Source organism: Malaclemys terrapin, chromosome 2, assembly GCF_027887155.1.
Source record: "Malaclemys terrapin pileata isolate rMalTer1 chromosome 2, rMalTer1.hap1, whole genome shotgun sequence".
NCBI classification, from domain to species: domain Eukaryota; kingdom Metazoa; phylum Chordata; order Testudines; family Emydidae; genus Malaclemys; species Malaclemys terrapin.
In genome coordinates this window covers 260,199,296-260,271,384 of record NC_071506.1, presented here as the reverse complement: position 1 = coordinate 260,271,384, position 72,089 = coordinate 260,199,296, and the positions used below count along the sequence as shown (strand labels likewise).

Below are 72,089 nucleotides of genomic sequence, written 5' to 3'. Positions count from 1 at the left end.
CCAGGCTTTCATTAGCGACTCACATAACATTCTTTGGGTGAACCCAAGGGATCTCTGTACTCTCTATACCCCAGGACTCTCTGTCGATTGGTATCCAGAGGTTCTTGAGTCACAGAGACAAAGCTCCCCTACCACCCTCCACGGAATTGTTTTAAGCTTTGTGTATGTTCTTCCCTCAGCTTCGGTTTCCTATTGCTGGCTTCAGAGCTGTCATAGTGAGTGGTGGGGTTCTGAGAGACATCACTATGGAAGGAAATACTGGTTCTTCACAAGGTTACTCAAAACTGACTACAGGCAGGAGTCCCTACCTAGCCCTGACTACCGGTGCCCAGGAACATTCCTTCACCTGAGCATAACCCCCTCTGGCTTTCCAGAAATCTGTGTCTGATAGGAAACCAGCTTATCCCACCTGGTGACTAAGAATTCATGGTGCCATTTTATTGATCTTTAGCTAGTGTAATGTTTGGGTGGGTTTTTGTTTTGGGAGGTTTTGGTTTTTCTACTATGAAGGACCAAATCCAGAAAAAAAAATCTATCTAGACAGAGGCACTGACTTTCTGATTTCTCAGGGAGTGCTCGACCCCGGCTCTGCCCCAGGCCCCAAGCCCCACCCCTGCTCTGCCTCTTCCTGCCCCTTCCCTCTGCCTCTTCCTGACCCAGCTCCTCCCCCTCGCTCCCAGAGCCTCCTGCACGCCATTGAACAGCTGATCACGATGGGTAGGAGACGCTGGGAGGGAGGGAGGGAGAGGAGCTGATTAGCGGGGCCCGTCAGTGGACGGAAGGTGCTGGGGAAAAGGGGGAGGAGTTGATTGGCGGGGCTGCCAGTGGGTGCTGAGCACCCACTATTTTTTTCCCATGGGTGCTCCATCTCTGGAGCACCCACGGAGTCAGCACCTATGCATCTAAATTCCTGAGCACTGAAAATTATGTAAACTGATTTTTTTAATGGCTTCCACTAACTTCCAATGGCACAAACCCAGGAGGAAACTGGGCATAAAGCGAGGCCAAATTCTCTCTACCTGTGTGGTTACAATAAATGCACTACAGAGTTAATTCTTATTTTTTATAAACAAACACTCTTCCATTCATTCTCATGTAAAAATTCTTTCCAGGTTCTAAGAGAAGAAGAGACATACATTATCTGCAGCAGCAGTTTTTATCCTAACTTCACTGAGATAACAAGAAAGCAGCACACACTGAAGTGTAAGGACTTACTTGGAGATGGGTTCTGAAAGAAATTTGTTCCCATTTTCAAGTGGATTTATCTAGCAGTGAAGAGCAGTTTCATTTTGAACTTCCAAAGATAAGAGGTATATCTACTGATTCAAGTAGAAGACACTCAACTGAGAGATGTTATAATTGGAGTTGAATTCAATTTAGTACTAAAGATTTTTTTCCCCCAATACTGTAATACTTTCTATTACACCATTATATTAGATTTATTTCCTTTTGGTTGCTGTCTAGTAGAGGCCCATTCCTGAAAACCCTTACTCTGAAGGACCTGGCACTGGCCACTGTCAAAAGACAGGATACTGGGCTAGATGGAACTTTAGTCTGATCCAGTATGGCCATTCTTATGTAACCTTTACTTGCCTGAGTAGTCAGTCACTTCACAAAGGGAGGTCAATCTCATTATCTCCATTTTACGGATGGAGAAACTGAGGCACAGCATGGTGAAATGACTTTCCTGAGATCACCCAGCAGGTCAATGACACAGGCAGGAATGGATCCCACTTCCTGTCACTCTCAAGTCCAGTGTTCTAGCCATCCAAACACATGGCTTCCCATGTAATCTAGCATCTCTGCATATGCTAAACTGACTGTGTAACTCAGGGCTAGCCCTAGACATGTATGGCTGCACTCACTCTACCCTTCTCCAATGAGCTGCATCTCCCAGATTTTGTGGCCTTTCATGACAGTCACAACTCACCATCTGTGATGCAGCACAGGACTATCTGGTCCAGAACGGGGCTGTTTGAAAAAGCGATAGTTTATTGCAGTGCCATAGCTGAAAGTGAAAGATATTTACATCTGCAGTGCTAATCCCAGCAAAAATATCAAATTTACAGTTAGTTATAGGATTTGGGCTTTGTTTGGTGGTTTCGGGGGGGGGGGGGGGGGGGTTCAGCCTCTACCAGTGCAGGTGAAAATACAGCAAATGAAGTGGAAGCAAGGTTTATTTCAATGCATTAATTTTTGGGCCCAATTCTCATCTACACTGAGACCTACCCTAGCAGTGTAAAAAGGCCATAAAGTTGATATAAATGTAATTGACACTTTCAGTTGCAGTGAAGGGGTTTAGTATATACGCCACTTGTGGGGGATTTCTGCACCACTGCGCGCATGCAGAATTCATCTCCCCTGAAGATTTCTTCATTTCCCCACAGAAAATCACAGTGAAGCTACAAGAGAGATCACGTGCTCCTTCCGAGCACTGTGGGTGCATGGTTTCTGGCGCCTGGAGCAGCTGGCGGAGAAGTAAATCATTGGGTGGGGGGCTGGGGATGTCCGTGGGTGCAGGAGGGGCACTGTCCCCCCTCAAACAAAAATGAGGCATGTGGGGGCATGCAGAGTCATATGCCACTGTTCACCTCCACCCATTTCTGCAAGCACAGAGCTACCTAGGAGAGGCAGGGTGCCGCTTTGGCTAGCTGACTCTGCAGCGGGATGCTGTCTCCTGGGTCCTAGTGCCGCTTGTACTCTCCTTCTGTGTGTGCTGGGAGCCAGCCTGTTTTTACCAGGGATGGGGTAGGGCAAGGAGGGGGGGGGGCATTAGGGGAAGAAGCAGTGGAGAAGGAAGGGGCATGAGATAAGGCAGGGGAAGTGGAATGTAGGAGTGAGAAGAGGGGGATGGGGCAGAGGGAGGGGGATGTGGGAGTAAGGAGAGGGGGGCTGGGCAGGGGACAGTGGTTAGAGGAAGGGGGTGGTGCAGGATGGCAGTGGGGAAGGGATGCAGAACAGGAGGGGATAGGAGAATGGGGGGAGCAGGAGCCCAGAATGTGGTGTCCCTTTGGCAGCAGCTGGAGCTCCCCCATTAAGTAGGTCCATTGAACCTCCACGCCAATGAGCCCCCCCACACTGGACCACCCTGATGAGCCCCCTCCCAACCCAGAACTCCACCCTACTGAGCCCCAACCAGCTGTACCCGGACCTCCACCCCACCAAGCCCAGTCCCCCCCCAAACCAGACCACCCAATGCCAAGCCTCATCCCCCCACAACCAGACCCCGACACACACACTGAGACCCAACCACCTTCAACTGGACTCCCTGAAGGGTCCCGTTGCCCTTGGGCCTGGAACCCCACAACGAGTCCATGTGCATCCAGATCCCGCACTGAGCCACCTGCACCCAGACTGCCCCACACAGAAACCTCTCACCCCACACCTGGATCCCCCACACTAAGCCCCTCCATGCTTGGCTCCTGCTAGGCTGAGCCTGCCTGCCCACACCTGGTGCGCCGGGCACAGAGGGGCAGGGCCCCGGGGTGGTTCTGTGGCAGGCCCATCCCTTGTGCTGTGTCAGGGTTGGGTGCAGCCCCACCGCCAAGTCCGTCCCAGTGGAGGGGGGTCTGCAGAGTGATCTCCTACCTCTGTGCAGCCAATGGCCTGTGCTCCCAAGTGCCATGCTAGAGCCATTTATTTATTGACAAATAAAATTTGCAGAATTTTAAAATATTATGCACAGAATTTTTTATTGTATTTATTATTTGTTTGTTTGTTTTTGGCACAGAATTCTCTCAGGAGTAATATGCCTACCCAGCCCTTATTATCAGTTTCACAGAAACTGTCTTATCAGACTTTTGGCAGAATATCTACTTCTCTCCCATTGTCAACACAAGTGCTCCACTGCTGAAGGTGCACCTCAGGCAAATATCATTTAGAGTGAGCATCCTATACGGGAACTAAAATTAACAGAACATATCATAAAACTTCATTAGAAAACCACAGATTCTATTAAATGCAGAGATTCACCAAAACCAGAACCTTTACTCTGAATCCTCTTTCTTCCTGAACTTCACTAGCTGAAATAAAACGGAATCCAAGACCCAAATCTCACCAGGTTTTGGTTTAGGTTTTGCAAAACCAAAACCTGACTGGCAAGGTTTTTTCAAAACCAAAACTCATCCTCCTCAGCCCATTTCTAATTAAATGTAATTACATCCCCTGCAGCTTGAAATGAAGGGTTGCTCAAAATGAAAGCAGCTTCTGTTAAATGGAATTACTTTCCCCTCCAGCTTGTATGGTAAAAGTGCAGGGAATCAAGGGAAGCTTCTAAACAAACACAAAGGTAGTTTGTTTTATACTTTGCACTTCTGTAGTGTTTTTCATCCAACATTCCTAAAGAGCAGTACAAATACCAATTAATCAAGGCTCTTGACACACCCATGATGGAGGTAGTATTAATTATTACGCTACAGCTGAAGAACCTGAGGCATAGGGAAGTTGAGGCCAACACTTTCAAAAATGGCCATTGAGTTTAGTTGTCTCTGTTTATGGTTGCCCGTCTTGTTCCCTCTGGCACCTGATTTTCAGAAGTGCTGAACACCTGCAATTCCAGGTAAGTTAGTGGAAGCTTCAGGTATTCAGCATGTCTAAAAAACTAGGACCAAGATATCACAGCTGAGCACCCAGATCCAAATTTAGAAGCTACATTTGAAAGTGTTGTGTGACCTTGACCAAGTTGCTTAGGCAAACAATTTTGTGATAGAGTCAGGAAAAGCCTGCAGTCCTCTGGACTTCATTGTATGCTTTAACCATGTGACTAGGACATGTTTTCTCTCTTGTAGGTTTCTGTTTTAATCTACCGTACTTTCATCATGCAGGGAACATTCTTCATGCCAAAAGGGCCAAATCTCAGTCCCATTGAATTAAATGGGAGTTTTGTCATTGACTACAATGAGGTTAAGACTTAGGCCTCAATGAAGAAAACAAACTGGCTTTTTTTACTATTCTTCAGGTAATGTAATAGTATTTGTCAGATTTCCCTGCAAGGCATCACCTGTATATATGAGTAATTTTATAACGAATGCTGCATCGTTGTTGAGCTGGACAGGGATAGTGATTAGTGGTTTTGTAAGTGATTTGTTTAAGATTTGTGTCACACACACTCAGCTTCTTTTAGGTGTGAGGGACCGTTCTGGAGATCCCTTAATTGTATCTAGAAAAGTAGGAAATACATTAAACCACAAAAACTTTTATAACCTAACACACAGTTTCTAACTTCAGCCCACAAGAACTTGGAAATGGATTTCGCTATGGAAAAATATTCTGGATTGACAAAACACTATGTTCTGAAACTTATAGATCACTGGCAGTTCTTTAAAAATAATACCAGGACAGCGAGAGCAGCATGAGATCCAACTGGGAATTTTAGCCTCAACTCTAAATTCCTGACTTTTGTGAGATGACATGAAAATCTTGTTTCTTGCTTTAAACTCTTTCATAGTTTAAATCTCCCTTTTGGTATGGTTTAAGCAGAGGTCTTCTGGAGGTATGTTAACTCATCTAGGTATTTGTTTAGTTTTACAACAGGCTACATGAAAAGCTCTAGTGAAGTCAGTACAAACTAAAATTTCATACAGACAACGACTTGTTTATCCTGCTCTATATACTATATTATACGGTAACGTAACGTGTGTGTGTGTGTGTATACACACGGTATTAGACATGCTTTTTATGTAATTTATTGATGCATGCAAGCATGTTAATGAGATTGAAGTTGTCATGGTATGTATGCGGTTGCGATTAAAAATGGATAGGTTTTTAAAACAAGAAGTTGGAAGCGGCAATAACGGTGACAGTGAAAATTGTAAGAAATTCAGAATGACTGGCAAAAAAGCCATCGTCGGTTCTGTGAGGAATATATTGCTTTTGGATTCACATCTATAAATAGCGATCCACCCCAAGCTGTGTGTTTCCTTTGCGGAGAAACTGTCGAATAACAGTATGAAGCCAGAGCATTTGCAATGATATTTGAAGACAAAACAACTTGTGCATGTGAGTAAGCCAGTGGAATTTTTTCAAAGAAAGCTTTGCGTTCCAGACTTGCTAGTTTAAAATGAAAAAAAAAGCTTTTGTAAGCACTATACCATCTGCAAGTAGTTTTTAAGTGAAGTGAACCTTGCGGTACACAAGACTCCTGAAAGGGATACAATAATCTGGAAAGGTTGAGAACCACGGCTTTAAGCAACCTGTCATCAGAACCTGTGCTATATAACCAGAGTTGTGAGGCAGCCCTGGATTACGTGGAAGACTAATGAGGGTTGATCACTCCTTTCCCACTGGTTGCAACCCTCTTTTGTTTCCAAATTACTGATATTGACCTCCCACCCTCTTGCCCAGAGTGCATTGCTACCACACTTGCAGCAAAAATCATGTTTCAGTTGATTCTTCCCATTGGCAGTTTTGACAGAATTTCTGCAGCATTTGTCCTTTCTGGATTGTATAATTTGGGGAACTACTACAGGTCTTCCCTGAACTCATGGTTTTTGTGAAAGCAGCCATTTCAATTGCTAGTTATCAGATTGCTTCATTGTTCTGTTCCACCTGAGTAACAGACAAATTTGGCCTTGGCAGTTTATGGCTGACAGTGATGAGATCTTTCATGTCTCCTTCTTTCAAAACAGATTGCAAAGCATTTATTTGTAATGGTCTTGGATGCTCCGAGGCTCTTAATTTTTGCTTGTGCTCCATTTGAATGCTACAGGCAGTATTCAATTTTACCCAACAAAATTTCATCAGCTACATTTAAATCCTCTAAGTACAGATTTTAGGTCAGTTTTAATATTCTCATTGTGCAACCCAGTCCCGATAGACTATAGAAACTGACTTTGGACCAATTCAGGATGATATTTTAATGCAGACTGCCTTCTCTGCCACAAAGATAATTTTTTGATGAAGGTCTACTGCACACACGAGGAACTCTGCCTTAGTTAATTTTTGATAGAGATCAATGGCATTTGCTTCAAAATAATGTGTTTGTGGGATCTGCCTTAGTTTGGGCAATGTGAGATCACTCTTGCCCTCCAGGTAACTTCAGAGTTTTAATCCTGGGCTGCCTGCACCAATCACACAGTCTATAATGTTTTTCTCCGGCTAACTCTTCTTTAATCCATTTTCAGCTTTGTGTTCCAGATTACTACATTTAACTTGTTCTTTTGTGTGACATCACCAGTTTGCTCGCTAATTGTGACATCTTTCCTAACTACTGATAGCAGGTGTGGATGGAGCTGAGGCAGTGTTCCATTATTACTTTCAATCATTAGCTCTAAATTGCCCTTTTGTTGTTGTTGCTGCAGCACTATCAATTCCATGTTCTTACAAAGTAGCAAAGCTTGTGTTCACGCCAGAGTGAGGTTTTCCTATTTAGCCTTTTCTGACTCTGGTTTGACCTTCCCTTTCTGAATCAGATCCTAGATTTGATCATTCAGCTGGAGTAATAGGCACATGCCTTCATCCTCCATTGAACAGATATATTCTCTAAATGCTGCAGAATATACTTGATCAACCCTCTGCTGCTTGTGCACCTTACATTTGCTTGATTGTACTCTGCAATTTGCATCCATTCTGTCCCACTCAGGAGATCCTGCTCTGCTAGGAGGCACAGACAGCTTTCAGTCTCACACAGTAAATTTTCACTCTCTGCTATTTTGTAGCCAGCTCAACTGCACTCCTGCAAAAGGGCTCTGAACAAACCGATTCAGAAGGACTTTCTAATCTGTTCCACCCTTCATGATGAGCCTCAGCGTTTCAAAAAGACCATTGGTTATACTGGGATTCAAACCTCTGGCTTTAGGAGCTTCCTGCAGACAGAGACCTCCTTGGTGCACAGCTGCAGGCCAACCTTTACGTGCAGCAGCCACCGCACTTTAAACACCCTGGCCCCTGCAATGGCTCACTCACTGGGCCCCCACCCTATTCTTAAAGGGGAAGCTCCCATTTCTTTTATTACAGCATTTTTTCTGGAAAAGTCCCCTTCTTCACCTCTGTCCTGGACGTCACAACTTTTTTGGCAAAACTGGGCATTTGTCCCATTTGCTCTAGCCCTAGGGGGGCACAGAGGAATGTTCAGGCAAGAGCAAATGGGACAAATGCCCAGTTTTGCCAAAAAAAAGTTGTGATGTCCATGACGTCAGCTCGGACAAGCTGCAACGCCAGGTGTCGCTGACTGTCAGCCCCACACTGCAGGGCTCGAGCAAGCAGCGATGCCCGACCCACCTGAGATCGCTGCTTAACCGGTGTCCTGTTTTCAGTGTAGAGAAATACGGTTACCCTATTTATATCTTTAACAACAACAGATACAATAAACAAATATTCAAAATTACTACTAAATATAAACAATATGAATCTACTTCTGCAATGCCTATTTCAAGGACCTCCCATTTACACAGCTCTTTGACTGTCTTCATGATACTATGACACACATGTCCCTTTGAAAGAGCACTAGTAGTTAATTTTTATAAGACAAACAGGGCCAGCTTTACGAGCCAGCATGCCTAGCTGTGTAAATCTAATCACCCATCACATCCTTTCTATGTACTTTTATTTAAACTGTTTTTAAATATGCACTGTGTACTCCACAGATTATAAAAGTGGTTTGAAACTAATGGACCCTGACTACCAATTATTCGGAGTGAATTTCATTGCAAGTGTTATGAGGGTGAAAGAGCTGTTATGGCTCAGGAAGCAGGTGTGCACGTAAGACAAACAATCCTGAGTTACAAAATCTGGATGTAGATTTCTCAAGGGATAGGGCTGGATGTGGGTGAGGTTGGCTCAGGCCTGTTGCTAATATAGGCACATAAAAATCATTAGGCAATATCTACCTTTGTAGAAACCAGTGTTTATATTTCATTATTGATGACATTAATAAATTATTCAGCAAACCCACCAATTAAACAATAGTATGGATTTATTTTCTCTGTGAATGTAGTAGCACTTATGAAAGATACTGGACTGATGGCCCTGGAGAATGAAGTCCTCTGTGATAGATATGGCATGAATAGCAAGGTTGCTTCTCCAGGCCCACCAACACACATCAGGCCTTATTCTCAGAGCCCGGGGATGGCTCAGGATTATGGTTCTTCAGTACTTGGTCTCTCGGCTGAGACTGTTAACACAGGTGTCAATTGGAGCCAAGTGTGATAGTAATTTTGTGGAGTGGTACCTGTCCAATAGGAAGAGGAATGACATGACAAACTCATTCCACTGCATAGCTGTGAGCTAATAATGATGTTCACACTGACCTGTGACTTGAACCACATTGGAACCAGTGACTTAGAGCTCCATATTCCATTAGTTTATCTATCCATTACCTTTATCTATTATTCCATCCTTGACTTGAGCCCAGCATTTTATTTCACATAGATCAGTAAACAGACAGTTAGATGGTACTTTCTGTTGATATGTGCTAGATTTGAACTGGTAAATGGATTAAGTTTCTGGAAAGGTGGAAAAAGTAAATGGTAGGACACTTACCTCCAGAAGGCAAAAACATGACCATGAAGCGAGCACTAGATAGAAGCCAACTTCCCCAGCAACTGCACTGGAATATACAGACAAGCAACCATAGGTCCAGTCTCCAGGGTGAATTCCCAAAACTCTCCTTCTTGCAGGACAAATATTGTGGAAACTCCATGTGGACTCATGTGCACTTTATCCCCAACAGGAGATCACGGAGTCTCAATTTATGGATCAGATAAACATTATTTAGATGAATGCCATTTGTAAGGCAGGAAAAGATTGTACCGAATTGTTACCCAACTGCTAAGAATTTATTGTTGTGACACTCTCCCTCCCACCTTTCGATAAATGACCAAATGTCTTTTGTAACTGCTCTATTAAAATTAAGAGCCTGAGTCAAAGTCTCTTGAAGGGAATGAAAAGAATCCCATTGGACTTTAATCAGCTTCGGATCGGGCCCTTAGTGTCAGAGGGATTGAGGGCTTGCATGCCAAATTCCAGCCTCAAGCTCTTTGTTCAAGTTGAGTCATTATAATCATGTCACTGATAATAACAGGTTTCTAGAGCTGTGAGAAAAATGGAGCCCTGTCAGCAACACCACAAGGACTTATTTTGAATGGCTTCACAAAAAGCAAAGTATTTTACAGCTTCTGTTCAAGGATTCAACCCTGCAGCCCTTATGCTTAGCAGTGCTTACCCACAGGAGTCAATGGAGCTCATCACATCACTGAGACTGAGCAGGAAGGAGGCCCCTCCTGCAGAGGCAGGTCCCAAATGGTTTGCTGCTTTTCCACACCCAGGAACTCTTACGTTGTAGTCATTCACATTGCAGGGTTTAACTATAACAGTTAGATCTCTACTGTCAGAGACCAAAATACACAGTAAGGAGTCTGAATACTCAAAAGTGACCAGAACATTTATGAGTTCTAGAAGAGATACTGGATCAAGATACAATTGTATTTAGCAAGGATTAACTAATATGTCATCCACATTTTATTATATTATCTAAAATGTATTTCATGAAAAAAAACAGATACCAAATGACTAACATGCAATACCTGTTTTATTGAAGCCAACATAATGGCATATTTGAGAACATTGTTCGAAGTGTTCACTCCGGAACAAGATCATCTCTGAAGCTGTGCAGTGAAGCTGTGAGCATATAGGTTTCAATCCTCTTCCTACTGGTTTAGCCTGCTGTGGCTGGCATTTCTGGACCAATTTTGTATTTGTCCATGTGGAAAAGGAGATGGAATTAAGGAAATGTGTTCTGATCCCCCTTCCTTATATTTAAATAGCCTCTTTTAAAGTGCAAAGAACATTTTGTTCAATTTCTTTTTGAGTATCATTGCTTTACTAATTCTAAGAAGTACTGTTTTGCAGAATCCACTGTTGTGCACCTTATCATTTTCTGTTCTGTGGGACACTCTCTTAGGACTAGGACTTTGTACTGCCCCCCTGAGGTCTTGCACAGAGTACAGCTAGGACAGGTTGGCCATTGACTTCAGTGGAACTTCTCACAGCAATAGGTGCTTAGGGCCAGACCTGCAGTCAGATCAGAGTGAGTGGACCTACACGCCCATGCAAATCACATTGAAATCAATGGAGCTCAGCGGGGATGCAAAGGATTTGATTATAAAACTGGGATCTAAACCAAAGAGAAAAAGTTTGCAGGCTCAGGCCAGGTGTACAGATATTGCAGTTAATGGATTTGGGTGCAGCTTCAAAATTACTATAGATTATTTTCTTCGTTAAATTAAATGGGAATTCCAATAGGGGTGTTAAGGATATTAACATTAGGGCCTGATCTAAAGGAATTACAAACCAGTTAGTTGAACTTCAGTACCCGGAAAGATAATGGAGCAAATAGTCAAGCAATCATTTTGCAAACACCTAGAAGATAAGGTGATAAGTAACAGTCAACATGGATTTGTCAAGAACAAATCATGTTAAATCAACCTAATAGCTTTCTTTGACAGGATAACAAGCCTGGTGGATAGGGAGGAAGCCATAGATATGGTTTATTTTAACTTTAGTAAAGGCTTTCGATACTGTCTTACATGACCTTATCATAAACTAACTAAGGAAATGTAGCCACCCTACATGGAGCTACTATAAGGTGAGTGCATTACTGGTTGGAAAACCATTCGCAGAGAGTAATTATCAGTGATTCACAGTCAAGCTGGAAGGGCATATTGAGTGGGGTCCTGCAGGGGTCTGTCCTGGATCCAGTTGTGTTCAATATCTTCAGAAGTGATTTAGCTACTGGCATAGAGAGTACATCTGAAGAAGTAGGCTGTAGTCCACGAAAGCTTATGCTCTAATAAATTTGTTAGTCTCTAAGGTGCCACAAGTACTCCTGTTCTTCTTGTTACAAAGTTTGTGAATGATACCAAGCTGTGAGGGGTTGCAAGTGCTTTGGAGGATAGAATTAAAATTCAAAATGTTCTGGACAAGGTGGAGAAATGGTCTGAAGCAAATAAGATGGAAATTCAATAAAGACAAATGCAAAGTACTATACTTAGGAAGGAACAATCAGTTGCACACATACAAAATGGGAAATGACTGCCTAGGAAGGAGTACTGTGGAAAGGGATCTGGGGCTTACAGTGGATCACAAGCTAAATATGACTCCACATTGTGACACTGTTGCAAAAAAGCAAACATCATTCTGGGATGTATCAGCAGGAGTGTTGTAAACAGGACACAACAAGTAATTCTTCCACTCCGTTCTGATAAGGCCTCAACTGGAGTATTGTGTCCAGTTCTGGTCGCCATATTTCAGGAAAGATGTGGACAAATTCGAGACAGTCTAGAGGAGAGCAACAAAAATGATTAAAGGTCTCGAAAACATGGCCTATGAGGGAAGATTGAAAAAAAAAATGGGCTTGTTTAGTCTGCAGAAGGAAAGACTGAATGGGGACATAATTTTCAAGCACATAAAAGGTTGTTACAAGGAGGAGGGAAAAAATTGTTCTCTTTAACCTCTGAGGATAGCACAAGAAACAATGGGCTTAAACTGCAGCAAGGAAGGTTTAGACTGGACATTAGGACAAAATTTCCTAACTGTCAGAGTGGTTAAGCACGGGAATAAATTACCTTGGGAGGTTGTGGAATCACCATCATTGTCTAACCTTCCATGAAAAGCTCTAACATGATACTGCCAAATTATGCCTTCATTCCAAACCTGTTTTCTCTCTGGATTCTATGATCAATTTTAAATCATGGAGTTGGACAAACTCGAAGTTAATTAACTGATTTGGAAAACTGACCTGGACCAGGAATCAAATTTGATCCTTGAGAAGAAAGTGCCTTTTGTCCATATGGAAGGAAAATACCATCATTAATTAGAGCTACAATCAAGGTGAATTGCATGTACCTGTTTACAGATGACCCACACAAGTATTTGAAAACCCTATCCCAGACTTTTAAAGCTCTTGTGAGTACATAATAGGCATCTGGTATACCTGAAGTAAAAGTGGCCCCAAAAAGTCTTGAGCTTTTCAGAGACTTTAACAAGCTGCTTGTACTTTTTACTGACTTACTGAAGGAAATAGAATGTAGAGGAAAATTCCAGTAAAACTGTAGGTAAACCAAAGGTTTGTTTTTGTTTGTGTGGATTAGCATTCACACATTTCCTGATACGAGACTTCCTATTAGTGATGTCTAACTTTAACCACAGATCTAGAGTTGAGGAATAACTCCCAAAGTCAATTTCCTGATTAAGCTGGGAAAGATCAAAGGTTAATTTCACAGCCTCATGGTTAGACTGCCAACAGCTACCACATAGCCATGTTTTAACTGTAACATATAAATTTATTACAAATATTAGTTAAGGGAGGCAGTGTGGTCTAGCAATTACACCAAAATGTTGGAAAACAAGGTCTGTGGGGTTCAAATGTGGCTTCAGTTGCCTACTCACGCTGGGAAAAATGCATCTACATATAGCCTGTGTGAATAGACAGGATCACCCACTAGTGTGGTATATGGCAGCCTTGAAGCTAGGGTCCCTGACATCTCCTTACACAAGGATTTGTGACCACTGGTTTTGCATAGTCACAAGCCAAATATCCAGGACACCCTCCTCTACACCCGATATCCTGTTGTAAACCTCTCCTGTGCACTCACTCCATGGGAATAGGAGCAGGCAGTAAGAGACAGACAGGTAAGACTACATGTACTAGAAAACCCACTGTCTCAAACTCAAAATATTTTTGAACATATTGTTTGGCTCATTCTTTTAGTTGGTAGTTAACATGGAGGATGGATGAATATGCAAATAGTACTGAACTAGATACTACTACAGTACCACAATCCGCATACATAGACAGCTCTGTCTTTCCATTTAGCTGTCATAAAGGACAATCCTCAGGACCGATGCTGTATTGTAAATAAAATAATAGATAGCTGAAAGGTATCAGTGGGCTTGTTGTTAGGAGGAGTATTTGTTTTTAAAAGTAAAAAATAATGTAAACAAGAGTGACACATACCAAAAATTGCCAGGAAACCCAGACTTAAGGCTGATACTCTATGTTCAATTTACACTACTCTACCTTTTCCTCCTCCATCAAGCCTTGTCTACACTTTCAGGTTGCACTGATTAGTTTCAGCTAAACTAACTAATTCAGAAACTGGATTCCCTAAATCAGTGCAACCCTGTAGTATGGCTCTTCTTAAATCGGTTCAAGAATAGAGCTGGTTGGAAACAGCTAAAGTTTGGGTATTTTTGAAATTGCTTTTATTCTATTAGGATTTACCAACATTTCTCAGGAAAACTAAGAATCCTCAAATGTTTCTGAAATGAAATGGAAATTGACATTCTTGTCAATTGCTATTCAGTGATTAGCAACTGTGAAACTGACAAGAATGTCAGTTGCAAAGTTATTGCCACTGTGTTGGTCCCCATATAAGAGAGAGATGAGGTAGGTGAGTTATATTTTATTGGACCAACTTCCTTCTGTTGGTGCAAGATACAAGCTTTCAAACTGTGTACCTCGAGCTGTGTAGCTCGAAAGCTTATACCATCCACCACCACTGGTCCAGTAAAAGATTCCTCACCTATCCTGTCTCTCTCAAAAATGTCAATAGCACTTAGCTGCTCTACAGCAGGGAGCCTACCAGCTCCAGGAGAACCAGCTCCAGCCAGGGTTCCCAGGGCTGCTGCTGTGGTGTGGGGAGCCTGGTAGACAACACAACCCCAGATAATGGCTTGTGTAAGTAGAGAAGGAGAACAGATGATTAGAGAGAATTCTGTTTAGGATGAAAATATTCTTTCAGGCTTGTCTACAATTGCCAATTTATACTTTGGAGTTGACCCTTGCTTCTGTTCTGCAAAGAGGTGATGATTTCATGTCAGCATTATTCATACTTGTTTAATGAATAGTGTTTACAAACATATTTGAGACAGATGATCATCAACTGTTTATCATGAGTGTTCATTTGAATACCTGATAGTTGGAATTCACTTTTCAGCCTCTGTGATTGGTCTCTGTCACAGGGTGCTCCACTCACCACTTGTCTGGCACCTTCCCCATGGTCATTCTGGGAATTCTCTGAAGACTGACACCCCTTCCTGGGGTCGCACGCCATCACACCATCTTTCTCAGGCACGGGTAGGCAACCTATGGCACGTGTGCTGAAGGTGGCACACAAGCTGATTTTCAGTGGCACTCACACTGCCTGGGTCCTGGCCACCAGTCCGGAGGGCTCTGCATTTTAATTTAATTTTAAATGAAGCTTCTTAAACGTTTTAAAAACCTTATTTACTTTACATACAACAATAGTTTAGTTATATATTATAGACTTATAGAAAGAGACCTTCCAAAAACATTAAAATGTATGACTGGCACGCGAAACCTTAAATTAGAGTGAATAAATGAAGACGCGGCACACCACTTCTGAAAGGTTGCCGACCCCTGCTCTCAGGTCTCCAGCTCCTCTCTCATTCCAGGAACCACAGCATCTTCTTTGTGACTAAGCCCTCCAGCTAGGTCACTCAGTGTTCCCACCACTTCTGGGGTATATCCAAGTCTTTCCATTCAGAACCACTCCTTCAGGGCTGGTAGGGGAACCCAGCCCCATCCTCCACTTCCAGTCTAGGGACCCTCACCCCAGAAGCTCTTGACTTTACTGTCCCGGCCCTCACTACTCCTTCCCCAGACTGCTTCCTACTCTTCTAGCTTCCCCCTCTCTGGGAGTACCAGCTCCAAACCCTCTTCCCAGGGAGCGAGTGCTGCCCCAGTCTGTGGCCAGCTTCCTTGCTTTATAGGCCTGCCTCTTCCTTCCCAGCAGAGCCTGCTTGCAATCAATCCTTACTCCCTGGCTCTTCCTCCAGGTGCATAGGGTTACCATACGTCCGGATTTTCCTGGACATGTCCGGCTTTTTGGTAATCAAACCCCCGTCCAGGGGGAATTGCCAAAAAGCCGAACATGTCCGGGAAAATGCCAGCATTACTGAAGTGGCTGGGGAGGGGAGTGTTTGTTCCTTCATTCCCCAGGGGACATGTTTGTGTGGCTGTATTTTCAGAGGAGTTGCGGGGAGGATCGGAACTTTCAACAGGACGCAGGTCTGGGGAGGTGGCATATGATCATGGGAAAGCCAGGCGTGGGCAAAGGCAGAGATCGTGTATGCTCTGCTCGCCGGGACCTGGCTTGTCCAATTCCTCTGCACCTTTGGCACCAGTGGAGCCAAGATAACATGCCGCGCCTGCCTGGCCCCGGGGAAGCCGCCTCAGCCGCAGTGGGGATTATTATGCCCGGGTGGCCGGGCCGCGGGGGAAGAGGCGAGGTGGTTCCTGGCGGGAAAGTTCTCTCCCCGGCTGCTCCCAGCCAGGAGAAACCGACCAGCCAGCCCGACCCCAGCGCATCCCCAGCATGCTCCACTGGCCCCGGCCTGCCCCAAGCTCCCCCCCCAGGGGACTGCGCCTGCCCTGCCGGGCCGACGAGGCAAAGAGCGACCCCGGCTGGGCGTGTGCCCCGTGGCAGCCGGCTGAGAAGGAGCCAGGCGGAGCGGAGGAGAGCCAGGGGGGTCCCGGCGGAGCGGGACCAGCAGGGCAGGGAGGCGGCAGTAGGGTGACCAGATGTCCCGATTTTATAGGGACAGTCCCGATTTTTGGAGCTTTTTCCTACATAGGCACCTATTACTCCCCACCCCCGTCCCGATTATTCACACTTGCTGTCTGGTCACCCTAGGCGACAGGAGCATCCCCCCGAGCAGCCGCAGGGCAAAGCCACCTGCTTCAGGCTGGAGGAGCTGAAGCTGAGCAGCAGCACTTTTGCGCTGACCGGGGACTCGGCGCACAACCAAGCCATGGTGCACTGGTCGGGCCACAACAGCAGCGTGAGTAGACCCAGCACTGTGGTGGGGGGCGGGATGCAGACCGGGGGCACTGCAGCACCGGGTCTTGGACAACGTGCAGAAAGCGGGGCTGGGCTGGTGGATCTGGCTGGTCTCTGGCCCTTCGCATCGGGTGTCACTCGGCAGTTTGCAGCCGGGCGAAAGTGCTCCCAGTGCCTTTCTGCTGCAGCAAAAGTTTTCTTCCCCCTACCCCAACAGCCACCTGCGTTGCACTCTTGTTGCTCTTAACTGGGTGAGGCCACCGGGAGGTTTGGAGAGAGGACAGGGGTGTGACTGGAGAGGAGAGAGCAGTATCCTCCGGGCTCCGGCTGCGCTGGGGAAGCGCCCGGCCGGGGGCGCAGGGTCTGGAGGTCTGGGGGCTGCCCGGCCAACCGTGAAGCCGGTAGCACTCAGGCAGCTGTTTCGCGTGGCTGGGAGGGAGGAGGAGGAATGTGGGGTGCTCAGGGGAGGGGGCGGAGTTGGGGTGGGGTTGGATGGGGAAGGGGCGGGGCCAGGGCAGGGGAAGAGGCAGGGCCAGGGCCTGTGGAGTGTCCTCTTTTTTTAATGCTTAAATATGGTAACCCTACAGGTGCAGCCTGTGGAGTTAATAGGCCTACCTGTCCACCTTAACCCCTTTCAGTCGTGTGTGAGGTGGACACCCCATCACAGTTATCCAAGCTACATTATGTGATTTCTGTTCCCTGATTTGATGCTCTAACCTTTATAAATAGGTGCAATGTTTGAACAACTCACCAAGGCATTGAATCCCTCAGACCACTTCAGGCAGAGAAATGCACTAGGATAGAAAAAGAGTCTAATCAATTTTCAGACATTTAAAAATCTCTTCCTTTACTCTTTTTCCACAGAAAGATATATTTGTATTTGATTATGGTTGTGGACCCCTGGTTTAAAAATACTTTGTTTCCTTCCTGCCTCAGGAAGAGAGGAAGATATCAAACAGATTGATGGGCTGCTAGCAGGCTTTACATTTAGTTTTCTCTTGTCACATTCATGGCCTATGCCTGTGCAATGTGTAGTGATGGCTCAATAAGGCAGTTATCCCCTGGTGCTCATCCTCATGCCTTGGCATCTGGCTGCACAGCAGATATCTTCCTCCATGTTCTAGAGCTGGAAGATTATCAAAGTGTCTCCTTTCTGCGGCTGAAGTATCCCTCCTCCTATGTGCTTTTGCCCTCTCTTTCATCTCTGCTGCTAATGCTGATGATCAGGTATCAGACAATGCTGTTGTATTTTTGAAAATCACTCGATTTCTCATGCTCTTTCTGCCTTACTGCTCCCGAAACCCACACACAAAACCAGTATAGATGGGGGGGCTGGATGAATACTTCTGATACAAATACACAAATCTGGGCACAATAAAGTGTAACACACTAATAGAGAGTGTGTGTGCCAAATCTCCCTCTAACGCGCCACAGAGAGGATTACAGCCTACTACCATGATCCGCTAACGGAGTTGCTCCTGTAGCCCAAGTGATATCACTCTATGCTTTACTCATGAAGGTCCTGGATTTGAGTCATGCCAACGTTCTGGGCTGGGAGGTCACAGCATGTGCTCATTCATGTGTAAGCCAGTGGTGTAAGGGCTGGAGGTGAACACACCTGAATGTTCCTGTAGACTCTGGGACTTTGCTGATCTCTAAAAATAAACCGTGAGTAGGGTGCGGCCAGGGGAGGAGTGTGAAGGGACATTTGTCCATTAGTTGGGAAAACAAGGCAAAGGACACTAGTCAAGATACTGTGGGATGGGTGTCTTACTTATGGGTGTCTTACCCCCCGACACTTTACTTATTATTTGCATGTTTTTGAGTTATTACTGTGGTCCCAAATTAATGCTGTGGTCCCTCTCCCCTCAATAAAAAAAAGTTTTTTCTTCTGTTATAAACAGAGTCAGTGCTTGAGAGTGGGGAATCGTTGCCTATTACGAACATTCAGGGGAGGTATTTTGTTTCCCTAGGTTTCTGAGTGGGTGTTCGAGACGGTTTTGTTTTGAGGAACCCTTAGATATTGAATCTGGCTTTTACTTCTGCAGGCATCAGCTGGCAGAAGAGTTACACATGCATATATGAGTGCTTCCCTAAATATTCATGCAAACAAAATCCTGTCACCAGAGTACTCACCAGAGAGCAAATGAGTATGAACACCGTCAGATCATATCACAATTTGGAATTCCCTAACAGGTTTGTTTGATCAGATCAGAATTCCCTAATGTGTTTGTACATCATTTTCCCCACTGTTTCTCCAGCTCTAGCTATACCTGGATAAACCCAGAGTTACTCCAGGGAAGCCAGTGACATTATTCCACATTTACAGTAGGGCACTGATAGAAAATATCTGGCCAAGTTTTGCTAATGAGTGGCTATTTTATCTGTTTAGTGCATGCTGTCCTTTTAATGAGACTAAAACAGAAAAACAAAAGTCCTCCTAAAGAGACCAAAAGAAACATATGTATTTCTTTCTAAGCATTATGAATATTTTTGATCTATGGATTTCCATAGTGCTTATTTACTTTGTTCAATATTTTGAGTTGCTAGATTACACAATAAACAGTGCAACAAAAAGAAATGGAAAGTAAGTTATCAGTGAATATAGCTTTTGTCATTTTCCCCATACAACACAGAGCCTATGACTATACCTACTATCAATTCGCCGCAAAGAAATTTGGTCCTCAGCACCACAATGTTCATTTGGATTGATCCCAAAGCCAAGGTTTCAGACAGTATGAGCTTGATATGAATTCAGAGAGAAAAAACAACAGCAAGACCCAACATTCATGGTCAACAGCTAGCCACATTGTGGATATTCCTGGACTAAGAAGTAAATAGTCTGTATTCAGTAAACTCAGCTCATCTAACTAGCATGTATGTTAAGGGGATCACATTGCTGGCACCGCCTAGTGGTCATGCATGGCATAGCAGGCTCCGCCTAGTGGTCATGCATGGCATAGCAGGCTCTCGTCCTTCCTGGTGGCCCCTGTTGACAGCTGCTCTAGTCCTGCAGCGGTCGGCACCTTCCTGCGACTCAGACTCTGGCCAGGCCATGAATCGCATCCACCCTTTTCAGGGTATACAGAGAATCCAATAAAGGAAAACCCTGCTGTCAGGCAAGGGGTCCCAGGCCTCACCAGGCCAAGGTGCCAGAGTCATGGCCCTCCAAATTATATGATCTTCCAATCCAGATTCCCCTGTATCTGAGGAAGGTTTTCACCTTCAGCCCCATCCAGATATTGTAGGAGAATCTTGGCTCACCCTCTCCGCCAGGTGCCAATCCAGGGGTCTGTGGTGGGCAGCAAGTTTCTGCACCCCCAAAGAGTGCTGCGTCACTGCTCCTCTAGATTGCTTTCCCCCAGTCTCCTTACAGAAAAGGGCAAAGACATAGAAACAAAATAAATCAAAGGACAGCCCCCAGACCATGCAAGCGTACAGAGTCCTTCTTCCCCTGAGCAGATCAGGTCAATTCTCAATAGTCAGGAACCCAAGGCAGCTGAAACTCCCGTAAAGCTCCCTCTGAATCAGGAGGCCCATCGGTCTATTCACCTTCACAGGCTGCCTGCTAGTGAGCTCCTCCTCCAGCCCATGTATGCTTTTCAGATGTGCTGGGGTGGGGTTGCCTTGGCCCAAAGTATCTCTTTAACCCCTTCCTTTCCAGGATGGGGTTTGTACCCCCCATCACAAGGTGGGTTTCTTTTTTTCTAGTGTCTGAAGTCACTGCATTATTAATAAAGTCTCTTTAAGTTCTAAGGGTTTTTTTTTAACCCTCCATATTAATATTTAGCATGGAATCTTGACATGTCACCTCCCTGGTTTTTTCTTCTTGGTTCAACAGTGCTAGATTTTTATTTGTATTTAGGTTATTTGTTGTTTACCAATACTAGCCTTCTTCTTTCAGATGCCGGTAGACTAGGAAATACACTGAGCAGCACAGCACGGGGAAGAGGGGACCAGCCCTCTGTGGAGAAAGAAGTGGTTCGGGACTATTTAGAAAAACTGGACGAGCACAAGTTCATGGGGCCGGATGTGCTGCATCCGAGGGTGCTAAAGGAGTTGGCGGATGTGATTGCAGAGCCATTGGCCATTATCTTTGAAAACTCATGATGATCGGGGGAGGTCCCAGATGACTGGGAAAAGGCTAATGTAGTGCCTATCTTTAAAAAAGGGAAGAAGGAGGATCCGGGGAACTACAGGCCAGTCAGCCTCACCTCAGTCCCCAGAAAAATCATGGAGCAGGTCCTCAAGGAATCAATTCTGATGCACTTAGAGGAGAGGAAAGTGATCAGGAACAGTTAGCATGGATTCACCAAGGGCAAGTCATGCCTGACTAACCTAATTGCCTTCTATGAGGAGATAACTGGGTCTGTGGATGAGGGGAAAGCAGTGGATGTGTTATTCCTTGACTTTAGCAAAGCTTCTGATACAGTCTCCCACAGTATTCTTGCCAGCAAGTTAAAGAAGTATGGGCTGGATGAATGGACTATAAGGTGGATAGAAAGCTGGCTAGATCATCGGGTTCAACGGGTAATGATCAACGGCTCCATGTCTAGTTGGCAGCCGGTTTCAAGCGGAGTGCCCCAAGGGTCAGTCCTGGGGCCGGTTTTGTTCAATACCTTCATTAATGATCTGGAGCAGGGGTCAGCAACGTTCAGCACGCGGCTCACCAGGGTAAGCACCCTGGCGGGCCGGGCCAGTTTAATTACCTGCTGACACGGCAGGTTCGGCAGATCGCGGCCCCCACTGGCCGCGGTTCACCGTCCCGGGCCAATGGGGGCGGCGGGAAGCCGCGGCCAGCACATCACTCACCCGCGCCACTTCTCGCCGCCCCCATTGGCCTGGGAATTGGTCCTGCTTTGAGCAGGGGGTTGGACTAGATGACCTCCTGAGGTCCCTTCCAACCCTGATATTCTATGATTCTATTGGTGATGAGCCGTTTGCTTAGGAAAGGTATAGCGTGCTTGACTGTTCCCTCATCAATCTCTGTTGTGCTCTTCAGCACAAAATAAACAGGAGTATAAATCCTATTACTCTGGAGGCCATGCCTAAACGCTTCTTGTGGGCCTGCTCTCCAGCAGCGCGGGCGAGCGATGTGCTGGCCGCAGCTTTCCGCCGCCCCCATTGGCCCGGGATGGCGAACTGTGGCCAGTGTGGGCCGCGATCGGCCGAACCTGGCGCGTCAGCAGGTAAATAAACTGGCCCAGCCCGCCAGGGTGCTTACCCTGGCAAGCCGCGTGCCAAACGTTGCTGACCCCTGGTCTAGATAATTAGTCCTGCCATGAATGCAGGGGATTGGACTAGATGACCTCTCGAGGTCTCTTCCAGTTCTATGATTCTATGATTACCCGCCTAAAGCATATGGTATTATTTCTTCTTTCTCTCAAGATGACTGAAATATCTATGCACAGGAAACCAAAGGAAATTCAAGATGGTTGTGTAAACACTTCCAGCATGAAACTTTGTGTGACTTTTAGTTCCATGAACATATTTGTAAAAATGATTGCAGAAAACGAACAAAAAGAATCACAGTTTAGAAGGATATCTGTAATTTTTATTTGAGTGAATAATCACAAATAGTTAGTTATTGCAGTATTCACACAGATGTAGTTATTTCTTTAGCATTGGAAGGATGTTGTGTTGTAGTTAGAACACTGAAAATATGTATTTGTGAAGAGAGTTATTAGCTAACTTGTCACTCTACAATTTAGAGCCTGATCAAAAACTCATTGAAATCAATGAGAGTCTGTCCACTGATTACAAGGAACTTTAGACTGGGCCCTTAATGCAATATCAAATTGATTAATGTGGTTTGGGTCTCACAGAGTTTTAAAGCTGTTTTACTGCCACTTTACAGGGTAGTTGTTGAATCCTGCTTAACTGAGGGAAGGTATCCCTTGAACTCTTTCTTGTTGAATACACTTCAATCATAGATTTTAAGTTCAGAAGGAACCCTTGTGATCATCTAATCAGATGACCTGCATAACAAAGGCCATAGGTTTTTACCCAGTGATTCCTGCCTCAAGCTCATAACTTCTGCTTGAACAATAGCATGTCGTGTAGTGTACCTTAGTATAAACTCAACTAGTGCTATTGTGGAGAGGGCTCTAGTCTAAGGTATACTATTGAAATCCCACGGTGCAGGTGATACTGTGGTTTAAATAAAGATAGTTTAAACTAACCCAGTTAGAGCTAAAATGGAGTCTGTCAGAGGGGAGACAATTTCCAGATGGATCAGTATCCAATAGGAAACCTTTAATGCGAGGAGACAGTTGTAGTAAAAATAGGTCATTGCCTGACACATTTTACTTTTATTATGTAGTCCAGAGACAGAGGTACAATGTTGTTTGTCTTAATCTGTGTCTTGTACAAAAGAAACCCCTCAACTTTGATTCTCTCATTATCTGCTTACAATTCCTGGCTGATGAGAAATTACAAAATCCAGCTTGTTTCCTGAGCCTTTTCTATAAGTGTGCACAGGACAAAACCAAAGCAAAACAAAGGTTGTCTGAAAAATCTGAGGTACTTTGGTTTTGTAAATCCTTTCAGGAGATCCTGTGTTTACTAGAAGTGAACTACATGGGTTAATTTGCTAAAGTGTTTTGAAAGAATTAGCCAAATGAGAAAAGAAACAATTACCTGAAGTTGCTGCTTGTTGCCAAGAACAAAAGTAAAACAAATCAGTGGCAGGATGAGTGGATCCGGTTAAATAATTATGTCTCTCCAGCAGGAAGTCTGTCTATCAACTGAAAGGTGAGACAGCAACATAATGACAATGCCCTGTGGATCAACTCTGAGATTTAACAAAAAAGCTACCAAAATACTAGAATAACTGACCAAAACTAACATTTTAGCATTAATGCTCAAGCAGTAGGAGGCCAAATTATCCTTTGATTCATGGACATGCAGCTCCTCTGATGTTAGTGGAGTGCATGGGGGTAACTGAGGGCAGAATATGACTTTGTTTGTTTGGTCCATGAAATGGCTGCTTTAAAGCTAGTACAGCTGTGATCTGCAAGAGTATCTCTGGCATTTCCTTCTTTCCATGTAGGAGGCGAGCCCCACAAAAGCATGCTGAAAACTTGTGCATTAAAATGAAATAGGTAAAGATGAGTATCAGACTCCAGTTGTGACATGGGAACTATGGGTCATAGATGCATTTAAATCAGTCGGGTGACAAAGGACAGAAAGAGTTTAATTATAAAAAATACATTTTTAAAAATAATTAAAACCTCTACAAAATCTTTTCAAATGTGAGTACCTAGAGTTAGTTCCCGTCATCTCTAATTAGGCACCCTAAATAAATGGCCTGATTTTTTTAAAAAGGTACAGAGCACCTGCAGCTTCCATTAACTTCAAGGGCAATCATAGGAGCTCATCACCTGTGAAAATGAGGCCTGTTATTAAGTGGACATAAATATGGGTTTAGGAGCCTAACATAAGGCACTCCAGTTTGGCCTTAGTTTCCAGGACTGCCTATATAACACCTATCAAAATCACTACATTCAGTTCTTTTCTTTCTTTCTTTTTTTTTTTTAAAGACCACTTCATTCTCTAATACCAAGAAATCCAAAATTAGCCATCTCTATTTTGAAAACATCCATGGGCAACAGATTGGTGTAGAGTTTTGAAATCATTAGTTCTGCTCTTATTTCCATTCTGTAATTAATATAACATTAACCTGCTGCTACATAATTCATTTTGACTGAAGATTTCTTTGTTTTTGCTATTTGACTGTTAAGAAATTTACCGTCAAGAAAATAAAACAAAAGCTTCATCTTCTCTTTGGAGAATTAGGGTACTTTGCCTTAAGAAAAAATGTTTTATAATCTATTTTAATATAATACAAGAGATACACAAATCCAACCAAAGGGCTTCTCCATTTAAAAAAAACCAAAACGTTAGATCTTAACTGTGGCCATTTTCCAGGAGAAGCTATTGTAGTAACTTTACAAAATGCTCAGTATCTGATGGATTAAATCATTCATGTACACTGGTTTGGTGTGTTGGTTTCTGTCTTGATTATGACTAGCAGTCACATGAGCCCCGGGGTGTCTGGGACTTCAAAGGAACACTGTGAATACAGCTAGTTTAGGGTGACCAGATGTCCTGATTTTATAGGGACAGTCCCGATATTCAGGGCTTTTTCTCATATAGGCGCCTATTACCCTCTATCCTCTGTCCTGATTTTTCACACTTGCTATCTGGTCACCCTAAGCTAGTTGGAAAAAAATTTTCTGCAGAAATTCTGACCTTTCTGGGAAAATTGTAAAATGGAACATTTTGATTTTGAACTGCTGCTGTGGTGCCCCATGGGAACTATAGTTCAGGTGCCTCATGCCTCCATTCTCATTTATAAACTGAGTTTGTTGGCAGGACTACATCTTCCATGATGCACCAGGATCGCCCCTCTTGCTGAACTGCTGTGATGCATCATGGGAGATATAGTCTGGCTGGAGAACCTGATCCATATTGGAAACATGGGCATGAAGCATCCAAACTACAGCTTCCATGAGTTTTCTGCAGAAAGCAGACACTTTTTGTGAAAAAAAATAATCAAAAACCCAATTTTCCATTGGAAACCAGTTTTGATGGAATTTTTTTCACCAGACCTAGTTGTGAAGCTATTGCAGAGTTCATGCATAATAATGCAATAAACCTGCCATTCATTGTTCAATGAAAACATAAAAAGGGAACAGGGTTTTTATGTGGGGTTGAACTTCATTAGAAAGGAACTTTTAAAAGTCAGACAATATTGCTAATGACAACACTACACTGAAGAAACATGGCTTTACTATTTGTAAGGTCAGCTACACCCTGTCATCATATTTAAGGCTGAACTGGTGATATTTTGGTTCTAAATTCATTTTTTTTTTAGCAGCTAGTAATTGAACCATAAAAATTCACTCTAGCCTGACACTAGCCAGACAGGATATCAATAGATGGTAGTATTTTATCTATTTATTTTAAATATTTTTTTCCCTTCATAGGTGAAAACAATAACTCCCTCAATTAAAACCCCCTCCCCATAGGCTTTTCAAGAAGAATTTGCTTCATGGTTACTCTAGTGTAATGAGTTTTGGAATGAATCCTCTGCCCCAATATCAGGCATGCATCCACTCCTCTGCCCTAATGATGCAGGGTAATTGGAATACATCCTCATCTCTCAAAACAAAACAAAAAACTCTCAAAAGCTGCAGCCCATCAGAAAACCATACAGAGTGTTACTGTTAAAGGGAAATTATCATAGATGAGAGTAGCAATCAATAGCAATCAAGCTTGCACATCTAAAATAAAGCAGTTACTCTCAAGACCTATATCATGCTTATCCTACAGTGGGTCAAAACCCAACCCAGACTGATTGCACTTAGAAGGTTCTGAAGTAAGATATTCATAAAAGTTCCAGGTTGCATGAAATATTTCCAAGTTATTATTAGCTAGATCTGGTTGTCATCTTCTCCGAGGGCATGATCAATAACTATAATCTGAATCATAATGAGTGCATGCAGGTGGGTGGCTCCTTCTTATTACAGTGCATCTACATGACTATTCTAGTCATTGGGAGACCAAAGGATGACATCTGTCAGTTACCTTTATACACATGTCATCTTATACTTAGGATGCTGGTTATACCTGGTGTTTTTTACCTGAGGGGAGAGTATGATAAAGCAAGTCATATAGCAAACAGTGATGTTTGGCATGCATCTTTTTCACTTTTTTTTTATTGCTCTCTCCTATGGTCCAATTACTATGGGTTGTGCCATAGGCTAGAGGAAAGACTTTGTTTAGATCTCCAGATTGGAAGTAACATGACAAATCATTTCCTCTGAGAATTACTTTCCTGTGGAAATTCAGGCAAGACCAATATTTTAAGCACTTGCTTAGTTTGTGGAAATCATGAATCTATGCTGTTCTTTCAAAACTACTAAAATACGATTGACAGTATTCCAACAACCTAACTGAGGGTTTCTGAATGGAATCAAAATATATTTTGAGTTTTTATATTTGATCACTGCTTTGGTGAGTATGTAGTTTCTGTAAACAGCTAATGCATTTTGAGTTTACAACTCAACCTTGAGTCTACAGTCACAGCGGCTTGGCTAGTATTTCTGCTAATACTTTAGCTAATTTAAGTAGATGTACCATATTCAGTCTGCTCTTCTGTAGGGTAAAAGTTTAATATAGAAGAGATTAATTACATTGAGTGCTATTTGATGCCTTTGCAAAGTGCGTAGTTTGAGTAAATACCAAGCTCTTTTGCTGTGTGAAGGGTACAGCTGAAATATTTCAAGCTTTTGGATGTTGTGAATGCATTCGTTCTTAACTAATTTTCGTGTCTTCTGCAGACAGGTGTGTCATCAGATATTTGACCAATGCATGAATAAAACACTGTCCTGTCCAAACTATTCCTAAGAGGGTAAGAGGGAGATTTTTCAAAGGAAAAAATAGGAGTTAAGTGCCCAACTCCCATTGATTTTTCAATGGTTGCTTGGTGGCTGAAAGCCCTTTGTGCCATTGAAAATCTCTAATTAATGAGGGATCAGGGGGACCAGGACTCTTGGGCTTTTTGTCTTGGCCCTGCCATTTTGTTGTGTGACCTTGGAGAAGTTTCTTAATGGTTGTGCTTTGGTTTCTCCATCTGTAAAATATATATGAAAACAGCTTTGATGAGATGTTGTGACGGTTAATGACTTAGAACCAGATTTTCCTACCCTTATTTGTGTTGAGTAATAACTTGCTCTCTGAGTAGTTCCATTTACTTCACTATTCAGTACCGTTCATTGTGAGCAAAGGCGGCAGGATCTGGCTCCTAATGTTTGCAAAGTCTTTTGGAAAAGTGTAAAATATTTAGTGAATAATGAATATCCTAAACTCAAAATCTTCCTGATGAGTTTATGTGGTTGTTGTAGTAAAAAGAGAAATTATATTTCCCTCGGAAATAAGTATTTGTAAATTTTAAAACCACTGCATTATTAGATAACACATTTTGGCCCAGTCTTGAGTTGCTGAATGATAAGGATACCAAGTAAAGCCACTTAAGACCTTAAGAGGTAACACCCTACTGGAGGCAATTAACAACTCTGAGAAATCAAATGGAAAGTGGTGAGGTTTCATATTGAAACAAAAAAACTCAGAAGTTTAGGGGAAAACATGGAAATTGCCTGAATGCAAATTAGGGGTGTGTGTGAAATCTTGTCTTAGCTGTTAGTGAAGACTGACAAAAAGAACTTTATTTTTCATTGTTGGATGGCAGGGAGAAGTCTGAGGAAGAATTCCATTCCTCAAGTGCTCCAAATCAATAATCTGTTGGGTTTTTTTGTTCACTATTCTGGTCCCATAGACTTTCACTTTGCCTTATTACGGAGCTTTCACTTTGCCTTATTACGGAGGCCCATTGAAAGTGGAGAGCAGGCCCGGGACGGCAAACCGCAGCCAGTGGGGGCCGCAATTGGCCAAACCTGCCATGTCAGCAGGTAAATAAACTGGCCCGCCCCGCCAGGGTGCTTACCCTGGCGAGCCGCGTGCCAAATGTTGCCGACCCCTGATCTAGACCATTCCTGACAGGTGTTTGTCTAACCTGCTCTTAAAAATCTCCAATGATGGAGATTCCACAACCTCAGTAGGCAATTTATTCCAATGCTTAACCACCCTGACAGTTAGGAAGTTTTTCCTAATGTTCAACCTATACTGCCCTTGCTGCAATTTAAGCCCATTGCTTCTTGTCCTATCCTTAGAGGTTAAGAAAAATAATTTTTCTTCCTCCTCCTTGTAACCATCTTTTACGTACTTGAAAACTGTTATCATGTCCCCTCTCAGTCTTCTCTTTTCCAGACTAAACAACCCCATTTTTTTCAATCTTCCCTCACAAGTCATGTTTTCTAGATGTTTAATCATTTTTGTTGCTCTCCTCTGGACTCTCTCCAATTTGTCCACATGCCTCCTGAAATGTGGCACCCAGAACTAGACACAATACTCCAGTTGAGGCCTAATCGGAGTGGAGTAGAGCAGAAAAATTACTTCTCGTGTCTTACTTACAACATTCCTGCTAATACATCCCAGAATGATGTTTGCTTTTTTTGCAACAGCATTACACTGTTGACTCATATTTAGCTTGTGGTCCACTATGACCCCCAGATCCCTTTCCACAGTACACCTTCCTAGGCAGTCATTTCCGATTTTGTATGTGTGCAACTGATTGTTCCTTCCTAAATGGAGTACTTTGCATTTGTCCTTATTAAATTTCATCTTACTCACTTCAGACCATTTCTCCAGTTTGTCCAGATCATTTTGAATTTTAATCCTATCCTCCAAAGCACTTGCAACCCCTCCCAACATGGTATCATCCGCAAACTTTATAAGTGTACTCTCTATACCATTATCTAAATCACTGATGAAGATATTGAACAGAACCATACCCAGAACTGATCTTTGCAGGACACCACTCTTTATGCCCTTCCAGCCTGACTGTGAACTACTGATAACTACTCTCTGGGAATGGTTTTCCAACCAGTTTTGCACCCACCTTATAGTAGCTCCATCTAGTTTTTATTTGCCTAGTTTGTTTATGAGAAGGTCATGCGAGACAATATCAAAAGCTTTACTAAAGTCAAGATAAACCACGTCTACCACTTCCCCGCATCCACAAGGCTTATTACCCTATCAAAGAAAGCTATCAGGTTGGTTTGACACAATTTGTTTTTGATAAATCCATGCTGACTGTAACTTATCACCTTATTATCTTCTAGATGTTTGCAAATTGATTGCTTAATTATTTGCTCCATTATCTTTATGGGTACAGAAGTTAAGTTGACTGGTCTGTAATTCCCTGGGTTGTCTTTATTTCCCTTTTTATAGTTGGCACTATATTTGCCCTTTTCCAGTCTTCTGGAATCTCTCCCGTTTCCCATGACTTCTCAAAGATAATTGCTAATGGCTCAGATATCTCCTCACTCAGCTCCTTGAGTATTCTAGGATGCATTTCATCAGGCCCTGGTGACTTGAAAACATCTAATTTGTCCAAGTAATTTTTAACTTGTTCTTTCCCTAATTTAGCCTCTTCTGATCCTACCTCATTTTCACTGGCATTTGCTATGTTAGATGTCCAAATACCACCAACCTTCTTGGTGAAAACAGAAACAAATAAGTCATTAACCACCTCTGCCATTTCCACATTTTCTGTTATTATTTCCTTCCTCCCTCCTCCCCATTGAGTAACAGGCCTACCCTGTCCTTGGTCTTCCTCTTGCTTCTAGTGTATTTGTAGAATGTTTTCTTGTTACCCTTTATGTCTCTGGCTAGTTTGATCTCATTTTGTGCCTTGGTCTTTCTAATTTTGTCCCTACATATTGTGTTATTTGTTTATATTCATCCTTTGTAATTTGACCTAGGTTCCACTTTTTGTAGGACTCTTTTTTGATTTTTAGATCATTGAAAATCTCCTGGTTAAGCCAAGGTGGTCTCTTGCCATACTTCTTATCTTTCCTACGCAGTTTCCTCTTGTGCCCTTAATAACGTCTCTTTGAAAAACTGCCAACTGTCTTCTATTGTCTTTCCCCTTAGACTTGCTTCCCATGGGATCTTACCTACCAACTCCCTGAGTTTGCTAAAGTCTGCCTTCTTTAAATCCATTGTCTTTATTTTGCTGTTTATTTGCTGATAATCACATATCTAAAATGATGAATGGTTAGTAGCCAAAAACATAGCCAAAGAGAATACTTTCTGAACACCCACAGAGTGAAATATATTGACATAAAAAGTGTTTGGACAATTTCAGATAACTAAATAGTTCATAAAAATCAGCATGTGTTTGCAGGCTATTTATGAACTGAATAAAGTGCTAAATAAGTGGAATACATTATTTGCTATTAATCATTTGTCCAGCTCTAAAGGTCCTTAGCTGTTCGCCAGAAGCTGGAAATGGGCAACAGGGGATGGATCACTTGATAATTACCTGTTCTGCTCATTCCCTCTGAAGCACCTGGCATTGGTGACTGTTTGGAAGACAGGATACTGAGCTAGATGGACCATTGGTCTGACCCAGTATGGCCATTCTCATGTGATAGTCTTGCACACTAGTACAGTGGAGACTTGTGAACTTGTTACTCTCTGAACAGGTCATCACCAGATCTTGAAAAATGAACTGTTTAGCCACTGGGGAGAGTTTATGAGAAGTCATAGAAGTGCAGTGCTCATATTTCACCTTTATTATACCCTCTTCGTCTTGCCCCCACCTCAAATACTTCAAGTATCATACACAGTGACCTTGGATGAGAGTACATTATCTACCATGCTGATAAATGAAGTAATTACGATCAGTGTTGTGCTTGCTAGAAGAAAACAGAAGCAATAACCCCAGAATAGAAAGGGGAAGGGACAAACCTTCACATGTAGATCAGAACTAATTGTTACTCTCATTTCTGGAGACTCAGTAATTTTCAACATGTTTATCCAGAACCTAGAACAATGGGGCCCTGGCCTAGCTGGCTACACAATATAAGTGTTAAATAAGTTTGGCATAAGTCACAAATAAAAATGAGTTTGATGGCCTCACCCTAAAATATATCACATGTCCACCCCCGTTGAGTGGGTGTAATAGGGAACAACTGGCAGCCTTTATTCATGAGAAAGGACTCAGTCCTCCAGTGGGATAGAAGAGGATGATAAGTTGTTGGAAGGTACATTGAACATGGTGTTTTGGAACTAGAGTTGGTCAAACAATGGGGGGAAATATTCCACCAAAAAAGCGTTAATGTGTTTCTGTCAGACTTTGTCAGGAATTACTCACACAGCTCTCTACTTTGCTCCTTGTGGTTCAGTAATATGAAGTGTGGGCAGATGGGAGGAAGCACATCATATTAACAGGCTAGCAGGAACATTGTGGCCAGCAGGCCTGGAGCCGATGGCTGAGGGAGACAGAACATTTCACAGGAGCCTTCAGAGACAGATCAGTCAGTGACTGCTGCTGCTATCAGTTTCTTCTAAACATGATCAAATAAGCCCCAACCCCACGATAGCAGAGGAACAATTGCAAATCCTAAAAGCAATCACTGCATAGACCCTTTGCAGTCACTGGATTGTACTTAAGCAACTATTCTCAGCTCCCTGGTTGTGCCACACATACTCACCAGTGCTCTGTTCTGTGTGGACAGAGGTTGCTCACATTGCTTAGCAATGTATGTTTCTCTGAACTATGCTCAGGCTCTCTTCACAGACCCTGAGCAAACCCAGCATGAGGAGCACCAGCACTTTGGCAAACCCAAGCCAAAATATGCAGGATTGAAACACATCCAGGCTTCAGGCCCAGGCTGGTACATAGGTAACGCTGTGCAGGGGAGCCTGCACAATAATGGCCTACACTCTCTAAGTAGTTCAACCCAGTGCCAATTGCCCCTTACTTTATAGAGCCACTAAAGTCACACAGGCTTTTACCCCCCTTTTAACTTTGTCAGTGTATTAAAAATGTGAACATGTGAGGTGAATAACTTTTGACTTCGACTCACAGATGCAGTGGGATCAATTTCCTAATTATGTATATATATAAAATCATTTTCCCCTCAGCAAGAAAACAAGTTAATGAGCTGAGCACAGCCATTATAACATCACCACCTCCCAGACACTTATTTATAATGAAGTCAGGATACCAGAACGGTTTGCAGTAACAGTTTTCAAGGAAGTATAAACTTGAATTCCCTCCACTTTCAGTCTTCCTGCACAGTTAACAATTACTGTACTTCCAGCCAAAGCTGCCCTGAAGGAGAAAAGGAGCTGAATTGCCAGCACAGAGGCTTAGAAAGCCAGTTAATAATTTAGTAGCAGCAAGCGATCAGGCTATTCCAGTATGAAATCCTCCCTCTCCTCACAGAAATATCTTCCTCGTGAGGGACTTTCTTGCGGAGATTTCTACTAGAGAGGAACGCAGACAGTTCTGTCTGTAAGCAAATGCAGATTCCAGACTCCAAGAATGAATCTGGAAACAGGGCAGGGTTTTTGATTTTTTTGTTTTGTTTTTCAAATTAATGGTGCTTACATTTTTCTTTAGGGATATGAAATCTTCTGTGCAGCCCCTCTTTAAAAGGTCCCTTTCCTGCTACACTGTAGCATTTTATTTATTGTTTCTTTCATTTGAAAATAATCTAGTTCTTGCACCTGTGCAAGTCCATCAAGTATGCTTGGTAAAACACTTAAAGAAAAAAAGTGTAATGAATCTCTTCAGAACCTACAATTTTAGGTTTAGATGGAGAGAGAGAAAGTGAGCAACTTGTGCACCCAAATCTTAACCGCACACTTTGGATATAATCTGATCTAAGAAAAATACACTGGCACTCCTTGTCATGATTGTGTGTATTACTGTGCATTATTATTGCCTGCTGGTTATTCCTGAAATCATTCAGATCTACATAGCTGCCAATAAATGTACGTACAATGGTATTATTCTTTATTTCCCTGTAAGAAAGGGAATACAAAGCAGATGGAGTTTTGTCAGGGTTTTCTACAGAGGACATCTATTACAGTACATGCTTAACAATATATTTATTGAAAATTCCAAATGCACCTCTCCAGAGTTTAAGTACATGTTCAAAAATAGTTATGTTACAAATCAAAATAGACCAAAAGGAAAAATTAGACTCTGCCTTTTGACTAATCAATTCAGCAGCATCATTGCCAGCAGAATTTGGCCAGATGTGAGGTGAAACTCATATAAAATCATGATTTTAACCACGGACTCGCATCTAGGATGACCAGATGTCCCAATTTTATCGGGACTGTCCTGATATTTGCTTCTTTGTCCCGCGTCCCGACCAATGTTTGGTCGGGACACTGGACAAACAAGAAATTTTGCCCTCCCGGAGGGACTCTTCCCCGCCCCCACCCCGGCTCCGCCCCCTCCTTCCCCCATTGACTCCCTCCTCAAATCCCCGCCCTGGCCCCGCCTCTTCTCCAACCACACAGCATTCCTCCTCCCTCCCAGGCTTGCAGCTGCATGGCAGCGCAAGCCTGGAGGGAGGGGTTGGCGGCGGTGCCTGGATCCTGGAGCTGGTGAGTCAGCTCTGGCACCCAGGCACCGGGCGGGCAAAGGGGGGCTGGCAAGGGAGAGAGACAGAGAGGCTCAGCTCTGAGCCCCCCTCCGCACCAGAGGGCTCCTGCCCGGGCCGCTGCACACGGGGGCCGGGAGCGCAGCTTGGAGGCAGTGCGGTGGGTCCTGGCGGGACGCACCCCCCGGCCCGCCCCGGGCACATGTGGTGCGCGTCCAGCAGCTCCTTCCCGGTGGGAGGGAGACTAGGCGCGAGGGACGCGCACTGCATGTGGCCGGGGGGTGGGAGGCGCGTCCCCCCCAGGAAGGAGCCGCAGCCATGAGCGGGAGGGAGAGACGCGGGGCTCCCCGGCAGCAGTGGGGATTCGGCCCGTGCCGCCCACCCAGCCTCTGCCCGCTCCGCGCTGCCCCCACCCGGACCCACCACGTGCCGCATATGCCCGTGGCGGGCCAGGGGGACGGAGGCTCCGGGGGAGGGCAGTGCACGCGGCTGGGGCCTGCTAATGCCCCCGGCCCCTTTGAAACTCCCTTTTTCTTTTCTTTTTTTTTTTTGCTCCGCCCCTCCCTCCCCCCCCCCCCCCCCCCACGCGTCCCGATATTTTATAGCGCTGATCTGGTCACCCTACTCGCATCATTAAGAATATTACACCTTTCTCTTAATCTTACAAAGGCCTCAGTGTAACCAGACAGGAGAGGTGAGAGTTTCAGGTGCCACAGACAGGACAGCCTGACCCTGCATCCTTCCTGCTAAAAGTGTTAAAATTGCTGAGGCATGTATTGTAAAAAAAACAAGAAGTCTGTTTATATGTGCTCCTGGGAATGTTTGTCAGGGCCCAAAGGCATGGACACTCTGAAAAAAAAAATATCTCTGGTTAATTGGCAATCATAAGGTGTCTGACCTTTTAATTCTGCTTGCTAGCAAGTTTTCTTTAAGGGATATGTCATTGTATTACTAATGTATAAAGAAAGGGGAAAAGTTTGAGGTATTGGACTTCTCAGGAGGGGGATTTCAGGGACGCTCTCTCTGGACTTCAGTCTGCCATCTCCACACTCCTCCCTCCATTTCCACATCACTGGAATACCATGGGAAGAGCATGGAGCAATGTGGTGGCAAAGGATCACACTTGGTATCAGAGACATAAATATTCATATAACCAATACATTGGAGTACACATTTACTATGCTCCACCTTCCAATTACACAAATACAGCAGCCTTGCAAACCACCATCATGAGTCTCGTGAACTCAGTCAAGTCATATATTCTTTTTCAAAGTAGATACAAAGGATTCACTAAGGGCAAGTCTACATTGCAGTGCTACATAGGCTGCAACTGCGCTGCTGTAGCACGTCTGGTGAAGACGCACTATGCCGACAGGAGAGCCCTCTCCCGTCAGCATAACTACCTTGGCGAGAAGCGGAAGCTATGTTGGCAGGAGAGTGTCTCTTGCCAACATAGCGCCTTTGTGGACAGCACAAAATTTGCATCACTCAGGGGCCAGGGGGACTTTTTCATACCCCTGAGTGACTTAAGTTAGATCAACTTGGGCTGTAGTGTAGACCTGCCCTGAGAGGAACATGGAAAGTTGGCAGTGATACAGCTGCAGAGTCAAGATGGTTTAGGAAATATTAACCATGAATTTTTGGATTTCTAAAGATAGTTTTTGAACAAACTATATTCGATTAAGGGTCTTTTCCCAAAGTAACAGAATGTTTTGACTCTAAAAGTGACCCGCAAAGGGGGGGGGAAATGGATGTCTTGCTACTTTATGCTATACACAGACGACCTACAAGGATTTTGTTTTTTTAAATCAAAAAAGGAGGTTGGTTTTTTGTTTTTTGGGGGTTTTTTAATCACATTCAGAATTCAAGTCTTTTCTACACCACAACATTCTATAGTGACTGGAACACTTGAGAAAGTAAAATATAAGAATATAAGACTGAAAAAGAGAGCAACTGAAGAGATTTTTATTCAGATTATCTAAAGCTCTTTGATGAAGATTTTCAAAATTGACCAGTGATCTTGACTGCCAATCTTGAGTTACCTTAAGGAGGACTGATTTCCAAAAGATACTGAGCACCTTGCCTCTAAAAATCAGACCTCTATAAGGCATATCTAGGGAACCTAAAAATCACTAGTAATCACGTATTGAACTCCAGTGACAGAAGAACTCTTGGTTGAAATAAGATCATTGTTAAAGGTTCAGAACTGACACCAATTCAATTAAGATGTAACAGCTCACAATAAGTATCCCTGAGATCGTCCAGAGGTCTTTGATCAAAATTAAGGAAGACTAAACTTGACATTTCTGATATTTCTGTAGGGTTAAAAAAACAAAAACAAAAAACCTGTTTGGGCTTCTTTCTACAGCATAAAGAAGTCAAAAAAACTACAATTTAAAAAATTCCTTTGTGGGTCACCTTTTACTCAATATTAATGAAGGTTTTTTCCTGCAATTTACTATCAGTTTAATTTACTATATTAACGTTGCTACAAATAAATTACATTATTTTACAATAGCATTTTTGCAGAAACAATAGGATTATTTGTGCTACTAGGGTTTCCAACAGTCCCTTATTACAAGGGATGTCCCTTATTTCCTCATCTCTGTACAACAAGATTGGGAGTTGCTGAGTGCTGCAAAAAGCAGCAAGAAATACCCATGGCAAATGTAGGTGAGCACTGCTTATTATTTTGCTATTATTTATTTATTTATGATGATGATAATAATAATTAATAATAATATCAAGAGGTGGTGTGGGGCTGGGGTGCTAAGAAAACAGTCCCTTATTTTTGAAATACAAAGTTGGCAACCCTACAGAAGTCAACAGGTCTGATAGTCATTTACACTACGGCCCCTCTACAGCAATGAAAATCAGGCCCAGCTGGACTACTCACATGAATACAAAAATCAGCAAATGCATAAATCTTTACACGATAAGTATCTTACACATGTAGTGTCATATTCACTATAGGTCAAGTATCACAATATTTATTATAGGCCCCTGAAATATGTTCTGTAGCGCACACTGGCTATTGCTATAGTTTATATAGCAGTTTTTATCATCACTATGGTTTTGACTTCACTGGGAATTGAGGGCACTCAGCAATTTACCAGGCAAATACAGCCCCTTAAAGCAGCAATTCTCAGCCGGAGGCATGTGTATCTCTGGGGGTACTCAAAGGTCTTCCAGGGGGTACATCAACTCATCTAGATATTTGCCTAGTTTTACAACAGGCTACGTAAAAAGCACTAGCAAAGTCAGTACAAACTAAAATTTCATACAAACAATGACTTGTTTATACTGCTCTATATACTATATACTGAAATGTAAGTATAATATTTATATTCCAATTGATTTATCTTATAATTATATGGTACAAAAGAGAAAGTAAGCAATTTTTCAGTAGTTGTGTGCTGTGACACATTTGTATTTTTATGTCTGATTTTGTAAGGAAGCAGTTTTTAAGTGAGGTGAAACTTGGGGTATGCAAGACAAATCAAACTCCTCAAAGGGGTACAGTAGTCTGAAAAGGTTGAAAGCCACTGCCTTATAGGATCAGTCCCCTAAATAAGGATACTACATAAGTTGTTTGACACAGGTTGTTCACACTATAGCTCCATTACACAATGTGAAGTGCCCACCTGTCAAATTACTGTGAATGGTGCCATACCAGTCATCTGTTTGGAAGATAAGAAAATATGCTGTATATATGAATTAAGTCATTAAAAATTGCACCCTTGAATTCCTTTTTCAGATTAAAAAAAGTGTGAGGATACTGGTTTATCACTTTAACTACGTGTTTCTTTGAACATACCAGTGCTTTAAAGTAAACACCAATGCCAGTTTGTTATGACTACTAAAAGCAAAACATCTCTCCAAACTAATCTGTACAATGGTGGGAATAGCCTTTGATTCAGTATCGTAATTAGTAATGGATACTGGAGAAAAAAAATAGTAGAAGAATATTTCAAATGGAGTTAACAGTTTGGTTAATCAAACCCCAAGGCTGTCAGACAATACATTCGGTGGCTTTGTTCAGATCACTAAGGGGGTTTTTCTTCAAGTGCCACAAATTCCATCAGCCACCCAAAATTCACAAGATTAAAAAAAGGAGCAAAGACTCCAGCTCCTGTATGTTTTGGTCGCTGATGTGGAAAGATAGGTGCAGTTTTACTAACAATGGAAGAGCTTTGCTTTCCTATAGCCAAGTTCTTTAGTACTAAAAGGGAAGATTCTTAATAAGAGCCAGATTCTGCCTGGCTTTTATGTGGGTGCACAGTAGAAGTGGGGAGAGTGCAAGGAAATTTCCTGCTCTTGTGAAGCCCACAGCAGGATCAGGCAGGACATGTAGTGATCATCTTGTACCTGTTGACCAGGATGCACAAGGGGAGGTGGGCCAAAGTTCTGAATGACACAAGAGGCAGCAAAAAACTATAAGGTCTATTCTTTATTCTCTTGGCTTTCAGAGACACTTACCTCTCACTGCTCCCACTGAAATTAGTGAGGGCTGCAGGTGCTCAGACCATAAATGTCCACAATTGAATCACTTTCCCTGTTTCGTCAAAAGTACCTTCAGGTCAGCATTTTATTTTTCTAGTATATAGCAGGGAGTTTGGAGATCTCCTGCTGCTCTGTAATTTGTGTCACGGGAGGACAGATGCTTTGCTGTGAGATTTTTGGATTAGAAGCACTGTGTAATGTGCTTTGTAAACAATTAATTAAGCCTCTTAACATCCCTATGAGGTAAGCAAGTGCAGCTGAATCCCCTTCATCCTTTTGATAAACTGAGGGTTGTAGAAGATAAGTGATTTGCTCAAGTTCACATAGAAAGACTGTGGAAGAGGAAAAAACAGAATCCAGGTATCCAAACTCTGAATCGCCTGTTCTAAACACTAGACCTCACTATAGACAACGCAGCCAGCTTAATCCTCAGGAGGTTAAAAAAGCAAGTTGCATATGAAAGGCCATATGAGTCTTTTAATATTATACCATAGTAACAAAATATATGAAGGAACTGTGATATCATCATGCTATAAAAGCCGTTCATCTCTAGAATCGCTGTGGAGAATATCAGCATCATGCCACAACACATAGCATCGTTTTGTGCTAGTGGGTGCAACCAAAATGGAGAAACTGAAACTAAGGATTGTCTTTTAAAATAAAGTGCTTCTGCATGGATCCAGCATACAACATGTATTTAGCAGGGGGTGTGGCAATAGAGATCATGTGACATCACTAGATTACAAAATGTTCCCTAGATTATAGTTTATGAATTGTGAAGAGAAGGAATTTGGGTTACCAGTGAATAGCAGAAGGCTCTGCCAGGCTCCTCAAATGACTGGGGAGATCTCAGATGGAAGCTCAAAGAGATGGAAAGATCTCCTTGTTTCTACAATGCTAACTACTCCTGATGAGGATTAGAGGCAATTAGGCGAAGTTGTGCATGCTTCAAAATCAAAGTTTTCATCCTTTGGATTTCACAGCTGTTATGCATCCTGATGTCTGTAAAACATAAAAGTAAAGCAACAGAGATTTTTTCTCACCCGTTATTATTAGACACAGAAAGATTTTACCTATGACAAATTCAGCTATTTTGAATTTGTTAAACAATATCAAGAAGCAGCTGTGTGCTTCTGGGAATATGCCCATTTTCAAAAGACTGATACTAAATGCATGTCCTTTTCAGTGTCTCTGATCTGAAGCCCACTTCCAGCATGGTGAGGAAGGATAAAATGGAATTATGCCAAATGTACCAACATAAACCCTCTGAATTCACAGCAGACAATTAAAATGAATGGGGAAAGGGACCATTTCCATCTTAAATGGCAGTAAAGGAAAAGCTTGAAGAAACAAAACCCCCCAACTCATACACCAAAGATCTTTCAATCACAAGTCAGTGCGCAGCCTGCATAATATCTAGGGACGTGTGACCAAATCAAAATCAAAAATATGCCTTGTAAATGGTGTTTTGAAAAATTGATACGTTCTTGGCTCCATTCCAACTCTTGTTTTTGATAGTCATTCATTTAGGATTAAAATGAAAGTTATAATGCCTTCTGTCATAAAACACTTTCAACCTAAAATACACATTATTCAATACCAACATTCTAAATTATATTATTTATCAGGGATGGTTTTGTTTATGAGTCCATTGCAGGTCTGAAGATTCTGCAGGAGGTTTTGATTCAATTTTCGTGCATTTTAATTTTTGACATTGACACGTGAAAAGGTTGAGATTGAGAAGCACGAGGATATGGCCTTCCCTGCCTTCAAAATGCATAAAAGCTGAAAAGTAAGTCAATGTAAGAACAAGAAAATCATTATCTGTGTGCACATTAAGAATGAAGCAAAGATTATGGGATTTAGGAAGCTACGGGCTCGCGGTAAATGTATTTTTGTTGGTTATAGTGGCATTTAGACAAAAGGTTTCAGAAAAAATTCACAGGATTTTGTTACACTATTTCTAGAAGAAATACAGCTAGAAGAATTACCAATTCAGGTCAAAAACTAGTGAGAGACAAACCAAACTGATTCCTACATTTGGATCAAATAAATCATGAGAAGTATGGCTGAAGTCTCAACCCCTGAAGTCTCTCTCCTCTTTTCTGCCACAGTCTTTGTCTCTCAATCTTCCATCTCATTCATACATCCCTTTGCCCTCCCAGTACCTTTCTTTCTTTCTAAAACATGCACCAGAAATTCCACAACACCTTTTTCTCCTGACCATAAATAGATGTCATATATTGGGTCTTTGGAAGAGGGAAGTGGCATTGCATTCAGGAGAGTGGTATCCCCCTAAACTCTCGAACCTTGTCTATGCTGGAATGAATACTAGTTTAACATGCATTAGAGTTTCTGCAAGCCAGAGATGCTCTAGAATTAACCCAGCCCCAGCCTTTAGAGATGCTCTAGAATCAAAGAAGGACCCAGTCCACAAAAATTCAGATTCACCTCTGAATCTGAACTTTCTCAAATGTTTAAGTTGCTTGGCTCTGGAATTTTGTTTCAAGCTGGAATTCTACCAGGAATTCACATGATTTGAGGATAGAATTGACAACAGATATCTATCATAATGATTCATTTGCAGCTGGTATTTCTTAAAGTGGAAGAGTAGCTACTTCCTCCTACCAAAGCAATTATCTGTTTTGCAGGATAGATGGTTCAGCAGATAATAATGAGCTGTTGTGGGATCCTTTCATCACTTTGCATTTAGTCCATCTGGGTTGTAACTTGGTCCTGTTTTCAAAATTGGGCACCAAATAATAGGCACCTAAATCCATAAGACACTTTAAATGTTTGAGACACTTAGTAGGCTGATTTAAGCATCTGGATACTGGAGTTGGTCAAAAAGTTCTCACTGGAACAGTTTTCTGTCCAAAAATACAATTTCATCCTAATTTAAATGTTTCATGGGAAGATGTCAATTTAGACAAAATTTTAGACAGGAAAGTATCAAAATGAATCATTTCAACTTTCTCATTTTGTTTTGATAAGGTGATATTTCATTTCTACTTTATCATTTTGTCTTAAATTATATTAAATATAACATTAAATTTAATAGTTCAATCATTTGTGTATTATATTTAATAATATATTTTGACATAAAAAACAAAACAATATAATGGTTTCAGAATTTCCATTCTGCATGAAATTTGACTTTTCATTCAGATTAAAAATAAAAACAAATTTCAAATGTCATAATTTCCCACAGAATGGAAATTCTATTTTTTGACCAGCTGTACTGCATACCTACTTAGAAGTGTAATTGAGCAGATCTAATTTGACGCAAAGATACCTAACAGTAGATTTAGGCCACATTTGGGGAAGAGCTCAGCATGCATTAGCTCCATTGAAAATAAGGGGAGATGTTGGGTACTGAACTCTGGCCACCTGATTTGAGCCAAGCATGAGCTCAGTTCTTTTTGAAAATCTGACCTCAGTTGAAAATGCTGAGGTCTTTGGAAAATCTGTCTCATTAGGAACAGAGTTTTGAATCTGGTACCTGTTTAGTGGCTTACATAACATGAGGAGGCCTTCTCAATGCAGTTCCTAATGGAAAGTTATCCCTACCACAGAAGCATAATCAAAATTAGCATTCTTGTTAGGAAATCTCATCATGGAACCCCAGGGATGAAAAAGACATGAAAATTGACCTATCCTATTATCCTTGGGCCTTGTCTACACAGGTAGACTGACCTGAATAACTATAGTAGAATAAACTCACACAGTGCAGTAAATATTCCAGAATAAAATCATTTTTACTCCAGAATAAAAAGAATCCACATTGGAAGCTATTCTAGAATAGCTACAGTGAAATAGCTTATTCCTCTATAGCTATGCCTGTCAATTTCCCAGTGTACACAAAGCCTTACAGGTGGTCCCTTCCAGCCAAGTGGAGGCAACTTTGTAGACCAGTGCACTGTCACTAGCCATGGTGCACCTGACCCTGCTGTCAGCCCAGCTCCGTGCATCAGCACAAAATTCACTTAAGCTAAAAAGAAAAAAAAAATGCTTGTCACCTTCCATACTTGTCTAAAGCACTGTCGTTGACTAGGCAAGTGCCTGAAGTGAAGGTCAGTATGGAGACTATTCAGTGACCCAAGACCTAGTATTTGCTGTGGAAGAAGTTTACTGGGTTAAAATTTGCTCCTGATCTGATGTAGCACAGCTTAATCATTACTTCTCAGTAATTTGATTGATGAAACAGATTCCAAATGCCTTTGAAAAGACTATTTATTTATCCTGAAGCCCAGCTACACTTAAATCTGCTTTAAAAGCTCATTTTTTATCTTGTGCATTAAAATATATTTTCCTCACCATTTGCAAGAATTTGTAGGAGTCTTGCCCATTTCCTTCAGAAGTCATCAGGGTGCAATAAACGGAAACCATACACAGTGTGTCATTGTGATTCTAATTCCATTAACAACTTTATTTCAACAGAATCTCTGGCCCTCCATATATGTGTTTTTAGATTCTGGGTTTTTCTGCCTGGCATTACTATTAAATATGTGCTCTTATAGCAGTTCAGAATTATTGCACTCAAAGGGGAAAAACTTCAGTGGAAGGAGTTGCAATCAGCAACATTCCAGAAAAAAGGGAGAAGGCAGGAGTATTTAATAGCTTTTTCATATTGGTACTTGCTGTATCTTCAGAACAAACATATATGGAAATTTAATCAAGACTTTTTCAGACTTCCTGCTTCCTTTGCAACATTTTCTCCTTTTAAGGCCTGTGTACTGGAGAATACATTTAGCTCCCTGTTAATTTTCCATCTTAGATCACGCTATCCAAAGGGCATTTGAAGGACAACTGTGCCAGTTTAGCTCAGCCCAGCAGTACAAAATTGTATGGAGTAAGAAGCTCAGTGAATAAACTGTGATAGGTATTCTTACACTTTTAATTATAGCTGGCATTTCTGAGTTTAGAGCTGGAGGCACCAATTGAAGGGCAACCGTGCCATCTTGATGAAAAGTAATGTTATTTGTGATGTCACCATGAAAGGCCAATACCAATGGAAGTCTGTGTCTACAATTAAAAAGTTGCTGTGTTTGATGCCAACTTTCCCCTCTACCTATTTTAGTGTCTGGCTACCTATCCCAGCCCGACCTAAAACTAATGTTAGAAGTGTTGTTCCATTTGTGCAGACAGGACCAACCATGTTCACCCTCCATTGTATTATATAATAGTGTTGTCAACCCCTCCTAGAACTAGGGTTTGACCATGCTTGCTTACAATCAGATTTGAACTCACCTGGCCTTTTCTCCAAGTGGAACAACCATTTTCAACAGTGACTGGAGCCATGAGACAGCTGTACCCGACAATGAGTGTCAAAAAGGGCACTGTTTCCTAGTGCAGTCATGGCCAAAGAGACAATAAGCCAATGTCAACCTTGATTTAATAATAGTTATGAATCATAAACTGAGTGCTAATTTTTAAACAAAAGTGTTAGCTTCTTCTCTCTGTAAAGCAGCTTGGAATCTAGTTGACGCACACTTCTGCGAATAATGTCACCAGCTATTCAGATATGACTGGATATAAATAGCTATGATGACTGGGTAGTTTAGACAGATTAGATAAACTTTCAGAAAAATCGCTACTTCCACCTAGACTCAATCATTATTGTTCTTTGTATTACAGCAGCACCTACAGGCCTCAACCAAGATCAGGGCTTCATTGTACTAGGGGCTTTACCCGTCATGTTAAGAGACAGTTTCTGGTCCATAGAATTTACAATATAAATAAGCAAGACAGACAAAGTGGAAAGACAGACAGACAGAAAAGAAGTATGACTATCACTAGTTTACTGATGCAGAACTGAGGTACAAAATGATTGAGTCACATAGGAAGCAGGGATGCCAGAACAGGGGGTGGAGAGGAGGAGTAAGGGGCCCTCCCACTTTTGAAAGTGGACAGGCCTTATCTGTCTACTTTTTGCCACAGGCCCGGCACCCTGCCCCTCCTATTCAGCCCACGAGACCCCATCCCCCCGGCCAGGCTGGAAACTAGAGCCCGCCCCAGGTAAGAGCTGCCTGGGGAGCCCAGGCAGCTATGGGGAGCCATGGGCCCTCTACTTGGCCCCAGGTGGAGGGGCCTGAGAGCAGCCCGTGGCCCATGTCCTCGCCCCCTGGTTGCCCCTTCCCAGGGCAGGTGGAAGGTCTGCGGCTCCCCACTGTTGCCTGCATGGTTCTTACCATTGCCCAGCTGCAGCTCTTTGTCCCCGAGGCACCCTCAGGCCAGGCCAGAAGCCAGAGCAGGGTCAGAGTAAAAGACACATGGGCAGCTGTGGGGAGCTGTGGACCCTCCACCTGCCCTGGGCAGGGAGTTGGGGGGCAGTGACAATGGCCAGGGGCTGCTCTTGGCTTCCCCCACCCTGGGCAGGTGGAGGGGCCCAGGCTTCGCAGCCCAGCTCTGGCTTCTGGCCTGGACGGGGGCAGGGCCTCGGGGGGAACAGGGCGGGCAGGGGCGGGGCCTCATGGCCTCCCTACTTTTAGGAAGAATCCATCGCCCCATAGGAAGTCTGTGCAGAGACTTGTACCCAGACCTGGAATCTCCTGTGCCTTAGCTACAAAAAACTCAGTCCTTTTAATAATGCCAATGAATCCCATGTTTAATGCATTATACATTTTACTCCTGCTGAGAAGTGCTTATTTTGTTGTGAACTTCCATATTTCTGGCCTGAATAATATGCCTTTAAAAAAGTAGCCTAACCCTGAAAAATAGACCTTTAAAATTAACCCCAGTCCTAGTTTTCATTTATCCTCATTCAGGGTTCAATCCTACAAGGTCCTGAGCATCTCTTGAGGGTTCACAGCACCTCCCATCACCAGACCTTCCTTGCAGTGTGGGTGGCTGGGTTTGCTAAATTAAAGGATTCAGACCATCCAAAGTCCCGTTTCTAGACAGTGTGTATAAGGGTGAGAGGAAGATACATTTTGTAATTCATTAAATTCATTTGATAAATTATGTTCAACCTAAAAAGCATATCTTGCTTAAGTGTTCATGCTGCCGACTGACATTTGTACAGGCACATTTTCAAGAAATAAATCTCCATGTCACAAATCTAGCCAAGGATGGCATTGATATTTTAATTTTACTTGCTGTTTGAAGCTGCAAAGACCCCGGCAGTTTGTCCATAACAGATGCCAAAAGAATAGAAACTTTTTACACTATGTGCACAGTGTGGGTGCAGCTACATTATCAGCAAAAAAAGAAAAAGGCAAATTAGACCATAGCAGGAGAACACATTTTTTAATATTACAGTCACAATGAGCTAAATTGTCACAACTGGCTGGGCAGTGAGGTTAGTCTGTGCACTTGATGAATTACGATGATAGCTTCTGGGCACAAAGCACACAAGATATTTTTGAACAACTATTCACACATTCAAGTTGAGAGAAACTAGGTACAAATACACTCATTAATTTACCAGGTTCACATGTGCATTTTTAGTGCCCTTTTCCAAAAGAAACAAACTGTGCAAACTCTCAGCACTTCTAAGCACAATCCATATTTACTGTTCATTCTGTAGATATTCTCCCCCAATGGTTTTCAACATTTTTCATTGCGGACCCCTAAAAAATTTCAAATGGAGTGTGGACCCCTTTGGAAATTTTAGACATAGTCTGTGGACTCCCAGGAGTTCATGTGTCACAGGTTGAAAACCACTGGGGGAGAATATCATTATGGTAATGACAACCTTTCCAGGACCCCCTAGACATAGTCCACGTCCCACAGGTTGAAAACCACTGTTCTATCCAGTTGGTCATATGTGTCCAATGTCAAAAAATGGCATATCTTGGAGAATGTCAACACACACACACAAGGAATTAAATACCACCTAGAGGACTCTGCTATTGCCATTATGCGCACACCACTGCCGCTTGGTACATCAGGGCAGCAGTAAGATAGAACTCAGATCTTTATCCTGCAAAATCATAGGACCCTCTCACTGGAGCTAGAGGATAATGCTGGGTTGCTCTCTGCAGCATATTCTCCATTGTTTTTGTTCAGCCATATCCCCCAGGATTAAAGTGAGCCACCAAGGAAAAGAAGGGATGCAACAGTCACCAGGGCAAGCAGAAAGAAAGAAGAAAGGAAACCACCAAGGAAAGGATTGTAGCAAATAGGGTAGGAGTAAAGTTATACCACAGTCCCACTGCAGAGTACTGTGCTGGAGGGCACACTGCTACTTTTTGGATGAGATTTAAGACTAACTTTGTGGTTATATAATGTATCTTTTTCAGTGGCCTGGCCAAATTCTACCCTGGGTAATTGTGTTTTGCTTACTTAAAATTTCCCCAGGAATTTCAACTGAAGAATTTCCTGATTTAGAAACTTCTATTCAGTACTCAGGGCACAAAATGGCATCCCAAGAGGTGACTACATGCAAATTAAGCTATACATTTATTTGTTCAGAAAAAATACAAGGCTACTGATATACACACAGGATGGTCTGATCTGGCTAGGTGGAAATGAACAGTTCACTATAGGGCAAGAAGTGTAGAGTATATTGATAGAGGCCTTCAGTATTCACAAGTTCACCCAACTTCGACAGGTTCAATATCCTGTCATTTTGTAATAGTTTCCAGAAGAGACAAGCTTATCATGGCTCACTTGGTAGACTTGCTGCCTAAGGATAAAGAGTTCCTGGTTCACGTGCTTGCTTTGTTAATGTGCCTGGGGAAGACAGAGAGAGAGACCTTTCACATCCAGTCACCAACGGACACGTCTGCTCTAGTGTCTGGCTACCAATTGGCAGACACAGTAGCATATGATTCAGAATTGTAACTAATCTCCTGATTATTAAGCCAATGTCTCATTTAAAATGCTAAAAGTGGATCATTGTCCAAAGTAAGCAGCCGGCTGCCATTAAATATTTCCTTTATGCAAACTAAAGAATTTGTACTACAGAAAGAATTCAAAAGGGCGTCATAATAATCAATTTAAAAGTCAGCAAATTGTTATTTAAACAAGCAAAAGGCTAGCTGCTGTTCACGATTGATATTCAACGTGTTTGGGCCTCTCCTGCATTTCTGGGCTTGTTCCAGGAAATAAACTATTTGAGACCTTTCAGTCTCTATTCTAGTCCAAAGTATTGCATTACATGAGCAAACAAATGAAACACAGCAATTAAAGTGGGGAAGAGGTGTTTGTGATTCTTGGTATCCTGAAATGGAATTAAGTTAGCAGTGGCACTCACGTATCCAACATATTATCATCGCTGGATATTTACTTAGCAACAGTGTGGGGCCTCAAATCCCTTAAATTTAATTTCTGTGGCTGTTTTGAAATATTGAATCAGTGGTGTACACACCAGGGTTGTTTGAAATGAGTCTAGTTAGCTGGATTGAATGAGCAAACAAGCTGGCACTTATTTTTATGATGAAGGGCAGTGATCTGTTCAGTTATAGATGCAAATCCTATAACAAAATGGGCAAGTTATAAAGATACTGGGCCCAATTCTCCTCTCACACAGGCAGAAGTCAGGAACAACACTACTGAAGCCAATGGAGTTACACTGTGTGAAAACAAGACAGGCAAAAGGAGAATCAGACCTACTCATACTCTGTACAAAAGGGATTCCAAAAAGAAATATATTTTAGAGATGCCAAATTGAGAATATATAAGTAATTTCAGGTTATTACATGACAGTGTACTGAGAGGGAATGCCACACTCCCAGTAATTTAAGCTTTTTTAAAAATTCTGGTAAACAAAATATTACCACTTGGTAAAGGCCATAAAACTTCTGCACATTAAGGACGCACAATGTGATTCCAGACTAAAGCTAAAGAAGCATTTACTAGACAGATTTTTCTTTTTTCAACATTCTGATAACCCATTGATGCAGCAAAGATTGCCTTGCCCTGCCACTGACTGAAGGAAGAGCCTAGAATATATTAAAGATAGCAGTTTTGGTTATGCAAAAATGTCCGCATGATCCATATTCTGATGGACCAATGGGATTACCAGGTTATGGAGGCATCTACCACTCATTAGATGTCACAAATATAACTGGAAAGTAGATACCTCAAATCAAAAGGATGTTCTAGAGTGAAGTTCAGACAATACATCTATAATGTTATAAGAAAGTGTTTTTTAAAAAGCAGAAAGAATGAAAGCTGGTCAAACTGCCCAGTTATGTTTGCTGTTTTGCTACAGTAATATTCAGAGTCCTTATTTTGAATGTTAATCCACCATAAAAGTTGCTCCATGACTTTTGCATATTAAGTATCTAAATAACTGTAGCTGAACCAAATGCAATCTTCCACTCTTGCTTTCAATATATTCTTTTTAAGGTAACTAATCAGTATCCCTTTATCTGATAGCAATTGATGTTTTTCCATGGTGCAAGAAGATACATACTGTTTGTGAAATGAAAGATTCTGGTACAAGCTGTATTCAGCTTTCAGATCCTTTACATATGATAAAGGAAGATTGCTTACCAGCAACTCTTTGAGAGTGTCACCTCTGCATGTTTTTCTTGAGGCAAAGAAGACATAATGGGCCAGACTCCGGGCTATTTCTCCACACTGAAGTCAATGGAGCTACTCTAGATTTACACCCGCATAATGGAGATCGGGATCTGGCCCATTATATTCAAAGCAGAAAAGCTGCTTAAAAGAATTATAAGAGAATTGCTTTTGTCCATGCAAACACAGACCTCTGGGATGAAACTGATCACTAGGAATTCTTTGAAAAGGAGAAATATGGCTAGGCAAATTAGTTTGGCATGATATAACAACTGACCTTCAGAAGTAATTTAAGGGTAAACATAATCCAATTATCCAAGATGGAATTTGGCCAGGACACTCAAATTAACACTAGAACTAGTTGGGAATTTGTTAGACAAAAAACATTTTTCTGTTGGAAAATGCTGATTTGTCAAAACCGAACCTTTTTGTGGAAATATATCAGTTTCAACAAAACTTTCATTGGGAAGGTTTCTCAAGTCCAGGATGGAATTTGTGGTCAAAATGAGAGAGACCAATTCCCCAGACTAGTCAATTGTCCAGTAGTTAGGGTACTCACATGGGATACCCAGGTCAAAATCCCTGTTCCAACTCAGGTTATTGGCTATTCCGGGGTGGGTACGGTTTCTCTCTCTGAAAAAATTTGAAAGGTCTTGGTTTTGTTCCACATCCAAAGGGAATAAATTTTGAAACTGACATTTTTTTGCGAAAATGAAATTCCACTGTTGATCAGCTTTTGTTAACACCCAGAATCTTCTGAAAAATTAAGTGGGCTCTCCAACAACCACATACAGTTCAGACATTGGTTTCAGGCCTGATGTACATTTAAAAGTTTTCCTGGCATAGCTATGTCAGTTAGGAGTGTGACCAAAAAAAAAAAAAAAAGAATCACATCGCTAACTGCATCTGCCAGCAAAAGCCCTAGTGCATACAAACAGTTATACTCCTTTTGTTGGCATAGTTTATTTTGCCTGGGGAACCAGTATAAGGCACCTAACAGCAAGGTCCTATGTACACTGGGGCAAGCTAGACCTGAATGATAAATATCCATGGATTCTGCAACACTATAGTGGAACAAATTTGAAATTTTGAGACAGCTTCATCTACATTGAAATATTGAGGTTTTTAATTAATTAGATCGTAAACTCTTTCGCCAAGGGCCATCTTTATATTATGTCCGTGTAGTGCCTACCACAATGGTGTCCTGGTCCATGAGTAGGGCTACTAATTCAGGGATGGCAGAAGCTTCCTAATAGTGGGGGGTCCACTGGCACCTAAACTGTGGCTCCACCCCCTGCACCGTCCCTTCCCCCCCAAGGACCTGCCCCTACGCTGCCCCTTCTCCCCAAGTCACTGCTCCACCTCTTCCCCCCAAGACCCTGCCCCCTGCTTGCTCTTATCCCGCCTACCCCCCTCGCTCACCCTTACAGCCGATAAAAAGTGGGAGGGCATAGACTTCCCACTTTTAAAAGTGGGGGGAACATGGCCCCCTGCCTCCCCCCACCCCATTCCAGTGCCCCTGTACTAAGTACAACCAAGGTACAAATAAACAATAATTCTACAATCAGTAGACTAGCCCATGTGTTGTTTATTTCATGTTAAATTCCCCTCCTGGGGAGGTAATTAGGACTGGGATAAAAACATATGCTGGAAGTTTCTGCTAAAATGATCATTATTGAAACAGCTAAGAGGGTTGATATTTGAGGACTAGATTTTCAGAAAAGCTCACTACCAAGAGCTCCCATTTAGGTACTGAAATATATTGGCCAGATTTTCAAGAGCTCAGTTCCATAAGGTGCTGGGCATTCTGACCCTGATCCAGCAATGCAGAATAGGCAGTGACGCTACTCATACGTTTAAAATTACTCACATGCTAAAAGGCTTTGCTAAGGCAGGGCCCAGGGTGCTCACCACATTATAGGATTGAGCCCAAAACAAGTTGTTGTCGGGATGAACTCTTTTGAAAATCTGCCCTAGCAACTGCTCAGGAGCCTCCAAGCTTGTCTAGATCAGGGAAATTTGCACTAGTGTGATGGGTAAATTCTACCAGCTCAAGCCCTTGTTGACCAGTGCAGTGTACCTACACTGGGGGTTTGCATGACTGTAACTGTGTTAATGAATAACTCAGTGGTTTGAGCATTGGCCTGCTAAACCCAGGGTTGTGAATTCAATCCTTGAGTGGGGCATTTCGGGATCTGGGGCAAAAATCTGTCTGGGGATTGGTTCTGCTTTGAGCAGCGGGGTTGACCTAGATGACCTCCTGAGGTCCCTTCCAACCCTGATATTCTAAGTTACAACAGTTCCAGTTTCCTTAATCTAGACAACCCCTTCATGAAGTTTGCATACACACATTAATTATTACCGTACCCTCCCCTTACTTCTTTGGCCTGAGCGGTTAGCCAATATTTGAGGCCTTCCCAGGTTCTTTCCACTATAAGAAGAAATTGACTATACAAGTCAATTATTTCTTTGGTGCTATCCCATTTACTTACAAAGAATGCACACAAAGTTCTGTTTCCCTGAACACAGTAGAAATAAACAGAAGTCTAAGTCTGCCTTTCCAGAGAGTTCTGTGCTTATATGAAGCTCTGACTCTCAGCTTCCTCCTGGGACCACACTCACTGCTGCTTCTCTTGCTCACTCTCCCTCCCTCCCCATCCCTCTCTCTCTTGCTCTCTTACACACACACACCCTTAGTTCCTGTGTTTACAGTCAATCCCAGGAAAATCCCTCAGCCTACATGGCTTGGTTTCTGATTGGCTTTATCACGCAACTCACCCAAAGTGCCTACATTATTCATTCTGTTTGAAGGAAGAAAGAGCTAAACTGAAGAGAGTACAGCATAAGAAAGTTAGGAGACTGTATGTAAGTGCCACACCACCCCATTTAAAGAGAAGCTGAGGGCAGATTGGATTCAGGTGAATTATTTGCATTGACCTATATAGTCCACTAATGTTTTCTGTTTGTGAGTTATCCATGAACACAGTTCGATACACTGTCTGCTATTTGAAATTATTCCATGCATGGTCCCTGCAAATATACTTCAGCCCACAGGTTGCCTCACAAACTAGTCATCAGAACATTGCTTGGAGTACTTGCTCTCTGTCATTTGCTGGGTTCGCTGTGTGCTTTGCCACCTACATCACATGGTGATGTTTTAGTTTCCTGATTTCCAGGTGAAGAGTTCTGGGTGAAATCCTGACCCCATTGAAGTCAATGGGAGTTTCTCCGTGGACTTCAATGAAGTCAGGATTTGACCCTGGCGCCCATTCACATGCAAATACAGAATCACATCATTATTGGCGTCACTTTCTCTTTTCCGAAACATTTTTATAAAACTTCATTCAGATGAATGTTTGTAGAAACTGAATAAAAGGTGACTCATATACCAAGTAACCAAATATATGGTTCTTATTCAAACAAACTGTCACAGTTACCATACTGAAGATTGGTGAAGGGTACCTGCCAAGGGAGAAAAAAATAGGACTGTGCCCTTTATTGCTTATATATATGCTTAATAAAGATGACCTAAAAATATTTTTGTAAAATAAAACTAAAAAATGTTTTCTTATTTATTTTTGACATTAGAAATTCAAGTCTCGTCAATGCTAAAATGCCGGTATAGCAGGGTGTCAAACTAATTTGATGCTAAGGCAGGGATCAGCAATCTCTGGCACACAACCCATCAGGGAAGCGGCATGGGCTGAGGGATGTGCTGGATGCCGCTTTCCGCAGCCTCCATTGGCCTGGGACGGTGACCCACGGCCAGTGGGAGCTGTGATTGGCCAAACCTGCAGACGCTGCAGGTAAACAAACCATCCTGACCCACCAGCGGATTTCCCTGATGGGCTGTGTGCCAAAGGCTCCTGATCCCTGTGCTAAGGGCTGAATTCAATGTTAATTTAGGTTTTTGTAGATCAGAGAAAAAAATTAGGACTCCATACTCCCCTCAATCCACAGCAATCTCCTGCTGATGTCATTGGGAGGTTTCCAGACAGATCAAGGAGAGAATTATATAGCAATTGAATTTTTAGGTGTTATTTACTCAGTACCTTATTGTCAGATTCAGCAGCACTCTGAGAAAAATATGTTCCCCTTTATCACCACCACTGTGTCTGCTGTTTGCTTCTTTTCCTTCATAGTTTTGTAGAGTTTAAGGCCAGAAAGGACCATTAGATCCTCTTGTCTGACCTCCAGTATATCACAGGCTATTAATTTCCAGCCAATTCCCCTACACTGAGCCCCATAATGTAAGTTAAACCAAAGCATTTTAGTCCTCCCTGCCTCCTTTTTCTATTTTCCTGCCTCTTTCTTGTCTGTCTCCTGGGTTCTTTCCTCTTCACTTCCTCCCTGCAGCAACTCCCACCTCCCTGTGGGCTTCACTGACCTGCTCCCCCATTGAATGATCAGCACTCAAATAGCTAGTTGATAATGAAATATCATTGGATCTTAGAGCGGACACCACAAGGAAATCAATAGGGTGCAGGGGAGTTGGTTTGCCTGAGTCATTGTCTCAGACTCTCTGAAGACTCAGGCAAACATTAGATTAGAACATTGATTTTATGAATGCCAATCTTACAACAACAAAAAACCACTTATACAGACCATTTCCCCGCCCCCCCCCCCCCACACACAAATATCCACAAGCAGTGATTCTCAAACTTTTGAACTAGTGACCCCTTTCACATAGCAAGTCTCTGAGTGTGACCCCCACATAAATTAAAAACATTTTTTAATATATTTAACACCATTATAAATGCTGGAGGCAAAGTGGGGTTTGGCATGGTGGCTGACAGCTTGCAACCTCCCATGTAATAACCTCATGACCCCCTAAGGGGTCCCAACCCCCGGTTTGAGAACCCCTGCACAAGAGTAATGTAGACGAAGAACAAGTCAACATCCCTTTATGTTCCGATGCCTTCCTGGCAATGGCTTTGCAGTGGTTTGAAGGACAAGAGGAAAGTGATGCAGTGTACCATACTGCAACTTATGCACTGGGCCTACTGTCATTTTGAGATGTTCAGTTCTATGAACTCCTCAGTCCCCAATTAGTTAATGCTATAGGGGTTCTACTGCACTCAGTTCACATTTGGAAGCTTTTCTTCAGAACAACAGGAACTAGAAATGTACCTTTTAAAAAAATAAAGATGAGATTCTGAACAATCTGAATATGTCCTTCAGATCACATACATACATACATACATACATACATACATCAAGCTGACCATAAAGTGAACAGCACTGCTCTTTGGTGATGAAATCCTTGGTGCAACTGTGGCATCAGGAGGGTAAAAACTGAGCAATTGGGTGGAGAAGGAATGTATAGGTATGCTGTCTACAACTCTTTGGGCCAAGGTTGTGCTACAGCCTCTTTGCACCAGCTTGGGGTGGTGGGCAGAGAATAACACTGGAACGGATAGCCACTGCAGATGTCCCATAGCTAACACTGCCAGCTCTGTGGCAGCCATGGACACAGAGGTCATGGGAGGTGGGGAAGACAGCCCGGGCATGCTAAAGGAGGGAGGGGGATAGGAGGATGGGAGGAGGTTTAGCTACAACAAACCTGCAACCCAGTGATTCTGTGATTCTGGCAAGCCCTAGAGGGACACATTTTGGGGCCTCCCTCCAGGATTACATCATTCAATCTTGTTATCTATTTGAAGTTTATTGACAGGTAAGAACTAGGGGGCATAAAAAGAGAGACCATTTATAAGAAGAATATAAGGACATGCTATTTTACCAAGTGGTAAACTAGTGAACTCAGCTTCCAATTGAAGTGGGGAAATCAAGTGTTGTTTATGTATTTAAGCAAAAATTGGATAGCTAAATGGGACTAAGGGCTTGTCTACACTTACACCGCTGCAGCACAGCTGCACTGGTGAACTGCAGCGCTTAGTGAAGAAGCTATCCCATTGGCATAGGTATCCACTCCCCTGAGAAGCGATAGCTACGGTGACTGGAGAAGCCCTCCCGTCAATATAGCACTCTCTAAGCTCGGGGTTAGGTTGGTACAACAGTGTGAGCGACATCTTTATTCTGACATATGTTTGTAGTGTAGACCAGTGCTTAGTAAGATCAAGGAGTATTAGTTTTGTGCTTGTAGGAGCCCATCCACCTTTCCGGAAGTCCAAAGGGAATTTTTTGCTGGTCATGGTTTTCTTCCCCCAGACTAGCTATATATTTTGCTTTCTGGTTTTACGGGTGAGCTTTCTTGACCATCTTTGGCACAAATTGTTTTAGAAGTTTACATAATGTAGGTGAAAGATTGTCAAACATTCCCAGACAAGGAAAGCACCTGGACTGTCCCTGGGTCTACAGTCCATTAGGCCAAATGGTGCTGTCCTTATTAGAGACGTGTTCCATTGAAGCTAATGGGAAATTTGGTCAAGAAAGCACAGCAGAATGTGGCCTTATGTAACTATAGCTCTAAACCTGCAATCAGATCCATACAGACTTGAAGTAAAGGGGCGCTCTGGACAGGTGCAGAGGTCTGCCTCCATGGATTCATGGCGGGAAGCGGCGCGGGCCGAAGGATGTGCTGGCCGCGGCTTCCCACAGCTCCCATTGGCCTGGAGCGGAGAACCGCGGCCAGTGGGAGCTGTGATCAGCCGAACCTGCCGACGTGGCAGGTAAACAAACTGGCTCGGCCCGCCAGAGTGCTTACCCTGGCGAGCCGCGTGCCAGAGGTTGCCGACCCCTGCCCTAGCCAGTTTATTTCTCTGAAAATGCAGGATAGTTCCCTACAGTGTATTTTCTACTGCTTCTTCCAGCCTTGGGAAAGTAAACTTGTTGAATTGCTTATATATAGACACAGCCAGCAATTATTATGGATCAGGAAAACAAACAGAACCAAAGAAAGAAAAATAAAGCTATTTTATTCTTAAAACTGGTCGTATTTTTGTTGTTTTCAGTTTTTTATACCATAAACTTTATGTATAATTTATTAATACTTGCTGAAATGTATCTCTGGCTATTTGGAGAGGGGAGAATGGGAGGTGATGTGATTAATTACAATTAATAAAATATTTGTTAAAAATAGAAAAATTCGGGTTTTTTTTAATGCTGAGGCCAGTATGTGATAGTTCACCCCGCTGCAGCAGGATTTCATTATTCCTACACTATCTCTAATAGACAAGTGTTTTGTCTAGTCTTAAATATTTCCAGGGATATTGGTTACAAAACTTTCCTTGGCAGCTTGTTCTATTGCCTAACTGCTCTGATTAGGGGTGGGTGAAGTCTGTGGAATTAGATGTTCTATGTTAGTGTCTCAACCAGTTTTGGGGAGATTCACAAAACTAGTCTGAATTTGTGATCCATTTATTGTTTAACTTAAACCAATTGCACCTCTCTATTCTCCACCCAATTGCTGGAAGCTTGTGCTATGTGTTAGGGATAGAAGAAACCCAAAAAAACTAGACTGCCATAACTTGGTGCCCATTATATGGTACGCATGCTATATTTTTGCTGTGGAAATTCTCCCACTCTTCCTCAGTCTCTGTGTTTTTAATCTGCCACTCTCTGCTTCTCTTTTGTCCAAAGAGCCTCTCCAATCCAAAATGCAAACAAAGACTGAACCTTCAGTCCTACAATGTGTTCAGAAATTAGGTAAGACAAGTTTGCCTATCCTTACTTCTCAACAATGGAGTTAAAGGCTTGCTGATTCAGGCCTTGAATAATTTTTTTCCTTCTGAAGCTTAAGACCAACTTCCCTTGTTCTACCCTAGCTGAACAATGAAAATAATTGATCACTGTAATTCATATATATTCCTTTACATAGCTGTAGAATTTAGTGACTGTACACATAAAATTCTATTTGGAGCCTCATATTAGTTCAAAATATATAATTTGGGGGAGATATGTTTCACATTACATTTGGAATAAACATTCCTCATACTAGAAAAGGATAGTGCTATCAATGATGTATTTTGTACTGAGACAGTTAGCCAATTAAACAGCAAGGCGCATCAGAGGGTGTGGTTTAAGCTACAATATGGTTTGGTTTGGGGCAACATGAGGCATTAGAAACCATTGTCCCCTAGAAACTCCCTGGCTGCTGTTATGAAATTTATGTCAGTTTTACCCATAAGTTATTTCAGTCATTTACTTTGATTGCTGGAAATTGTCAATTAGCGTTATAATGTTTTAACGCCGAGGCTCACAAAAGAAGTACTTAACCACTTTGGAAAAAAGAGCCTGACACAGGCTCAGCTGCTTTCTGTAACTTATAGAATAGGACAGTGGATAAATGTTTTAGAATGTTTTGTTGGCAAGCTTCAGTCAGCATTGTTAACAAGGTGCAGTGGGTAAAGTACCACACAAAGAATATTTCTGTTCCTATGAGCCAACATTATTTCTCCTTATAAATATATGGAAATACCTTCAAATACCTGACTACACAGTCTCCAAAGAAGGCTTTTTACCTTTGCAATTAACACCACCCTTCACTAGTTATTAGAGAAATCTTTCTTCTTCTACATTTTCTAATGGCACAAGCTGTCAATTTGCAATTTAATGCTCTGATCAGCTCTGGTCACGTATTGTGTTTTAACAAGAACGATTCAAGGACATTTCTCACAAATTAATACGAAATATATCCTAAATGCTTAAATCTGCTTCAAGGTTTAATGTCAAACACTTGAAGATGTAATTATTCAATCTAAAACCACAACAAAAAATTACCTTTGAATTAATTCCATGCTCCAGTGCAGTGAAAGTCAAACAAACAAGTTACAGTTCAAGGCATTGTTTTTTGAGTGTTTTGGTTTTTTCCCCCCATCTGATTGAATGCTTAACCAAGGCGCTCACTTTCTCAGTTCAAATGTAGCACAGAGTTCACGTACTGACAACTCATGTTAATATTTAACTTGGACTGGTAGAATGGAGAATTCCCTGCACGTTGGAGGAATCAATGCACAGTGTCAGTGACTGGAAGAACTAGCCCTGACATTACATTCACTTAGAGTAAGGCCAGAACTTTCCAGCATATCGGTCTGCGTATTAAAATGAATGCTGCCGGTTTTCCAGTTTAAACTAAACATTGCCCTGACAGTCAGCTACAAGTCAAGCTTTGCTAATAAATGCTGCTTATTCTTGGCACAATTTTTAATCACACACTCCAAGCATGTATATCTACACTGTGATCTGAAGTGGAGTGGTTTCTTTAGACATACCTGTGCTAGCATGGCTAAAAATAGCAGTGTAGATACAGCGGTGGCACAGGCTTCAGCAACACAATTAGGCGCGCAGGGTCTCTAGCGGGCTTGTACAGGCTGTGCCAAGGTACAAAAGTGGGAGGGCCGGGGGCCCCTACCCCCGAGGCCCCGCCCCCTGCCAAGCCGGAAGCCGGAGGGGGTCGGGGGCTCAAAGCAGCTCCCTGCCCACCCACCACAGGCCCCCCACCCAGGGCAGGTGGAGGGACCCAGGCTCCCCACAGCTGCCCATGCAGCTCTCCCCAGTCTGGCTCTGGCTGGGGGGGGCCCTTGGAGCAACAGCCCGGCCATGATAAGAGCCATGCAGGCAGCTGTAGGGACCCACAATGGACCCTCCACCTGCCTTGGACGGGAGGCCTGAGCAGCCCCCAGCCCATGTCCCTGCCCCCAGGGCAGGGGGAGGGTCTTTGCCGCAGTTCCTCACAGCTGCCCAGGCAGCTCTTACCTTGGCCGGGCTGTGGCTCCAAGGTGCCCCTTCACCTCCCCAGCTGAAGCCTGGTCAGGGAGAGCCATGCAGACAGCTGTGGGGAGCCAAGCCGGAGTCATGGACCCTCCACCTGCCCTCAGCCAGGCAGGGAGCCCAGGGAGTGGGGACATGGGCTAGGGGCTGCTCTCAGCCGCCCTCCCCCACACCCTGGGTAGGTGGCGGGTCCACCTCAGCTTCCCACAGCTGCCTGGGCTCCCCAGCTGGGCTGCATGCTGGCCTGGATGGGGGGTGGGGCTTCGGGGAGAAGAGATGGGGAAGGAGTGGGTCCATCCTGGTAAAAAGTGGATGGGCCAGGCCCCCCCACTTTCAAAAAGTGGGAGGGCCTTGGCCCCCTAGCCACCCCCACAGCACAGGCCAGGGTTCCGTCACTCCAGCCCAGAAGAGTGGAGATTAACAAATAAATCAGAAAAAAAATCTAAACAAAAAACCTCCCAAATTTTACAGTTCTAGTAAGTATCCGCAATTAATCCTACCATGTAATTCAGGCTCCCAGCAGTGGGTAAATACAATTTCCAGAAGGGCTGGGCTAGAAAAGGAGTTGTCTCCACTGTTGAACCTTAATGGGAAACTTAATATAGTTTGTCTGCAATTAAAAGTAGATTTCATGTTAATCTGACTATTTGCTGGATTTCTGGCCCCGTCTACAATGGATCTTTGGAACCATGGTTGAAACCTGTTTGGAATTTGGTTACAGGCAAACATGTTTTATACACCATGCCCACACTATTCCTAATCAAAGTTTATAACCATGCTGTAATGCATTGTTCTAGCTCTATTCAAGACTTAAGCTATAAAGTAGCTGTGGCACAATCAATTTACTCCAAAGCCTTCTCTCTACACTAAAAAATGTTCTAAATTTCCCCCCCGTTGCTAGCATCAGTTCAGCTTTACTAGCATTAGTCACATGAAAGTAGATGGACCACCAATATTTTTAACACTGTTATGTAACCTTGCTCCTCTTGAACCAGATTCTGAGGCCCTTACTCAGGTTGGGTACAGCTTACTTCACAAGTACTGCCATAAGACACTAGTCAGTACTAGCAGGACTGATTGCACCATGTGTTAAGGTTGCCCAACACTTCCCATTATAAAGACCCACTTTCAGCTGCTCATAACTTTGCCAGACTAACTGTCCAGGCTGAAATTTTCCATGCTGGGTGTTTGCTTCATCCTAAACAAATTTCGAAAATTTCAACCTAAATAGTTCAGCCATTTCTGAGAAGGATGCTGAGAAAATACACAGTTTCTCTGGGTTAAAAAAAATAATTCCTGGTGATCTAGTGCCCCATATTTTGGAACAAGGAGTTCAAATTTGGAAGGAGGGTGGCCTTTGTGTCAAGACAACTCCCACCTGTTTATGCTCTCTGTATGTGTGTATATATATCTCCTCAATATATGTTCCATTCTATATGCATCCGAAGAAGTGGGCTGTAGTCCACAAAAGCTTATGCTCTAATAAATTTGTTAGTCTCTAAGGTGCCACAAGTACTCCTGTTCTTCTTTTTGCGGATACAGACTAACACGGCTGCTACTCTGAAACCTGTCTTCGTGTCAAGGATGCTTGAACAATTGCATTTTAATTTGCCCATGCTCAATAGAGACTTGTTAGCACTTAAAAGAGCAACTAAGCATGTTAGATCTAGGGTGACCAGATGTTCCAATTTTATAGGGACAGTCCCGATTTTTGGGTCTTTTTCTGATATAGGCTCCTACTCACATCTGCAGGCTAAGTCTACACTATTTACACTGGCTAGCAGTAGCCAACATACCACTCACAAAGACCATTGCTGGTGACCCCTGAAGGTGTAACAGATGGAGCCCAGGGAGAAGAAAGAAGAGCGATGAGACAAGACTCCTCAAGAAAAAGGCTGTAACTCAAACACATGGCAGGCCAAGAGGGGCAGAGGGAAGACAGGATACAGCTTAACTGATGGAGCCTTTCCTATGCTAGGGCTATGCTGGTGCAACTGCTCTGGTGGTAGCACTAGTGGGAATTTGGTAGGCCTGCCCCTTCTGAAATCAAGGGCACATGTACAAGAGTCTCACTATGAATTGACAATGACATCTAATGGAATAAATGCCACTGCCAGTTAACTGTGTGAGGGTCTGTAGAATATTGGAATTTCTTCAGGTTATAAATGTTTTAGCGATCACTCTTTACTGCTATGTATTACTTTTAGATAGCCAATTTTTAAGTGCCCAGAGTTACAAATGTCAGCATTTGATTGATCAGTGTGGTTTTGCTGGCTTACCCGCTCTGTTGATTTGAGCAATTCATTCGTTAATATAGTAAAACACATGTTCAAGATTACAAATTGTTTAACAAGTTTTGACAAACAATTCCCTTGGTGGTCTTGAAGTTTCTGAGAAGCAGATGGATGAGGTACAATTTTATAGATTCTCTCTCCTATTTGGGTAAAGCTGTAAGGTCTGAAGTAGGCTTTAGTGTAAACAGGGGACACTGTCAGACAATAAAGAGACAATTGCCTGTGTTAGCACAACAATTAATTTTGTTTGCTGAGCACCAATCTGTCTATTTGTTACCAGGAATGTGCTAATTATTCCTGCTAATTACATGCAAAACATTCATTATCACCTATATGTGGAAGAGGACCCCTCAGGTTTCAGTGACAAATTAATTACTGTGTTTTCCTTCTGAATGTACTTAGACTGTCCCTGTTATTATCTACAAAATAAATTGGCTAGCGGGAAGCTTGTCTCTCAGAGATGTTCTGCAAACTGAAAAGTAGATGTACAAATATTGTTATCTAGTTACTATTCCCTTTTTTTTTTTCAGGCAGCTATTTTCTGAAGCTCTCATAACTATAATATTAATTTACAAACTCTTAATTTTCATAAAGTAGACTGTGTACTGTGCTATGTTCCATTATGTAACTGCTTTAAAAAAAATCAGAGCTTTATAGGCATCTACAGTACAGAACAACGGAGAAAGACAGGATGTATTCAGCCAAAAGAAAGAATATAGCTGACACAAATCTAATGGTCAAATACTCCACAGCCAAATAAAATTCAGACTCAACCTCATTGCCTAAAAGTAACTTAAAATTAAGAATATGTGAAATAAACAGGAGGATGCAAGTGCCTGTAGCTATAAAGATCTCATTACCAAATCTCTAGTTCAACAGTCAAGTCATTTTCCCCATGTCCTTTTTGGAATATCCTGAGTTAGGCCTGGTTTACCTACCTGTATGATTATTTTCAGTTAATTTTAGTTAGATGTGGGATTGGTTTTTTTGGTTGGTTGTCTTCCCCCCCCCCACCCCCACCCCAAAAAAGTAAGTAGATCAGTCAACTTCTAATGTGGACACAGTTATACCAGTATTTATAGGGTTGCCAATTTTGGTTGGATGTATTCCTGGAGATTTCATCACATGACATAATCTTTAATTAAAGATTAATCTTTAAATTCTGGAGACTCCAAATCAATCCTGGAGAGTTGGCAACCCTAAGTATAAATCTGCCCTCTACCATGGTAGCTCATTGCCCTTCCTATATAGGAATAACTATAAGGACTTCTATTCCCTCATATAGCTGCATCCACACTGGGTGGGTGTATCACTTTAATTATGCCACTATAGTTAAAGTGGTACAAATTCTGTGTATAGACAGGGCCTTAGGGATGGAGAGAGGTTATGATACCAGGAGCCTTCACAGAGGGTGTACACTACCTGGACACTCAAAACTTAGATCTGTGGGGGTTACTAGCATAGCCATATGCAGTCAATCACTGAGAGAGGAAGGATGAGGAGGGGCAAGCAGGGTCAGAGGATCTACCACTAAACAGATTCTCCAACCCTTAATACATGCAATCCTTAATCCCCATGCACAGAGGGGGATACCAGTCCCATGGTTCCTACTCATTGTCCATTCTGCAGCCTAGGGAGGGAAAATTACTTGCATCCACAGCGATCCCCAGTGCCATTTTTAGTTGCCTGGGCTAGTTTCTGTGGGCAGTTTTTTGGGCCTTGTCTACATGACAAAAATATGCCATGTTTGAACAGGGGTAGGTACACTCAAGTTAGCTAACATGATGCTGAAAACAACATGTAGTTCCTGGGCTACACTGACTAGAAAGTTGTGGACAGCATGATGTGAGCTACCTCAAGTACTTCCAGTTGTAGTCAAACAATAATGTTTGGCAATGTCACCAAACACTGAAAGGTTTAGTAAAATTAACTTAATATAGAAGTATGAAAGAGTTGACAGTGAAAAAATTAAGGACCATAATCAGAGCTAGAAACCTGTATCAGATGACACAGAATTATTCAAACCACTGTAATATACGAATCATTTCTCTTCCAAAAGGGTAGTCATGACCTTTTCTGTCATCACATCCTCCCCTTCGACCCTTTCTGGTCTACCACTTGAAAAGTATTGGCATTCTAATTGTATTGCAATTATTATGGCCTCATTTTCCACTGTAGGTTCCTGTGGGTAAGCACCCAAACCTGTTCTGAGGCACCTAAATATAAGTAGCCTGACAGTCAAGGTGCTGAGTACCCACAATCCCTCCTGAAGTCAGCATTGCTATTACTTAGGTCTCCAGATATAGGTTCAGGTGCCAAAGTTTGAAAGTTTTGGCCTAAATCATGAACATAATATTATTGGAATTTATTTTTAAAAGAACCACTATATTTTATATTCACAGTGTAATTCTAGATAATCAAAATCTATATACAGTAAAAGCCAAACTAAGTAACTTTGGAACCATGCAAAGTCTACATTTATCAAAGCTGATTTAAGTCCTACATGTTTCCCTAACATTTACCTTCAAGTTTCTGAATACTCATGCATACAGGACTCCTGGAACAATATTGTATTTGCTCACACCATAGTTCTTAAAACACAGATATGTATTTCCTGGCTATAGAGAAAATAAGGCTATAGAGAAAATATTCAGTATCACATAATTTTTCGTTCCCAGGCAAGATTTAGAAAGGGACCAGCCATAACTTGTTGTGCATAATCAGCACTGGAAGCTAAATAAATGACTATATCATTTGATTATCCACATAATTTTAAAACGGTTTGAGTGGTAGTTGGCGTATTTCCTGCTAAATGGGATTATGATTGCACAACGAGTATTCTTTTAAACAGAAACAATATGTTTCTGGAGGCACAACGCTCCTGGAATTTTGGTTTAGTTTTTTTTTTTTCTTGGACTATGTACCTACCCCAAGCTCTCGCTGCTCTCTAGAAGAGTGGTTCAAATGAACCATTCCCTGTTGGGGCTTATACGGCCAGCAGCTACCCTGGAGACACACTCCAACCTTTCCTTCCACATAAATGAGCAGTTAACTGATAGGTTAAATACATTAAGAATAAATAGTGAATAAATGAAGGGGAAGCAAATTTGTAGATGACTTAAGCAGATTGTTTCTTGCAGATGTGGAAGAAGTGGATCTTGAGGAGGAATTCAAACAGGGGGCGAGAGAGAGAGAGGCTTTGCAGTCCAGTTCATGGAAAAGAGCTCCATGTACAGGGAGCTGCATGGAAGAAAGTGGAGCCAGCTGTTGTGGGAGAAGTGGACAAATAGGTCATCAAGGGTTGCCCAGCCCCATTAGTCAAGCGAGGGTGGGGGCAGCACAGTAACAGAAAGGTGGATAAGCAGGGAACACAGAATTATGTGGAGCCTTAAAGGCAATCACAAGGATCTTGAAATTGATGCAGTGGAGTGGAGGAGTGAGCCAGCGAAGACATTCAAAGAAACAGGAAGTGGGAGAATATTATGGTTACGATAACAGGGAAAAAAGGGGATTTTAGTTGCTGCCTTATGCATGAACTGAGTTGGAACATAAGACACTGAGTTAGACCATAAGAATGGGGTCAGACCAAAAGTTCATCTAGCCCAGTATCCTGTCTTCTGACAATGGCCAATGCCAGGTGCCCCAGAGCAAGACCGCCCTAGAGATTGTTGTGCCCTACGCAGCTCCCTGGAGGGGGGCCGGCCCCAGGTCTCGGAGGGGGGCCGGCCCCAGTTCTCAAAGGGGGGGTCCCAGGCCTCCGCGGGGGGGAGAGAGGGAGGAGAGGCTGCGCCCAAGGGCTTTGGGAGGCAGGAGCAGCCAGTGCAGGAAGGCTCCACTCGGCTCCCCCGGCTCCCAGGCTTGGAGGAAGGGGGGAAGTGCTCCCCAGGACTCACCGACAGCACGGCTGGGAGCCAGCATAGTGGAGCGGGCTGGGGCCGGGTCACTCCACTTCCCGCTGCCTGGTGAGTGCAGGGCGGGCCTGACCCCTGCTGTAGTCTCCCATGTTCACATAGCTCAGGGGATGGGTTTGGGGGGGAAGGGGTGGAGTGGGGGCAGAGCTGGGGTGAAGCAGGGGCAGGAAGAGGCAGGGTGGGGGAGGAGCAGGGGTGGGGGCTGAGGGGAAGGAGTCGGGCAGGGGCAAAGGCAGCTTTTCTGGGCCCTGCTGTGCACAGCCCAAGAGGGGCCCACTCAGCCTTCTGGGGGATCGGGCTGGCCGCTGGAGCTGGAGCAATTTGGTGCCCCAAATTTCCTGGTGCCCTATGCAGCTGCATGGTTTGCGTATGGCCCTGCCCCAGAGGGAACAAACAGAACAGGTAATCCTCAAGTGATGCATCCCCTGTCGCCCATTCCCAGCTTCTGGCATAGGCAAGAAACACCATCCCTGCCCATCCTGGCTATTAACCATTGATGGACCTATACTCCATGAACTTATCTAGTTCTTTTTTGAACTCTGTTATAGTCTTGGCCTTCACAACATCCTCTGGCAAGGAGTTCCAAGGTTGATTGTGCATTGTGTGAAAAAATACTTCCTTTTTTGTTTGTTTTAAATCTGCTGCCTATTAATTTAATTTGGTGACCCCTAGTTCTTGTGTTATGAGAAGGAGTAAACACCACTTCCTTCTTTACTTTCTCCACACCAGTCATGATTTTATAGACCTCTATCATATCGCAACCTCCCCCCATCCCAGTTTTCTCTTTTCCAAGCTGAAAAGTCTCAGTTTTATTAATCTGTCCTCATATGGAAGCCATTCCATACCCCTAATCATTTTTGTTGCCCTTTTCTGAACCTTTTCCAATTCCAATATATCTTTTTTGAAATGGGGCAACCACATCTGCACACAGTATTAAAGATGTGGGCGTACCATGGATTTATATAGAGGCAATATGATATTTTCTGTCTTATCTATCCCTTTCTTAATTATTCCCAACATTTTGTTTGCTTTTTTGACTGCCACTGCACATTGAGTGGATGTTTTCAGAGAACTATCCACAATGACTCCAAGATCTCTTTCTTGAGGGGTAACAGCTAATGTAGACCTCATTATTCTATATGTACAGTTGTGATGTTTTCCAATATGCATTACTTTGCATTTATCAACATTGAATTTCATCTGTCATTTTGTTGCCCAGTCACCCAGTTTTGAGAGATCCTTTTGTAGCTCTTCGCAGTCTGCTTGGGACTTAACTATCTTGAGCAATTTTGTATCATCTGCAAATTTTGCCACCTCACTGTTTACCCCTTTTTCCAGATCATTTATGAATATGCTGAATAGGACTGGTCCTACTACAGACACCTGGGGGACACCACTATTTACCTCTCTTCATTCTGAAAATTGACCATTTATTCCTACCCTTTGTTTCCGATCTTTTAACCAGTTACCAATCCATGAGAGGACCTTTCCTCTTATCCCAGAACCCCCCCGCGTTTTGCATCATTCAGGCACTGGGATTTCAACCCAGAATTCCAATGGGCTGCGGAGACTGCGGGAACTGTGGGATAGCTACCCATAGTGCAATGCTCCGGAAGTCAACGCTAGCCTCGGTACTGTGGACGTGGTCCGCCAACTAGAGCACTTAGAGCATTTTATGTGGGGACACACACAATCGGCTGTATACAACCGACTTCTATAAAACCGGCTTCTATAAATTCGACCTAATTTCGTAGTGTAGACATACCCTTACTTGGCTTAAGAGCCTTTGGTGAGGGATCTTGTCAAAGGCTTTCTGAAAATCTAATTACACTATATCCACTGGATCCTCCTTGTCCACATGCTTGTTGACCCCCTCAAAGAATTCTAGTAGGCTTGTGAGGCATGATTTCCCTTTACAAAAACTATGTTGACTCTTCCCCAACAAATTATGTTAATCTATGTGTCTGACCATTTTGTTCTTTACTATAGGTTTCAATCAGTTTGCCCAGAACTGAAATCTGGTTTACCAGCCTGTAATTGCCGGGATCAGCTCTGGAACCCTTTTTAAAAATTGGAGTGACATTAGCTATCCTCCAGTCATTTGGTACAGAAGCTTATTTAAATGATAGGTTACAAACTCGTTAGTAGTTCTGCAATTTCACATTTGAATTCCTTCAGAACTCTTGGGTAAATACCATCTGGTCCTGGTAACTTATTACTGTTTAGTTTATCAATTTGTTCCAAAACCTCCTCTAATGACACCTCAATCTGTGACAGTTCCTCAGATTTGTCACCTAAAAAGAATGGCTCAGGTTTGGGAATTTTCCCCAAATCCTCAGCCGTGAAAACTGATGTAAAGAATTCATTTAGTTTCTCCGCAGCGGCCTTAACTTCCTTGAGTGCTCCTTTAGCATCTCAATAGTCCAGTGGCCCCACTGGTTGTTTAGCAGGCTTCCTGCTTCTGACGTACTTTAAAAAGTTTTTACTGTTACTTTTTGAGTCTTTGGCTAGTTGTTCCTCAAATTCTTTTTTGGCCTTCCTAATTATATTTTTACACTTCATTTGCCAGAGTTTATGCTCCTATTTTCCTCACTAGGATTTAACTTTCCCTTTTTAAAGGATGCCTTTTTGTCTCTCACTGCTTCTTTTACTTTGTTATTTAGCCACAGGTGGCACTTTTTTGGTTCTCTTACTATGTTTTTTAATTTGGGGTATACATTTAAGTTGAACCTCTATTATGGTATCTTTAAAAAGTTTCCATGCAGTTTGCAGGGATTTCACTTTTGGCACTGTACCCTTTAATTTCTGCATAACTAACTTCCTCTTTTTTGTGTAGTTCCCCTTTCTGAAATTAAATGCTACAGTGTTGGGCTGCTGTGGCGTTTTCCCCACCAAAGGGATGTTAAATTTAATTATATTATGGTCACTGTTACCAAGCCATCCAGCTATTTTCACCTCTTGAACCAGATCCTGTTCTGCATTTAGGATTAAATCAAGAATTTCCTCTCCTCTTGTGGACTAGCTGCTCCAAGAAGCAGTCATTTAAGGTGTCAAGAAACTTTATTTCTGCATCCCGTCCTGAGGTGACATGTACCCAGTCAATATGGGGATAGTTGAAATCCCCCATTATTATTGCAGCATTTCCCAGTCACTATCACCATCCTGGTCAGGTGGTCAGTAATATATCCCTACTGCTATATTCTTATTATTAGAGCATGAATTACTATCCATAGAGGTTCTGTGGTGCAGTTTGATTCATTTAAGACTTTTACTTCATTTGTTTCTATGTTTTCTTTCACTTATAGTGTCACTTACCCACCTGCACAACCTGTTCTGTCCTTCTGATATATTTTGTACCCTGGTATTACTGTGTCCCATTGATTATCCTCATTCCACCAAGTTTCTGTGATGCCTATTATATCAATATCCTCATTTAATATGAGGCACTCTAGTTCATCCATCTTATTATTTAGACTTCTAGCATTTGTATATAAGCACTTTAAAAACTTGTCACTTTTTAGCTGTCTGCTACTACATGATGTAATCGAATGGGACTCTTTTTCATTTGATTGTTTCTCATCAGATCCTACCCGTATTTCATCATCTTCCACCCTCTCCTCTTTACTAGGACATAGAGAATCTCCATTAATAGATCCGCCCCTAAGGGATGCCTCTGTCTGAACCATGTGCTCCTCTGCACCTCTCGGCTTTCCCCTAATGCTTAGTTTAAAAACTGCTCTATAACCTTTTTAATGTTAAGTGCCAGCAATCTGGTTCCATTTTGTTTTAGGTGGAGCCCATCCTTCCTGTATAGACTCCCTCTTTCCCAAAAGTTTTCCCAGTTCCTAATAAATCTAAAACCCTCCTCCCTACACCATTGTCTCATACACGCATTGAGACCTTGCAGTTCTGCCTGTCTAACTGGCCCTGCCCCAGAGTTGGGGGATGAGTCCTATTAGATCCTTCACTGCTCCTAAACATTCAAGTAGCAATGGTGACAAGAAATGCCTTCTTTCAGCACGGATCATGAGAAAGGCTGCCTTTTGCTCTCAGAGGAGGACCTAGATATGCTGATCCATGCTCTTGTCAACGTCAGGTTGGACTGCTGCCGTGCAAAGTATCCAAAAAGTAACATTTACATAGCAATTGCAGCTAGTAACTATGCAGTGGCCCGCATCCTAAGTAGGACATGCTGCAAACACCACATAATACTTCACTGTCCACATCCCACAACTGCTCACCTTACTGATTCTGGATCCAAGTCAAGGCACCCATTCTTACCTTCAAAGACATCAATAGACTAGACCTGTTCTCTTTCTATGGTGGCCTTTCCTTCCATAGAGCGCTGAAGTAGCTACAATCAACTGGGACAGTGTGGCCAAAAGCACCCATACAAAAAAGTCAGAGAATGGATCAAGGCACTCTTAGTGGAAGTCCCAAGTCAAGCCATTTACCACCAAGGATCAGGCTGAGCTTGTGCTGAATTTTGGACATAATGCAAGATGTATTTCTCTAAGCATGCTTCTTCCCACCAAATAAGAGCGGTAGAAACATCTACCAAGCAATGGTCTCCTCCAAGACAGGCACCAATCAACTAAAATAAGGGTGGTGTAGAGCATTTAACCCATCTTCAGACAGAAATCATTGTGTACGTTAGTTGTGTAAATGGCACCTAAATAGTATGGAGATGTGTGCAGAAGATGGGTGCATTTTCTATCAGTTAATATCAATGCCAATATTATCTTAATATGATCTAACAAAGGTTTTTTTCCATTTCCATAGATCCTCCGAACCATCTCCATTGTTTTACTCTCATACTCTCATGCTGCATGTTATTGAACTAAACAGCAGTATTTAGGAATAATGTGCAAATTCATCTGTCATCATCCATGAATCAACAGACTTACAATGGAATCATAAATAGACCTACACCAAGGATTAATGCTGTTCAGATTTTCTAGAGTCAGCCAAAGTAACTGTCCACTCACAGATAACTAAAATGCTACACTCCTAACAGTAGCAGATGCTCTCATCTTCACTGCCATAAGCCTCATGTAAGCAGGTAAACTGCTGCATCTGCGGGAGGAGAGAGAGATTTTAATTTTTAAAGAAGGACAACTTTTAGCATTCTAAATAGGCAGGGAGAGAATATAGCTCTAAAAACGTTATTCAATCATATGCTGATGACACAAATTGGAGCAGTTATCTCACTCTCTCTCTCTCTCTCTCTCACACAGAGAAAATCTGGTTCTCAGTCAGAGTGAATGCCATCACAGCCAGGGCCAAGAGCGGCCTGCTGGGTTTGGTTCTTATGAGTTATTCTGTTCTATACTATTCTATATAGGTTTTTATACTGCATTCCTCACTGTAGAGTTTGAGCCCTTAGTGCATGAGCAATGTGACTAATATCTGTCACGTGTTTGTTCATTGATCATGTCTAAATCAATCAATGCCTAGTGGGATTTTCAAAACCACCTAGACACCTATTAGCATCATTATGCACTTAAATACATTTAAAAATCTGTCCCTAAGGTCTTTGGGGAAGGGATTAGCTTTTCATTGTGTGTTTACAGGGCCTAACACAATGGGGACCACCTGATCCCCAAATTGGGGCCTCTAGCCAAAACTGCTATACAAATAAGTGAAAATAAAAGTTTGGAATTACTTTCAGTACATGCCTATGAGAGTCACACTGCTATTACTTTAGCAAGGGAATTGGGGAAGTTTGCAACAGGCATTCTTTGAAACTAATATGACTACAAGTATAGTGAAAGACAAGGTGGGTGAGGTAATTTATTTTACCAAAACAAATTCTTTTGGTAAGAGAGACAAGCCTAAAGAAGAGCTCTGTGTAAGTTTGAAAGCTTGTCTCTTTCACCAACAGAAGTTGGTCCAGTAAAAGATATTACCTCACCCACCTTGTCTCTCTAATATCTGGACCAACAAGGCTACAACAACACTGCATTCAAATATAATGAAAGTTACATTTTTAGTCATTTGTATATTTTCTCCTCTTTTGGAATCTTACAGTCTTAATTTTCAGCAAAACCACTGGTCTGTGTTCCTGATACCATACATATATCTTTGTCTATATTCTCAGAGAGGAAAAAAAGTCAAACAACCAGCCATCCAGAACCTGGAAAGCAATCTACCCTGATAGACCTAACTATCATTCTGCCTTTGTAGATTGTCAGTCAGACTGCAACACATTGGTTCTAGCTGCTTAAGAAAATCAAGTTTTTTATTTTAAAAATGTTCCAAGAGCTGTGATCTCTCTTTACACATCATATAGTATTACACATTTGTGTTATAATATACAGACATTACACATTTTTTGAAGATTACCCATTAATCTGTTGCCTCCCCAAGTAATATTTCAGTTGGAGTTATTCATGCCCTTCTGCAGATCACTCAACTCATGTGACTGAACCTGTGTTTCAAAATGTATATCAATATTTTTTTAATTGCTTGCCTTGTGTGTAAAGAATACCCTGTTTATTAATAGCGACTGAAGTGGCAACTTCTCTGGTGGCATCAAATACCACGAGAAATCCCAAAATTGCTTGCAAGGCACTTACGTTTGGATCAAAATGAGAGCTATGTCCAGTTCAGAAATTGGAAGTGAGATTATTTCCTCAATGTACAGAGTGGATCAGTCCTATTTCCTTACTGCAAGGCACAGCAATGGGAAATGTGACCTTGGAGAGATTTCCTGTAGTTTTATGGCACTCAGTCTGAACAGTGATATTCCCAAGATTCAATAGCCCTTAAATGCTGCATAAACAGATGCAGAAGAATGAGATTTCAGACTAGTGGCAATGTTTGGCTTGAACAAAGTACCTTGAATTTCACTCAAGGATTTTATATTCAAGGCACAAGTTATGACCCACATATTTCATTAAATCTATTTAATTTATACCAAAATCCATCACCTTTTTGTGTTTCAAAATTAATATTTCTTATGGGAATAAAATCCAAAGAAGAAGAAGAGAGACAGATTTAGGCTTAATCTTTCTTATTATTTGATAAGAAGGATTTTCTGAGTAAAGGTACAAGTCATTTGTAGTTCTGATCACTCTAGTATGCTGTTCCTTACCTCAGAGTAGAAAATGTTTTAAATATTTAACAAATCAGACTAATTATATAGAATAATTGAATCCTTAGTATAAAGCCTGGGAGACTTCATTTTTCTAACGTTATTTGCTGCTGATGTGAATACCAGGCGGAAAGATAAAAACTACAGACCTGTTAATACTAAGAAGACAGAAAAAAATACTTTTAGTTTTGAGAAAAACATTTGACTCAGGATATAAGTTAATAATTAAGTTACATTCTTCCCTCCGCCCCTGCAAAAGTTTTTTTAATTGCTACTTTATGCCAAATGTGTGTTTTACTTAAGAGTAGGAATGT

The 72,089-nt window shown here is 42.4% G+C and overlaps 1 long non-coding RNA gene across 1 annotated transcript; it reads right to left on the bottom strand.

The window, feature by feature from the left end:
- Nucleotides 1-14,863: 14,863 nt before the first annotated feature.
- Nucleotides 14,864-57,529, bottom strand: LOC128833072 (uncharacterized). Its single transcript, XR_008444106.1, has 4 exons — nt 57,485-57,529; nt 39,135-39,337; nt 17,551-17,593; nt 14,864-15,169 (listed from the first exon to the last, which is right to left on the bottom strand). It is a non-coding gene; the product is annotated as an uncharacterized LOC128833072 (long non-coding RNA).
- Nucleotides 57,530-72,089: the final 14,560 nt, after the last annotated feature.